This window comes from Vipera berus, assembly GCF_964194415.1.
Source record: "Vipera berus genome assembly, chromosome: Z".
NCBI lineage: Eukaryota > Metazoa > Chordata > Lepidosauria > Squamata > Viperidae > Vipera > Vipera berus.
Window position 1 is genome coordinate 125,050,597 of NC_138205.1, and position 72,089 is coordinate 125,122,685.

Below are 72,089 nucleotides of genomic sequence, written 5' to 3' on the forward strand. Positions count from 1 at the left end.
CCACCGCTCGCATCGTGAACATTTTGACAATGAGCCCTGCACGGATGCGTGCACGAGCGGCACACACGCCCTTCTGTCCTCGCGCAACCCCGCCCTGCCGCCGCCTACCAATCAAAAGGCAGCATCCTTCGCGTCCCCGCCCTTCTCGCACCTCCGCAGCCAATAGCTGAAGCATCGAGGGGAAAATCAATAGCGAGAAGATGGGGAGCGTGCACCCCACGAGCGCGAGGAGGAGGAGGAGGAAGAAGAAGAGGAGGCGGGGGATCCCAGCCGTTGGGCGGAGCAACCTTCCGAGAGCAATGACGCCGCGAAATTTCCAGGGCCTCCGCTCGCCCAATAGGCGGAGCCGTCGCCTTCTTCTGCCCGCCCCCTTCCGGGGGCGTCCCCACGCTGGGGGGTTGGATCCCGGGCAGGCAAACGGGGCGTGGAAGCGCAAGTGCGCGCGCGCGGGGGCGGGGCCGAGGAGGATGGCGGTTGTCGTCACATGAACTAAAAAGCCGCCGCCGCCGCCGTCGCGTCCCTCAGACAGCCCTCACGGGAGTCCCGTCATCGCCGCCCGTCAGCTGAGCCTCAGCGCCGCCGCCACCACCACAGCCCTTGATGCAGTTGGGGGATCGGCGGGAAAAAGATGCCACCGTCCAAGTCCCGTAAGATCGCCATCCTGGGCTACCGGAGCGTCGGTGAGTGCCGCCCTGCGGTGTCCGGGGTGCTCGGCGGGCTCTGCCCTCGCTTCACCCGGCGGCGGAGGGGCAGGGGACGGGCGAGGCCTTCCCGTTCGAGCCCGGCGCTGGCAGGTGCCGAGCAGCGCGCCCAGGAAGCGGCCGGGCCTTTCCCTCGCCGTCGGCCGGCGCGGATGACAGGGCTGTCCTGGAGGAGCCGGAGAGGATCCACCCTGGCCGATCGGGAAGCCAGGGCCCGAGCGAGGTTTGCATTTCCCGCCTGGGCAGAGCCAGTTCTTCAAAGGGCCTTCCTGGGCGGGAGGCGAGCCTGGATCGAGCGGAGATGCTCCTTCGGCTCCCCCCGGAAAGCGCTGCCCGGGCTCTCCGGCGCCCCGAGATGGCCTTTTCTGAGTAGCGGAGTTGGGACGGGGCTGTCGGGGAGTCAGGTCGGCGGAGACGCCTCTTCTCGCCCAGCGGAGGTGGCGAAGGGCCGGTCGGCTCTCCGCGACTTTCTCCGACTGACAGGATCCAGCTGCTTTTTTACGGCCGCCATAAAACTTTCGGCTGAGTTGGGTGGGAGTCACCGGCTCTTTCCACGGGGATTGTACCAACGGCGGGGAAAAGGTTAATGCGGGTTACGCAACCTTTTGTTTTGCTTCCTCAAATTACCACGCAGGCTTTTTTGTTTTGTTTTGTTTGGTGTGTGTGTGTGTGTGTGTGTTGGGGCCAAGGTGGTTTGGGCTTTTTGTCCCCTTTTTGCTTTCGGTAATAAAAATGAAGGTGATGCTGTGAGCTGGATGAGGATTACGATGCTGCCTTGAGTTTTACAGAGAAATAAATGTAAACCAAAGATGACTTTTAAGTTGTAATGTTCATTCAACCTGTCTTGTTAGAATTAAGTTCTGTAGGTGTGATTGGAGTAAAAGTTACACACACACACACACACACACACACACACACACACGAAAACCTTCAGGTGCTAATTACAAATGCATGATGTGTTAAGAGGGTTGGGCATGCCACCAAAGTGAAAGTGATGCTTTAGGGAAGCTATTTCCACTTTTCCAGCAGCAATCCCACGAGGAAGACATACACTTGTGCATTCTGCTTCTTGGATTAAATTTGGACAGTACTTGCTCTCTCTCTTCCCCACTTCTCTTTCTCCCCACTTTTCCCCTCTTTTTCTCTCTCTTGCTCTCCCTCTTTTCTTTCTCTCCCCCTCTCCCTTTCTTCTCTCTCTCTCCCCCTCTTCTCTCTCTCTCTTCCCTTCTTTTCTTTCTCTTCCCTCTTCCCCTCTTCTCTCTTTTTCTCTCTCCTGTACCTATTCCAGCTTTATATCTTTGCAAGCCATCTGGAATGTTTTCCAAAGGGACAAGAAAGTGAAAAGTCGAGATGGAGAGGATGGCCACATGTTGTAGAACCCACTCTTTGCTGTGCAGGTTGCCTATGTTTTTGTGTATATTTGTGACCTTCTCTCTCGTTCCACCACACATGCTTCTTAAGTACTCCATTCCCACCACCTTCAACTTCCTTGTATGTTACTCAGACATTCCCACAGCTCTCTTCCTGTGAGTGGCAGAATTGTGCAATTCTAGACAGCCATGTTTTTCTTCTTGCCACAGGCCACCTTCTGCCTACTTTTCTTTCTATCCCCATTTCTGTGGCTTACATTTTCTCCCATTCTGTTGCAAATATTTTAAAGGTATTTTGTATATTTGTCCATTCTGATATAAGGACTCCTGCCTTGGGCAGGGGGTAGGACTAGAAGACCTCCAGCTCTATGATTCTCCACCCACCCCCTCCCACCCCCGCCAATTTCATTTCCATTGCCACCTGCTTGCTCAGAGTTCTGAAGTTGGAAGAGGCTGTATTGTAACTTGAATTACACAGATAAATAATGCTGTGCGTAAAGCTGCACAGTTGTATACAACTGGAAAAATCAAGAGATCTAATTCAGGAAGCCTAGGTACTCCCATATTTGCTTTCAGAATGCTAATTTTCACATCAAGAAGCAATGAGACACATTTTATATTCCCAATCTTTTGTGGTCTTTGTACTTCTCTAGAGTTGAAAACTGACAGGAATGGCCTCCAGCTTAAAATTAGGTTCCCCCTAATTCTGGCCCCCTTCTGAAAAAAAGAAGAAGACTGAGCTCTTTTGGAGGACGTTGGGAGGGGGAGTATGTGTGTGAGGGAAAGAAATGTCAAATGGATGGGTCATACGTGTTTTATATTTTCAGTTTTGGGTTCTTTCTGTTATCTTGGTATTATGTTTTATAAATACTTGAGAGTCAGATTGCAAAAACTAAACCAAGTTTTAATCAATAAATAATAAACTATAACATGCAAGAGGTCTTTGAACTGCAGGACTGTTAGGGTTTGATGTCTGTGTTTTGACTTTTTTCCAGGAACTTCAAGGCAACATAATTATTATTTTTTAATTTTAATTCCATTTATATCCCGCCCTTCTCCGAAGACTCAGGGTGGCTTACAAGCTTAGCAGTAGCCTTCATTCTATGTATATGCCTGCTTGTTAGGGCTTTCACACCCCTCCCCCAGCAGCATTATTACAAAGTCAGCTTATTGCCCCCAACAATCTGGGTCCTCATTTTACCTACCTTGGAAGGATGGAAGGCTGAGTCAACCTTGAGCCTGGTGGGATGCGAACCTGCACTAATTAGTTCTTCACCTCCAACCTCAAATGTTATTCCTGCAATAATCTCAAACAGTAGCTAGGCTGGAAGAGAGTAACTAGCACAAATTACCTAATGAATTTCCTTTCTGGCTGAATGGGAATTTGAACTTGACCCAGGCCTCTGATCTTCTACCAGGACTAATCTTTAGTTAGTTTTCTTCACCACTTGATGAAGACTTGCTTGGGCAACCACCAGGAAGAGTAATAAAACAGAGGCAGGTTAATTCCCTTGTGTGGTGAAGAAAACTATCTGGATATTTTTAGAAAGTCAGCAGAAAGCAAGCTCAACTAGATAAAAAATTTACATTTATTCTGCAGTCCATACAATCCCCTAATTGCTACTGATAAACTAAGTGCAGAATCAGAAGAAAAATTAAGAAGAGTAAACTAGAACAAAGCCCTCTCAGATTATTTGACAATAAAGTGAGATTTGCTGAACATGGAATGTGAAGTTATTCCTGAGGAAAATTCCCTTTTTCTAACAGCTGAAAGCAGGCTGAAGCTTTCTTAGGAATTAGAAAGAATTTGCAGTTTGTATTGTTTCTCATTATTTCCACTAATTGGCATAAGAAGTAAATATAGATTAAAATGTGTTCTATGCATGCATAGTTTCTTCACTGGCTGTTGCATTTAAACATACAGTTGACAGAACATACTGAGTATTATTAATGTAGATTTTCTTGCACTGAAGAAATGTGATCACCTAGTTGCTATTGGTGACCACAAAGCTTTTCCTGGTCATTGCATTTGTGAATGATTTTGAAGGAAGAGCTCCTTCTTCGAATCCGGTGAGTGTGTTGATAATTCAGGAACAAACTAATGATCAGCTAGAGTGGATGTTCAGTCTTATTCAGATAAATGTGTGAATTTTAAAAATATTACAGAATATAAAGGACACTTATTTTAGGACTGGAAAACACTGCATAATTAAAGACTTACTATTAGAGATTTGTTGCAGACGTAGACTTACAAAACAAAGTGTGAGTGACAAGTAGTTGCCATTTTTCCATGTATTGTACAGCATGTTGTTAGGGAGTTACATTTGGCTGTAATCTCTTTTGATGCTTATGCCTAGTTCAATGTTTGGTTTGCCTACAAGTGAAATAACTGGATACTTATTGAAGTTCTTAATAACGTAAATCATATAGTTTTCCAGTTTTACTAAACACTATAAACACTATAAAATGCCTCCTTGTGCAACCTACCTGCATATTCCTGAGAAACAATCACTGTGTTTTGTCTCAGATGATTACAAGCTAAACTGAATCTACTTTAAAGATGTATTGTCTGCTTTTTTGCCCCTTGCCTTTAATGGCTTTAAAGAACTTTAAACATGGAGCCATTGACATTCTTTACATATTTGTTCGATTGTAAACAGAGTGATGTTAAGGAACAAGGTGAATCAGAGAATAGATTCAAAGTCCAGCCAGGTACATAGGCTTGGAGAGCAACATCTGCAATATGTACGATGGGAGGGTTGTATACTAATGTCTGAAATCAAGCAATTTCCATGCAAACTAAAGGGAAAATATCAAAGATAAAAGTGATTAGCAATATCACAGTGAGCTTTGTAGATGCCTTGTGTGTGTCTACTATATAATGTGAAAATAAATATAACAGGTAATTCAGTCAGAATAATTTGCCTTGTATTCCGATAGTGAGTTGAATATTGGATTTAGTGGCCTAAACATTTTCAAAGGCATCTTTTTTGGCATTTCTCTTCCATTTGTATAAATTTTGTCTTGTAGCATGTATATTTTTGAACAGGAGGTTGAATTCCCAAAAAACTGAAGGGAAATTATGCAAGAATTACCTGTAGAGTCAAGCTGTATTTTTTTATTTGTTAAAAGCAGATAAGTAACTTCAACACATTCAATACCCTGCCAAAAAGTACAGATTTCCTCTTTGAGGTAGATTCAGTTGTTTTATTAATATCTGCAAAATAATTACTAAGCCCTACTGTAGATAGTTCTGAAACAGTATATATGTTGTTAGAAACAAGGCACTTGAGTTATTATAAAAGAGTCATTATTCTAGTGTTCCTTTTCTTAGCAAATTCTGATGGGAGTGTGGGGAACCAGTGGTTAAGTAGTTTGAGACTCTGTTAAGTGCTTTTTGAATGACCAATCAGCATTTTCCAGCTCACTCTACCTCAAAAGTTTCTCATGGGGATAAAGTGAGGGGAAGATCTCTTTGTGTTCTCTTTCAATTCTACAGGAAAGGTCGATAAAAGTGTAATACAGTACAGTAATAAAAATCAAAAGGATTCAGTCTTAGTGAAACAATTGGCAAATCCTGCTATACTGTGACAATAACTATCATGGGGAGGAGGGTCAAACTTTCAGTTGAAAATTATACATAATAAAGATATATCAAGACCTTCTCTGTGCTTGTTTTCCAGTTCTTTCTCCTCCTTTTCTCTCTCCCCATTTTTGTTCTCCAAGGACACCACAAGATGTAACCTGAAATGGAAAAAAAAAGAAAATAAAGCTACCTGTGGAAATTGGAGGAAAAAAAACATTTATCAACTGGCTTTAAATAAACACCAGAATTTGTGCTATCTATACAGATAGTCCTCGACTTATGACCACAACTCAGTCCAACATTTCTGTTGTTAAGCAAGACAATTGTTAAGTGAGTTTTGCCCCATTTTACAACCTTCCTTGCCACAGTTGTTACCTGAATCACAGCAGTTAAGTTAGTAACATGAATCTGACTTCCCACTAACTGCTTGCCAGAAGGTCTCAAAAATTGACCACTTGACCCTGGGACATTGTAACTATTATAAAAATGAGTCAGTTGCCAAGCGTCCAAATTTGATCACATGATGGGGATTCTGCAATGGTCATAAATGTGAAAATCGATCATAAGTCACTTTTTTCAGTGCCATTGTAACTGAATGATCACTAAACAAATGGTTGTTAAGTTGAGGACTATCTGTATTCAGGCATTATAGAGAGAAATTAATCTGGAGATGTAAAATATGTGGGAAATCAACTGGAGATTGCAAAGTGAAAAAGTTCTAATAGTGTAGTGAGAAAATAAAATATCTAATGAGCACTGAATAGATCTAAATTTGGAAGAATTTTGATTTTTTATTCATTGAAATGTTGGTGATCCGCAAACTACCAATCTTACATTGGTGTGTAATCAGAAAATGATCCACAGAACACTCTGAATAAAACTTACCCTTAATGATTAAAAAATGTAAAAGGTAAAGGTTCCCCCGCACATGTGTTCTAGTCGTTTCCGACTCTAGGGGCCGGTGCTCATCTCCGTTTCAAAGCCGAAGAGCCAGCGCTTGTCCGAGGACGTCTCCGTGGTCATGTGGCCGGCATGACTAGACGCCAAATGCGCACGGAATGCTATTAAAAAATGTTAATGTTAAAAAATGTTTAAAAAATGTTAAAAAATGTAGACACATGCAGTTAAGGATCTGGATAGATGAACTGGCTATAAATTTGATTTATACAGGGGAGTTGGGTGGAAACAGATTGGTTCCATAAAGGAAGAATTCATATCAAATCATCTTGGAGTACTGTGTGCCAGTTCTGACCTTAATGTTTTTCATTTTGCTGCTTACTGTGTTTTAATTATTCTAGTGCTGTGGACAATTCATTAAGCATTAGATGCATTTATAGGGGGGGAAATTATGTTACATAGCTATACTTCGCGGAGTTGCCAAATCTTTAATAATAAAACTGAAATAGTAGCTCAGCATAACTTAAAACATTATGTTGGGTGTTTGTAAGGAGTTTGCACTCGATTCCCATAGTGCTAGAGCCCATGTCTTGCTATAAAGCATGTTGGCTGTTCCTCAATAATAGCCTAAAATGCCAACTTTAATTAAAAGCTTCATTTTATGCCTGCCTGCCTAGTGGCAAATCTTACTGCAGTGAACTTGTAAGTGAGAGCAGTAAGCACTAGAGGCAGTATTCTTAACTGTAATATTGAGCCAGTGAAAGGGTTGTCTAAGGACACTGTGCTAGAATTAACTCTTGAGTTACCTGTATGCATTTGCTTAGCTTTGATCTGGCTTTCAGAAGAGTTTGATAACTTAAAACAGCACCTTTAATACACTATGTCCCAACATTTAAATGTTTCTACTCCACTTTCTAAGTGTATATATTTACAGGTTGGCTTCTTTAAGTGGGCTGCATAACTTATATGCCCCATTGTAATTGAGCCTTGTATTTTATCACTGTGTTATGGACATTTCTGATATAACAAAATAATAGAGTTGCAAGGGACCTTGGAGGTCTTCTAGTCCAACCACCTGTTCAGGCAGGAGACCCTATACCATTTCAGACAAATGGTTGTCCAATCTCTTCTTAAAAACCTCCAGTGAGGGCGCACCCACAACTTCTGAAGGCAACTCCACTGGTTTATTGTTCTCACAGTCAGGAAGTTTCTCCTTAGTTCTAGGTTGCTTCTCTCCTTGATTAGTTTCAATCCATTGCTTCTTGTCCTGCCTTCAGGTGCTTTGGAGAATAGTTTGATTTCCTCTTCTTGGTGCAGACCCTTAGATATTGGAACATTGCTATCATGTCCCCCCTTGTCCTTTTCATAAACAATATAAGTAGCTCCAAAAGGAGGTTATTTGATACAGTCAAATCAGCACAATTCTAATATTCCAGTTTGTTATATTTGAAAAATGTATATGAGTGCTTTCTTTGAAGATGAATTGCACTCACTTATTTCAAATATTTTTGTAGGGAAAAAACAAGAAAACTGAATTGAATTCTCAGGGCTGCATGTAATACCTCAAGCCAAAAGTCTTTAGCTTCCTTGCCTATTTTAATTTATATTTTCCATAATACAAATTTGGAAGTCTGTTCTGCATGAGTAATGTTGAATATATTGCACTTTGTTTGAAATTCCTCCTATATTCTGTGTGAAACAGGTCATATTTTTGTGAAAATCAAGTTAGACAACCCTCAGATTATAATCAGAGTGTACAGCAGAATGTGAAGAAGTTTGATCTTAGTTTGATTTTGGGCTGGCAAGCGCATTAAATGGATTATTAAAATACTAAGTTTTGGTTCAGCAGTTTAACATTGTGTAGAAAACAACAATATCCGAAGAAAATAAATTGGGCTCCTCAATGTATCTATTTTGCTCAGATGGCGGAGCCTGGAATGGCTGCGGCTGCATTGGCTCTTGAAGGCGAATAGTTTTGGGAAGAATAGTAAGGACTATAGGCCACATGATCAGGAAGATTTTCATGTGTTTGAGCAACATGGTGGAACTAAGGTAACATACAGTACGACATATGACTGACAATCTTTGCTGGCCTGGTGAGTTTCTAGTTGTTTTGGAACTGTTGGTGAGACCGTTAAAAGTCGTTGGCGCTGTTTGAATTTGTTCTGCCAGCAGCAAGATCTGACTGCTGGCCCAGTGATGGATTCTACTGCAAATCAGGGCTGTTTCCAGAGGAGACAGAGGAGGAGAGGACCTGGAGCTTATGGAGTGAAGGAACTGGATGAGGCTGCCGGCAGGCCCAGAGGAAGAGAGAGAGGCTTTTGGAGGAGTTGGTGGCGGCAGCAGCAGCGTGCTCCAGGGGCGAAAAGAAGCAAGGCCTCTTTAAGGAAAAGAAGAGTCAGGATCAGAAAAAGGAAAGAAGGCGAGGTTGTCAGAATACAAGCGAATTTGAGGGCTAATCCACATGGAGGCCCATTTACATCTGTCCTGATTGCCATCGTTCACTCCCTAGAGACTAAAATGAACAATGTGAAATTTGAGTGGGCCACGAACAAGGAGTATATATTGGAGGTGGTGACCCTTTGAGAGCTGTATGCAATGAAATTTCATTTTGATGTATGCCGATTGGTGTACATTCAAAGTGACAATAAAGTTATCATTATTTGCTTGCAAAAAGCTAGATTTATAGAGAGAGCATTTTTCTATAAAGAAAAGGGGCATCTTTTATTTATTTGAATGTTGAATTTGCATTTCTCACAGTCCTGATAGGACATGGCAAAATACTTTCAGAAATGCAAGGATTTTTCCCCCCAAAAAAGCAATTTGCAATATGCAATGCTAATTTGTTTATGTTAAAATCACTCTAAAAATGCCTAGATACAATGCTCTTTATTCTGGCCTTGGTACATTGAGAGAGAGCTTTCAATAAAAATAAAATTCAAAAGTTTAAGATGGCCTTTCAGGTGTTCATCTTTGACTCAGTGTTATCTGCAATTTGGTCCACCAGCTGCCCATAATTCTATTGACAACTGATACTGGTATTATTATTTGTTAATCAGATTTTATCCTGCTTTCATTTTTGTTAGCTCAAAGCAGCATACATGTCTAATACTCCATCCTTTTATTTCGCCTGCCACAGTAACGCTGTGAGGCTGAGAGAGGGCAAGTGGGGTGGGGTTTTTACTATCATTTTATTGGGGTTTTATTATGTATTTATTGTTTTTTATGGGCATGTATTTAATTACTTTTTAATTTTTGTAGCTTTGTGTTTTATTCTTGCCCTGTACACCGCCCTGAGTCCTTCGGGAGAAGGGCGGTATAGAAATATTAATAAATTAAATTAAATTAAATTAAGTGTCCCAAAGTCACTCAGCCAGCTTTCATGCCTAAAAGAGGATGAGAATTCATGGCATCTCTTGTTTCTAAGCCAGGACTTTTACCTACTCTACCAATCCTCATTCCTTGCTTCCATCAACTTTTAGGTTTAAAGCACTCTTATAGGTGTTACAGGTAGTCTTCAACTTACAACCACAATTGGGAATGGAATCCTGGTTGCTAAGTGAAGCAGTCTTTAAGCAAGCTGCCCATGTGACTGCTTTGCTCAGTGACTGCAATTCTAACACTCCCATTTGCAGTCGTTAAGCAATTGAGTCATTAGGCAGACAAAGCCAAAGAGCTGCCTGCTGAGTTCAGTTCCCGCGGGATATGGAAACAGAGTTCGGATCTTTGGGATCTGAACTTCATTCCCCTATGCCACCAAAGGAATTCAACCCCCCTCAACAACCATTTCTTTCAACCAGCCCCTCAAGACGAGAGGCAGTCCTCTTGGCAGGCAGCAGCAGCTTACAACTTTCCCTGCTTGCTTTTATATTAATTTTCTGAGGAAACCCGCAGAGAAGATTGCAAATGGCAGTTGCATGACTGTGGGGTGCTTGGCATTAAGTGCGAACAGGTAGCCAAGCACTCAAATCACAATCATGTGACTGCAGTGGAGGGAGGGTAATCTCTTATGATGGCCGGAAGTGCTTTATGGGCCAAAATGCACTCTTTCTGAAGTTGACCATAAGTTGAGGACTACATATAACAAACATTCTGTATATGAACTAGCTACAGAATAGCTAATTTTGGATGGTGTGTATAGAAACCAGAAATTGGGGTTTTCAAAGTTTTGTTCCATATATGGAATGATATACAGGGCTATTTGGTTCTCGATGAAAAGCAAAACACAATTATTGTACTTGAGGGCATAAAAGCAGAAAAAAGCTAAGGATGGAGAGTTGTGCAGACTTCGGCAGTAGTTGGGGAGAGAGCAGGAAGGGCACTGGGAGAATCAGGGTGGATAGTCCTTGTAGAGCAGACATGTCAAACTTGCGACATCACGTGACGTTGCACAACGTACCGGGACAGTTTTGCCATTGCCGGCAATGGGTGGGTGCAGCCTCCGCATGATGCATCCAGCCCGTGGGCTGGCAGTTTGACACCCCTGTTGTAGAGGAAGATAGAGCAAGAGTGCATTAAATATCTCTTAAGTTCCCTCTGGATTTTGTTTTCAGTTAAAATCCGGGATACAAAACTTTCCAGATTTTGATTCTGCAAAACTGATAAATTCTAAAAATTTTGGCAGGACTTTCAGGGCACAGTCTGTAGTATTTGCAGATAAAGGGTTAAATACAGAATAAGTTAGTCACGCTTAAGTCTCACTGACATCATTGATGAGATTTGGGAAAGCCAATAAAGTCATCAAGGCAAAGAAACATTTTCCAAGAGCAGTTCTAATAAATAATAGACCTGTGCATAATTTTTCAAAGAATTTAGAAATGCTTTCTCAGAGGAGGACCATTATGAAGTTGCAAATGTGTGCTGAATTCATCTCCCACACATTCCTTACCTTGAAGCACCTTTTGGTATAAAATACAAAAGACATTTTACAGATTTACTTTTCCAATAAATAACTTATTAATAATTTTGAGAATGTTTTTTAAATTATAAAACCGGAACATTTTTAGCTTCTGGATTTTCTTCCAAAAAACCTTTTGTCTACATTTTGGAGTTGTAAGAATCATGCAGAAAGCCTTCCAAAAAAGAGTGACAGAAATTTGGTGTTGGTACATTGGGGCAAAAATCATGTATTTGGTGATAAATTTGGGTAAGTAGTGAGTTTTCAATAAGATTAAAATATGGTATTAGTGGTGACAAAATTAGAACAAAGTTGTAAATACAGATTGTCCTCAACTTACAACAGTTCATTTAATGACCATTCAAAGTTACAGCAGCACAGGAAAAAGTGACTTACGACCATTTTCAGTTATGGCCTTTGCAGAATCCCCATGGGCACATGACAGAAATTCAGACACTTGGCAACTGACTCATATTTATGATGTTTGCAGAGTCCCATGATCACATGATCCCTTTTTCCAACCCTCTCACGTACAAAATCAATGGGGAAGCCAGATTTATTTAGCAACTGTGTTACTAATTTAACAGCTGCAGTGATTCACTTAACAACTGTGACAGGAAAGGTCATAAAATGGGAAAAATTTTCATTTAGCAACTGTCTCACTTAACTAGAGAATTATTGGACTCAATTGTGACCTAGATTGAGGACTACCTATATTCATTTTTTAAATGTTATGTAGGAATTGAAGTGGTATATATAAATTATAGATGCGGTGGCTCAGTGGGTTAGGACGCTGAGCTTGTCGATCAGAAGGTCGGCAGTTTGGCGGGTCGAATCCCGAGTGCTGCGTAGCAGAGTGAGCGCCTGTTACTCGTCCCAGCTTCTGCCAACCTAGCAGTTCGAAAGCATGTCAAAATGCAAGTAGAAAAATAGGGACCACTGCAGTGGGAAGGTAACAGCGTTCCATGCGCCTTTGGCGTCTAGTCATGCCGGCCACATGACCACGGAGACGTCCTCAGACAAGCGCTGGCTCTTCGGCTTTGAAACGGAGATGAGCACCGGCCCCTAGAGACGGAAACGACTAGCACGCACGTGCGGGGAAAACGTTACCTTTACCTTTTATATAAATTATATGAATATAACACTATGGTAAAAGTATATTTTGTGCTTATCTCGCTTCTTTCATTGTTGCTATTTGCTTTTTTACTTGCCTATCCTAATCCCTTTAAAAATAGAAAATAGTGGATGGAAGAGGATGTTATTGGCTCTGGCTATTAAAAAACTTACCTAAAAAATAATGAGAGGTTAAGGAATGTGACTGTTTTGACTCTGGTGCCATCTGGATATGGTCTTCAGCTCAAAGAATTCTCAACTAACAATGTGTGTCAAAAGTGACCTGAGATTCTTTGCAGATTTTAAACAGCTATTATTAGGTTATGAATTTTCAAGAATTATAGGCTGAGAGATTATGTAAAACAATTTGGATAATTTAGTGTATAATTCAGGCCTATAAAGTAAATAAATTTACAGCTTTTTCCAACTTGGTACTTTCAGCCTTTGTTGGGACTGTAACATTTGACATTGTGGTTGAAAATTCTGGAAGCTTCCAGTTGGGGAATGCTGATATATACTGTTATATATATGATTATTTTGAAACAAAACAACCTTTCAACTTTAGAAATTTCCCATATGAAATTTTTGTCAGTGTGGAAAGTGAGCAACATGATACTAGTACCAAAATTTTTTGTCTTCTCTATTCTCTTCTTTTGTGTAATATAGAAAAAATTGTTTGAGTAATAAGAGAGAGAAAAAATCAGCCCTCTATTAATAGCTCAAGCAGAAAAAAATGCAGCAACTTGCTAAAATATGCAAGAATTGCACCATTCTGGATTATTTTAATGCCCTGATTAGCATAAGATTTAATTTTATTGAATACTGTGCAGACTGTTCTAGATTTATTTATTTAAAATCTCTTACATCCATCCACAGCTAAATTGACAGACTAAAATAATCACCATCATTGGCATTGATATCACCAATAACTTCAGTCACCACGTCCACATACAACTTTATACATTTTTCTCCTGATCCTCTCTTCTGCCTGCCCTTAAGGTATTACTGTCTCCCATTCAGAGTTAAGCATTATATCATATAGTCTCTTGAGTAAGTTGTATGTCTGTAAGTAATCCTGGTTTAACTATGGTTTAACTATGATAATTAGGAGTGGCAACTCAGTTCCTAAGTGACATAGTTATAAAGCACGACATTACATGACCATGCCAATTTATGATGGCAGTTGTGGCAATCCCAGTTACAGTTATTAGGCAAGAAATGGTTATTGATTGATTGATCAAAATTATACACTGCCCACATCTCTCTAATGCCTCTGGAGGTTAATAAGTAAAAACGTGATCACATGACTGGGATGTTGCGATCATTGTAATTGCGAGCAATTTACCAAGTGTCAGATGGTGGTCCTGTGACTGTGGAGATTTGCAATGGCCACAACTACATATATCTATCATAGGTCCCCCCTTGTTCAGCACCATTGTAACTGAGAATAGTCACTAGTTATTCAACATGAAATAACAGAGTTGGGAGGGATCTTGGAGGTCTTCTAGTCCAACCCCCTGCTCAGGCAGGAAACCCTATACCATTTCAGACAAATGGCTCTTAAAAACTTCCAGTGTTGGAGCATTCACCACCTCTGGAGGCAGGTTGTTCCACTGGTTAATTGTTCTAACTGTCAGGAAGTTTCTCCTTAGTTCTAGGTTGCTTCTCTCCTTGACTAGTTTCCATCCGTTGCTTCTTGTCCTGCCTTCGGGCGCTTTGGAGAATAGCTTGACTCCCTCTTCTCTGTGGCAGCCCCTGAGATATCAAGAGGTGAGGGAGGAACCCATGCAGGGTCGTGCCGAGGACTTTAACCAACATCTGTCGGACAAAATTGCTTGGATTCGGACCGGTCTGGACTCTGACTGGGCAGAGTCTGACGATCAGGACATGGGCGGTCTTGTCGATATTACCTGGGAGGAGTTTGATTCTGTGACTCTGGAGGAAGTAGGCAGGATTATGGGGAGGCTGAGCTCCACCACATGTTTATTGGACCCGTGCCCTTCCTGGCTGGTTTATGCAGCCCGGGAGAGGACACGAAGCTGGTTCCAGGCAGTTATATCGGCTTCTTTGATTGAGGGTAGTTTCCCCGCCATCTTGAAAGAGGCGGTGGTGAGGCCTCTCCTCAAGAAGCCTCCCTTGGACCCAGCTGTGTTGAACAACTTTCGTCCAGTCTCCAACCTTCGCTTTCTTGCGAAGGTTGTTGAGAGTGTGGTGGCGCATCAGCTCCCTCTGGTCCTGGATGAAGCGGATTATCTAGACCCGTACCAATCGGGTTTCAGGCCTGGGTACAGCACGTAGACGGCATTGGTCGCGCTGGTGAATGATCTCTGGAGGGCTCGGGACGGGATATTCCTCTGTCCTAGTCCTATTAGACCTCTCAGCGGCTTTCGATACCATCGACCATGGTATCTTGCTGCGGCGTCTCAGGGGATTGGGAGTGGGAGGCAGGGTTTTCCGGTGGTTCTCCTATCTCCTGGGACGTTCGCAGTCGGTGTTGACTGGGGGGCAGAGGTCGACCTCGAGGTCTCTCGTTTGTGGAGTTCCTCAGGGGTCGGTCCTCTCGCCTCTCCTGTTCAACATCTATATGAAACCGCTGGGTGAGATCATTCGTGGTTTTGGAGTTGGGTATCATCAGTACGCTGATGATACCCAGCTTTTCATTTCGACCCCAAACCACCCCAGTGATGCCCTCAACGTGATGTCCCGTTGCCTGGAGGCGGTTCGGGTCTGGATGGGGAGGAACAGACTTCAACTCAACCCCGACAAGACTGAGTGGCTTTGCATACCTGCATCCCGGGTTATTTCGGATATTCCATCTCTCTCTATGGGGGGTGAACTATTACCCCCCGTAGATAGGGCTCGCAACTTGGGAGTCCTCCTAGATTCACGGCTCACTTTGGAAGATCACATAGTGGCTGTGACTAGGGGGGCTTTCGCCCAGGTTCGCCTGGTGCGCCAGTTGCGGCCCTATCTAAGCCGGGATGACTTATGCACGGTCACTCACGCACTCGTGACCTCTCGTCTAGACTACTGCAACGCTCTCTACATGGGGCTGCCCTTGAGGACCACCCGGAGGCTCCAACTGGTACAGAATGCAGCCGCGAGAGTTGTGTTGGGAGTCTCCCGATACTCCCATGTCACACCTCTGCTCCGTGAGCTGCATTGGTTGCCAGTTGTCTTCCGGTTGAGATTCAAGGTGCTAGTAATGGTGTTTAAAGCCCTACATGGCAGGGGTCCGGAGTACCTTAGGGAACACCTGCTGTCGGCATCAACTTCCCTTCGCCCTGTACGTTCCCACAGAGAGGGCCTCCTCAGGGTGCCACCGATCAGAGAATGTCAATTGGTGGCCCCCAGGGGGAGATCCTTCTCTGTGGGCACCCCGGAGCTATGGAATCAGTTACCAGTTGAGCTCCGGATGGCGCCCGATCTTCGCTCCTTCCGTCGCGATCTAAAGACATTCTTATTTGAACAAGCCGGCCTGGCCTGATGGGGGATTGGTGGGGTTTTTTATTGTTATTTTAATATTTGTATTTACTGTTTTTAGTGGGCATATATTTAATTCTTTTTTAACTTTTGTTACTTTGTATTTTTTATTCTTGCCCTGTTCACCGCCCTGAGTCCTTCGGGAGAAGGGCGGTATATAAATAAAATTAATAAATAATAAAATAAATAAATATTGGAAGGCTGCTATCACGTCACCCCTCGTCCTTTTCATTAAAGTAGACACCCAATTCCTGCAACCATTCTTCATATGTTTTAGCCTCCAGTCCCCTAATCATCTTTGTTGCTCTTCTCTGCACTCTTTCTAATCTCTCAACATTGTATTTTCATCATGGCGTCCAAAACTGGATGCAGTTTGGGTTGTATAGTACACAGTTATATGTGTACTATAAATAATAATTACAGTAAAAGTGTCTAAAGTTTCATTCTTGGGTGAAATGAATAATTAATGAGGTTGATGAAATGTTGAGAATCACTTCTGATTTAATAGGAAAGGGCATAACTATTTAAGCTGCAAAAACTAAGAGTTAAACTATGGCTTCATTAGCCTTCCCCTTTCCCACCATTGTTTTCAAAATAATATATAAATGAATCATCCCAGATATCGCTAAATGAACATATAATATCCTTCTCTCCACCTGCTATGATCTGAGTGGGTTTGCCTTATGAAAGGATTCCCAGCAGCTTTGCAAGCCTTGGATTTGGGCCAAAGTCCAGTATGTCTTGAAGGTAGGTAGGAGGAGTCTAGAGGGCAAATTATTTACAAAACATTGAATTAAAGTAATTTCTGAGACTATTCCAATTTTCACTCACAGATGGCAGCCTGATATGAAAACAAATTATGCTAATGGTATGGTGCAGGTGAACATGTCCAAGTAAAGATCCAGTGTTCTCTTCTTCCCACTCAAAATAGAAAGTAGGAGGGCAAAATAGTGCCAATCTTACTCGATTATAACTTTATAAAATTATAATCTATTCTAGTGTCTTTTAGTCAGCTCTGAATTGTAGCTGAGGGTGCAACTTGCATGCCTACGTTTTGTTGGCAAGGAGCTAAAAGCATGAATGTCACATAACTGACATCTGGAATGGTATTCTTTTTACATTACTATAATTTAATTTGTTTGGTTTTGAGTAATACAATTTAAGTAATGTCAGAGAGTCCAAATTATTGCTTTTTCTCATCCAGTTTTTTCTAACAGCTGCATTCTTCTACAACTGTGATTGCAACATATTTCAGGCCCTACACTCAGTAGAATTTTATGCATAAAATGCTGATCCTAACGTTAACATATGCACTGTTTGGAGTCTGTATGTTAAAGGTAAAGGTTCCCCCGCACTTGCATGCTTGTCGTTTCCGACTCTAGGGGCCGGTGCTCATCTCCATTTCAAAGCCGAAGAGCCAGCACTTGTCCGAGGACGTCTCCGTGGTCATGTGGCCGGCATGACTAGACACCAAAGGCACACGGAACGCTGTTGCCTTCCCACCGTAGTGGTCCCTATTCTTCTACTTGCATTTTTACGTGCTTTCGAACTGCTAGGTTGGCAGAAGCTGGGACAAGTAACAGGCGCTCACTCTGTTACGCGGCACTCGGGATTCGACCTGCCAAACTGCCGACCTTCTGATCGACAAGCTCAGCGTCCTAACCCACTGAGCCACTGCGTCCCATATATATATATATATATATATATATATATATATATATATATATATATATATATATATATATGTATATGTATATGTATATGTATATGTATATGTATATGTATATGTATATGTATATGTATATGTATGTATGTGTATATATATATGTATGTGTATATATATATGTATGTGTGTGTGTGTGTATATATATATATATATATATATATATATATATATATATATATATTGCTTGAATGTAAGTCCTAATGCTAACAAGAACTTGAGTGAAGAAAAAAATTGATCAGTGTGATCAATGATCATGTGAAGGAGACAGAAATAGCACTTGAAAAAAGTTTTATATTTCATCAACATAAACATTGGTGTAAACTGGTGTTTTTCAAACATAGCAATATTAAGATTTGTGGACTTGGCATGCTGTCTGGGAAATTCTGGGAGTTGAGGTCTATACATTTTAACATTGCCAAGTTTGAATAACACTGTTCTAAACAAAACATTAAACTAGACATAAATTTATGCCAAACTATTCTTTGAATGAAGGTACAATATATTTTGTGTCTTTATGCATGTTTTAATGAAACTGATAGGTAGTGCCTACTTCTGTTCAGTCTCCCCTTTTCCTCCTTCCATTCTTTCAGATAAAACAGGAAGTTCCTTTACTAACAAAACAACCCTGTGCAAGGTAAGAAAGAAATTAGTCAGTTTTTTTTTTTAAAAAAAGTGAAATCTCTTCTTTGGTGTTTGTGAATTCTTTAAACAAGCAGTATTAGTACTGAAAATTATATATTGAACATTCATCTGAAATGGTATTCTATATATTCTAGAGTAGGCTTTTCAAACAGTGAGTTGCAATCTTCTAGAGATGTCACGTGCAAATTTCAGAGAGTTTGCAGTCTCCAGAACTGGAATTTGAACGTTCCCAGGCTTATGCTTGTTTCTTGCTGTTGTAAAGAAGGGATGATGGTGGTGATGATGACAGCTAACAAGATAACAAGGTTTAAAGTGCCAGATTAAAAACAAACTAAGGAAGAGTGCTCTCCCTGTTTGGGAGTGGTTGAAGAGTTTGTGAAGATTATGGGCAATATCCTCTTTGCCCAAGCACACACGAGAAATATTTATATATCTTAAAGAGAATGAGTAAATTAATCTATACTTTCTGGTGGGGGTGGGAGGGTTCTCATTTCTATTATACCATAATTACTTATCGTTTCATATATTTCTGGATATTTACACCACTGTTCTACTTTTTACTATCATAGTGTCCACCATGGCGTGGGTAAAAATATATACTTGTTTATGTCTGTGTAATGACTTTGGCCTGTTCTTGCTGTGGAAGTACTTTCATGTTACCGTTCATGATAGATGGCTGACTTGATTTTCTTCCAGCTGCCTTTAAGTAGCAAAACGTTTAGTGTTTCATTTGGCTGCTTGAACATCTGCGGTCTGAGGATAGAGATTCGGCCTAACCTTGTAAATTTTATAAGTTTGTCCCTTGCACAAGGTTGGGAAAGAGGAAATCTCCAGGAGATTTCTTTTAGAATCTAGTATATTGATGAGTTTATTTATGAGGGGGCATATCGCCCAAACCTATTTACTGTTTTAAAGAATTACAACATTACAAAGTTTAAAACTTTAAATTTTCCTTTCCATATGATTTCTTCAAAGATGAATTTTAAGTAACCCTTGATGAACTGTGTCCTAGCATGTTTTTAAGGTCAATTGTTCCTGTGGATGAAATGCATACAGTAGATGAACAGACATTGATTAATCTGAAATTGACTATGTCTGATGCCTCTTGGTTTTAGGTTGTTTTTAAAAGCATTCGGATCATCTGTAGTTTGATGCCAATTATGATTTGACAATCAGCTGTCGATAATCTTTACTTACTGACTGCAGTTGGTACTGGCAACTCCAATACTAAACAACGCACTCAGAAGATGAGATATTATGACCAATGATGTTAGTTCCAAATTATGGTGGTTATTAAGTGAGTCGCTTGTGGTTGTTAAGTGCAGCATCATATGACTACAACTTGCAAATTCCTGGTCTGTTGACTTTGCTTGTCGGAAGCCGGCTACAAAGGTTGTAAATGGCGATCACATGACTGCAAGATCCTGCAACAATAGTAAATGCTGCACATCAGTTGCCAAGTGCCTGAATCACAGTCACATGTCTGTCTGTAAGGACACTGATGCAGCTTCAAAGACTAGTCATAAAACTTCTTTTTCATTGCTGTTCTAACTCTGAACAGTAGCTGAAGGAGTGGTTGGTAAGCAAGGATTACCTGTATTCCTACCTTGACACTTTCCGGGTGTGATGTTACTGCAACTGCCACAAAATTTGGCCATGGTCTCTGAAAATCCTGGAATTCCATCCCACCACATCTGGATGGTACCAGGCTGGATTTTTAGTACGTTCAGCATCTCAGAAAAGTGATTATGGCATTGTTCTGTACCAGCCTGCTACCGGCCCTGCAGAAAAAGCAGGGACAACCCCTTTACAAACGGCAAGAGGCTGGAATAAAGCCTGCCAAATTTATTAACATAAAACAGAGCAAAACAAGACACCAACCATGAAACAGGAGCTATGAAACAGGAACTAATCAAGCGGTTGCCTTCAGCAAACCAGCCCTCCCACGCATTCCCCTTTTATACAGTTCAGGGCGTGGCTTCTCTCTGCCTCCTTCCGAGGTGCCCCATTGCCTTCCTCTGTTTACTCCTGATTGACTGCCTCCTGCGTCGGGCGTCCTTGAACAGGGCCAGCTGTGGGTCATCTTCATCCACGCTGTCAGGCTCACACAGCTGGGTCTCCGTCGTGACCAGGTGGGAGGGGCCTGGCTGAGGGCTCTGCGGAGCCTCAAGGCCATCATCAGCAAGCTCTCCAACACCCCCCTCCTCCTCCTCTGAGTCGTCCGACCCAACTGCCGAACCCACAGGCTGACCCTGAATCACAACAGGCATAACGCTTTAAAAATATCTGTATACAGAGGAAACATGAGAGACCATGTTAATTTGAAAGCTCAGTCTTATTATTACACCATGATTCTTTCTATATGGTGAAATGCTAACATAAATGTGACTCCAGTATTAGAAGTAAACCTCAGCTGAAAATACCCAGTACACATGATGGTTTGAAAATTATATTGCCTGTACAAACATCAAGCAGAAATTCAGGTTATTTCATTAAGCTGAGCAGTATAGGCAAAAAGATATAGTTAAATTTTAAAATATTTTTCCATGTGTCTAAATTAATGGTAGCATTCTGTTCCATACTGTATTAACATCGCTGCTGAATCTTAAAATCTGTTGTTAACTTAAGTGTCGCCCAACAAAGTACACTAGTAGAAATATTACTTTTCAGGAATTCAACTACGAGAATAGGTTTAATATTTGATTATAAATTATGAATTAAAGGATGGTTTATGCTCTACTACTACTACTACTACTACTAATAATAATAATAATAATAATAATAATAATAATAATAATAAAGTTGGAAGGGACCTTGGAGGTCATCTAGTCCAACCCCCTGCTCAGGCAGGAAACCCTATACCATTTCAGACAAATGGCTGGCCAGTCTTTTCTTAAAAACTTCTAGTGTTGGAGCATTCACCACTTCTGGAGGCAGGTTGTTCCACTGGTTAATTGTTCTAACTGTCAGGAAGTTTCTCCTTAGTTCTAGGTTGCTTCTCTCCTTGACTAGTTTCCATCCATTGCTTCTTGTCCTGCTTTCAGGTGCTTTGGAGAATAGCTTGACTCCCTCTTCTTTGTGGCAGCCCCTGAGATATTGGAACACTGCTATCATGTCCCCCCTCGTCCTTCTCTTCATTAAACTACACATACCCAATTCCAGCAACCGTTCCCTATATGTTTTAGCCTCCAGCCCCCTAATCATCTTTGTTGCTCTTCTCTGTACTCTTTCTAGAGTCTCAACATCTTTTTTACATCGTGGTGACCAAAACTGGATGCAGTATTCCAGGTGTGGCCTTACCAAAGCATTGTAAAGTGGTATTAGTACTTCACTTGATCTTGATTCTATCCCTCTGTTAATGCAGCCTAGCACTGTGTTGGCTTTTTTGGCAGCTGCAGCACACTGCTGGCTCATATTGAAGTGATTGTGCACTAGGACTCCGAGATCCCTCTCACAGTTACTACTATTGAGCAAGGTACCACCTATACTATACCTATGCATTTGATTTTTCCTGCCTAAATGTAGAACCTTACTTTTTTCACCATTTAATTTCATTTTGTTAGATAGTGCCCAGTGTTCGAGTCTGTCCAGATCCTTCTGTATCTTAAGCCTATCTTCTGGAGTATTGGCTATTCCTGCCAGCTTGGTGTCGTCTGCAAATTTGATGAGTTCCCCATCTATCCCCTCATCCAAATCATTAATGAAGATGTTGAAGAGCACTGGGCCCAGAACAGAGCCCTGGGGCACCCCACTACACACTTCCTTCCATGTAGATGCGGTTCCATTGAGGACCACACGCTGAGTACGGCCTGTCAGCCAGCTATGAATCCATCTGGTGGTAATGCTATGTAACCCACATTTTTCTATCTTATCGAGTAGTAGGTTGTGATCTACTTTATCGAATGCCTTACTGAAGTCCAAGTAAATTATATCTACAGCATTCCTCTGGTCCACTAGTTTTGTCACTTGGTCAAAGAATGTAATAAGATTTGTCTGGCATGATCTGTTTTTGACAAACCCATGTTGACTTTTAGTGATGACTTTGCATCAAGGTGTTCGCTGATTTGTTGTTTGAATATCTTTTCCAGAATCTTCCCAATTATTGAGGTCAGGCTGATAGGTCTGTAGTTTCCTGGATCTATTTTTTTCCCTTTTTTGAAGATGGGAACTACATCAGCTCTCTTCCAGTCCTCTGGTAGTTCCCCAGTGCTCCAGGATCTTTGAAAAATATAGTTCAGTGGTTCTGAGATCACATCTGCCAGTTCTTTCAGAACCTTGGGGTGTAATCCATCTGGTCCTGGTGATTTGAACTTGTCTAGGCTGGACAGGTGCTCACTTACCATTTTCTTGCCTATCTTAACTTGCGTTTCTATTCTGTTTTTTATGGCACTGGTTTGTCTATTGAACTAATAATCACAGAGACCCAAGTGGAGAGTGAAGTTATTGCTAGTTCTTCATCCAAAAACATTTGATTTCTGGTTGATGATAAAAATATTGTTTTAAAATATGTGTGTTGTCCACAGCATAAAATCCCAGTGTAAGCAAGTCAGTTACTATAATTCTAGAAATAATTGGTGAATTGAAAGCAGTAGTATCTATCATGTAAATTGTTGTGATTTCACTTGGAGCAGGGATTAGGATAGCTTTTCCTCGGATGTATTTCAGAAATATTTTGTTCCTTTAAGCAACCTGGGTACGCTTTGTATATTAAGAAGGCTGTTTGTATATTCAGAAGCGCCTGAGTCCAGTTTATGGCATCTTCAAGCAGGGCTGAATAATAGTCTTCCAAGCAAGCTTAAAAAGTTGTTGTCAGTCAAAGTGGGCAATGCTTCCCTGTCCTGATGTTCTTCAGATTATTAGGGCCAATACTGGCCATGTTTGCTGGGCATAAAGAGGCAGCAAGAAGTTGGAGAAGGCTGTTATAGATAGAACTAGGTAAATAGTCTATAGGTGTGGTGAGATTCAGAATATCTGAAGCAAGGATGATAAAATAACCATTCCTATATATTTCAGCTAAACAAAATCAAGCCATGGAAAATATTTATGGACTGAAATTCCTATTTTTTTTCAGATCTCAGTCCATTTTTCCCCCAGGATGCTGAAAAACTAAAATTTGAAAGAATATTCTTAACGTATAGTAAACAGTGCTTGTAATACCTCCTTTGCTTTCTTCATAGGGAAATCATCTTTGACTATCCAGTTTGTGGAAGGCCAATTTGTTGATTCCTATGATCCTACCATAGAGAACAGTAAGTAATCCTGAACTCTGCACAAGTCAGAAGAATTCTCAGCAGTTTCATACAGTTTCTGAATCTTGTTTTTCTTTTTTTAATCTTTTTGCCAAAGAGTTAAAATAGTGTGCATTTAACTTTCCCCTAAACATTTGGCTATCTTAAGGTTAAACGTTCAATAAAGACAGAAATATATTGTATACACGTACACTAAATTGTAGTAATGCTTATATAGCCAACTTTGTAGCATTGAATCTTATTGTTCTTATTCCTTAAAAACAAAATAAAAAACGCAGCTACAAAAAAAAAACACCACGCATTCCTGTCATGTGGCTGCAGTAGCTTTTCTAGAACAATCATTCTACTTGCCATTTTAACCCCTCCTCCGCAGGCAGCAGCCTTAACTATAACCTGGTGGTCTTTTCATTGCAGAAGACCCTTCTTGGGATCCACCTTCAGATACTCCTACCATTTAATTCATAAACCAGTTCAATGCTCAGTTATTTATGAAATTCCTAATAGTATAATATATTTTATATTGTTTTTGTTTATTTTTCAGAATATGGCTCACGTTAAGATTCAATACAGTTCTAACATTGTTCACGTTAAATTTTAACCTGTCTTTGCCAAAACTGTACATCAATAATATGCTATAATTTTATATTGCTAAATAGATCAGAGAAATCTCTGTGCAGTTTGTTTGTGTGCATCTAAGATACTTTGTCTACAGATGAAGGTGAATATATGTGTCCTAGAATAATGTTCCAAGATCCAATCTGGGTTGATTCTAGGGACCGGAGGTTTACTCTTCCGAGCTTCGGTCCCCCTCCAGTCCCGGTGACTCTTGTACTTTGTCTGCCTTTCAAAAGGGGTATCTGAAGATTTTCTTATTAAATGTCAATGTATGTCATTTAGTTCTAGCTGTCTATTCCCACACATCCACAAATACATCCATATACATGCCGAGTATACCGGAAATTAGGCCCCATAGGCCAATCACAATACAGTTTTATTTATTTCTCAGAAAAAATGTTATATTCAAAGGTTACATGTCAAATGAGAAAGGAAGTGTTTAGAAGCAAATACGCCTTCATGGATTACTGCCTTGTCGTGGCGAAGGGGCTTGCGTAATTCAATGAAGCCATGAGCTATGCCGTGCAGGGCCACCCAAGACAGAAAGGTCATAGCAGAGAGTTCTGACAAAACGTGATCCACTGGAGAAGGAAATGGCAACCCACTCCAGTATCTTTGCCATGAAAACCCTATGGACAGTACTAAAAGGCAAAACGATATGACGCTGGAAGATGAGCCCCTCAGGTCGGAAGGCGTCCAATATGCTACTGGGGAAGAGCAGAGGGCTAGTACTAGTAGCGCCAGAAAGAATGAAGCGACTGGGCCAAAGCCGAAAGGACGCTCAGCTGTGGATGTGTCTGGTGGTGAAAGGAAAGTCCGATGCTGTAAAGATTTTTTCTCCATAGGAACCTGGAATGTAAGATCCATGAATCAAGGAAAGCTGGACGTGGTCAAACAAGAGATGACAAGACTAAACATTGACATCTTAGGTATCAGCGAACTAAAATGGACAGGAATGGGTGAATTTAATTCAGATGACCATCAGGTATACTACTGCGGGCAACAATCCCTCAGAAGAAATGGAGTAGCCTTCATAGTCAATAAAAAATAGGAAAAGCAATACTGGGATACAATCCTCAAAATGACAGAATGATCTCAGTTCGAATCCAAGGCAAACCATTCAATATCACAGTAGTCCAAGTCTATGCCCCAACCACCGGTGCTGAAGAGGATGAAATTGACCGGTTCTATGAAGCCCTACAGCACCTTATAGAACTAACACCCAAAAATGATGTCCTTATCATCATGGGGGATTGGAATGCTAAAGTAGGAAGCCAAAAGATAACGGGAATAACAGGCAAGTTTGGCCTTGGAGTACAAAATGAAGCAGGGCACAGGCTGATAGAATTTTGTCAAGAGAATACGATGGTCATAGCAAACACTCTTTTCCAACAACCCAAGAGATGGCTCTACACATGAACATCATCAGATGGCCAACACAGAAATCAGATTGACTATATGCTCTGCAGCAAAAGATGGAGAAGCTCTATACAGTCAGTAAAAACAAGACCAGGAGCTGACTGTGGCTCAGACCATGAGCTTCTTGTTGCAAAGTTTAGGCTTAAATTAAAGAAAGTAGGGAAAAGCGCTAGGCCAGTCAGGTATGAATTAAATCATATCCCTGTTGAATATACAGTTGAGGTGACAAATAGATTTAAGGAATTGGATCTGATAGACAGAGTGCCTGAAGAACTATGGACAGAGGTTCGCAACATTGTGCAACAGGTAGCAACCAAAACCATCCCAAAGAAAAAGAAATGCAAGAAAGCAAAATGGCTGTCTGAGGAAGCTTTGCAAATAGCTGAGGGAAGGAGGGAAGTGAAAGGCAAGGGAGAAAAAGAAAGATATGCCCAATTAAATGCAGAATTCCAAAGAATAGCTAGAAGAGATAAGAATGCCTTCTTAAATGAACAATGCAAAGAAATAGAAGAAAACAATAGAATAGGGAGGACCAGAGATCTTTTCAAGAAAATTGTAGAGATGAAAGGAACGTTTCATGCAAAAATGGGCATTATAAAGGACCAAAATGGCAGGGACCTAACAGAGTCAGAAGAGATTAAGAAGAGGTGGCAAAATTACACAGAAGAACTATACAAGAATGAGCTTAACGTCCCTGATAATCACAATGAGGTGGTCACTGACCTCGAGCCAGACATCCTAGAATGTGAAGTGAAGTGGGCCTTAGAAAAGCTGAGCAACAACAAAGCTAGTGGAGGTGACAGTATTCCAGCTGAGCTATTCAAAATCTTAAAAGACGATGCAGTAAAAGTGCTACACTCAATTTGCCAGCAAATTTGGAAAACTCAACAGTGGCCACAGGATTGGAAAAGATCAGTTTACATTCCAATTCCAAAGAAAGGCAGTGCCAAAGAATGTTCAAACTATCGCACCATTGCACTCATTTCTCATGCAAGTAAAGTTATGCTTAAAATTCTACAAGCTAGACTCCAGCAGTATGTGGATCGAGAACTACCAGAAGTACAGGCAGGATTTCGAAGAGGCAGAGGAACTAGAGATCAAATTGCTAACATACGCTGGATCATGGAGAAAGCTAGAGAGTTCCAGAAAAACATCTACTTTTGCTTCATTGACTATGCTAAAGCCTTTGATTGTGTGGATCATAACAAACTGTGGCAAATCCTTAAAGAGATGGGCATACCAGACCATCTTATTTGTCTCTTGAGAAACCTATATGTGGGCCAAGAAGCAACAGTGAGAACTGGGCACTGAACCACTGATTGGTTCAAAATTGGGAAAGGAGTCCGGCAAGGCTATATACTGTCGCCTGGCCTATTTAACTTATATGCAGAGCAGATCATGAGAAAGGCAGGGCTAGATGAATCAAAAGTTGGAATTAAGATTGCAAGGAGAAATATCAACAACCTAAGATATGCAGATGATACCACTCTAATGGCAGAAAGTGAAGAAGAACTAAAGAGCCTCTTGTTGCGGGTGAAGAAGGAGAGTGCAAAACTTGGGTTGAAACTAAACATTAAGAAAACCAAGATCATGGCATCTGGCCCTCTCAAGTCCTGGCAAATAGATGGGGAAGAAATGGAGGTAGTGACAGATTTTATTTTCCTGAGCTCCAAGATCACTGCAGATGGGGACTGTACCCAAGAAATTAAAAGACGCTTGCTCCTTGGGAGGAAAGCCATGGCAAATCTAGACAGCACACGAAAAAGCAGAGACATCACCCTGTCAACAAAAGTGCGTATAGTCAAGGCTATGGTCTTCCCAGTTGCAATGTATGGCAGTGAAAGCTGGACCATAAGAAAGGCTGAGCGCCAAAGAATTGAAGCCTTTGAACTGTGGTGCTGGAGAAGACTCCTGCGAGTCCCTTGGACTGCAAGGCGATCCAACCGGTCAGTCCTAGAGGAGATGAACCCTGACTGCTCTTTAGAAGGCCAGATCCTGAAGCTAAAACTCAAATACTTTGTCTACCTAATGAGAAGGAAGGACTCACTGGAGAAGAGCCTCATGCTGGGAAAGATTGAGGGCAAGAGAAGAAGGGGACGACAGAGAATGAGGTGGCTGGATGGAGTCACTGAAGCAGTAGGCGTGAGCCTAGATGGACTCCAGAAGATGGTAGAGGACAGGAAGGCCTGGAGGAACGTTGTCCATGGGGTCGCGATGGGTCGGAAACGACTTCGCAACTAACAACAAACAACAGAAGCAAATAACAACCAAATAGTTTATAGTTTAATTCATGACTTTTGGTATACCCTGTATAGGTGGGTGTGCACACATACAAAATTATATATTACACTATATGTGTGTACAGTATACACATATAGAATACTATGCCACATGGCTTTAGTTACCATTTCTGAAGGATATTTAATCTTATTTCAAAAAATATAAGTGTGAACACTATTTCTCATATTCAACACTCTATTACGGATGAGTTCTACAAGATATTGACCTGTAATAAATATTAATTGTTGTAATTTTAGAGAACTAGGTCAATTTTTGCATTCTTCTGCCCCCCCCAAACCGGTGTTTGGTTTGGATTTGAAACATTTGCAAATATGATTGTTGTCTGTGAGTCATAAATATGTTTACAAGTAAGCAAAGTGAAATCTCAGTCCTCAGTGAGGATTATAAAACAAGTCTGAGATTTACAAAGTTCTGCAATTGTCTAGTGCAGCAAATCTAGTTTAGCTGTATTCAAAATATATTTGAGACTTCATTCTGTATATATATTGTGAAATACACAAGATTCTGTTTGGTAGCTTAAAATTCAGTTTTTTAATCATGGCATCCTTCAAAAGTTGAAAGGTGAATTTGATTTGAAGTCTGTTGCAAAATACAGTATTGATAAACTATCTTATAGTGTGTTGATCTGTCTACTGTATTACTGCCAGAAAGCTTGTGAAAGCTTGGTGGAAAAAATTCCCAGTGCTCCTGTTTTGACTCAGATTCTGAGACCTTGGTAGAAAAATTCCTCAATGTTCCTGTTTTGACTATAAATGTTTGAGACCTTGATAGAAAAATTTCCCAGTGCTTCTGTTTGGACTCAAGTTAGCCTTGTTGCTGTACCTTCTCTGCTTAAAGGTCCCCTTGGTATAGTAGCTAATTCTTCAGCAATGAATGTTTAACAAGGTGTTTACATTTCTCAACTCTGAAATTTTATCCAGCCCACATTGCTGCTGATAGAATATCTAATGTTTATATTTGGAATGATTTGGATGGCATTAGAAAAAAGTAAGACATAGACTATAGAGATCATTTCAACATATTTTTTTATAAAACAGAATTTGATTTACAATAACAAAATGCTTGTCAGTCTTGTATTGAAATACATCATTTCTTGACTTCCATCCACTGTAACAATTTATTTTACATTCGTGTGCTATGCACTTCCACAAGATGATGGATATGCCAAGCTGTAGGTACTAAATTGAGGCAGGCAGCCTTAATGACCGCAGATACATTTTATGTTTGGAATTTCAAGTCTAGAAACCTACTGCTACCAAATTAACTTTAAAGATTCTGATTTATTAAGGAAATTAAATTCATGTGTAATCAAATACAGTCTTAGATAAGTAAACTTGAAAAGCAAGAGGCATATGAGAAACAAGAATATTAGTTAACATGAATATTAACATTTTGTAAATGTAAAACAAATGAATTTTAGTGAGTTAAAATGTAATTATTTGAGTCAGGCCTTTGTTAAATATTGTTTATAATTTCCTAGTTGAGAAGGGCCATAAAGTCCTCAATTCCAGCATCCTCTTGCAAGTAGGAGCTATAAATTATCCCAGTGCAACCTACAATTCTAAACATAATGCATGAACAAATGGACTGCAAAAAGTAACGTTCTGCCTCTATGGAAAAGGAAGAGTGTCTTTCATGGAGTCAAATGCAGCTAAATAACCTTTGCTTGTGTGTTCTTAAATGTACTTCGATGTACTTTTGAATGTACTTTAGTGGAAATATTGAACTTATATTGTGTTTATATCAGTTTTCAAACTTTTTAATATAGTTTATAATTTTGGGGAAATTATACTATTTTTACAAAAATTATACATATACTACAACCAAACTTTTAATGCCCAACTGGGTTTTTGTTTTGTATTTGCTCTGTGTGCATCTTGGGTAAGTCCCTCTCTCTCTTAGCCCAATTCACAACCACAGGGTTTTTGTTTTGAGGAAAATAGGAAAAGGAAGGTATGTTGGATATGTTTGCTGCTTTATTTATGAAATTAATAAAAACTGGATGTAAATAAATGAAATATTCTAATAGAAAAATTAAATGTATTAGCAAATCTGTTTTTTCATCCTTATGTAAATCCACTCAGAGGCGTTATAACTGAAGTTTTTTGGGGGATTGTTTATTAACATACAGCATTTCTCATGATACCTAAAGTAATTTTACTTCAATACTAATGCTGTATCTTATTAAATGCATGATTTTAATGAACTGTGCATCTGAAACATTAACATACTCTTATTTTTATTTGTCCAGCATTCACAAAACTGATTACTGTCAATGGACAAGAATATCATCTTCAAGTGGTTGACACTGCTGGACAGGTATGTGACTATATTAGTCTGGGCTTAATATCTTCAAATTACACAAATTGTTGATGTTCTTGAAGAACTGGGTTAGGATCAAATGGGTTCAGTCTTTTTAGTGTTATCTTGTTCACACATGTTATTGAAATGCAAAGACTCCAGTGGTTATGAGGCTGGAGTTGTACATGCTGCCCCCCCCTTCCCCGTTGTCTCTCTCCATTCTTATCTCCTATCCCATTTTTCCCTGGTCTCCCTCTGTTGAGCATGAACATCTATAGACCTGCAGTCTTGGAGCATGTGGAGGAGCACTGTCCTTTTGTTCAATCAAGCATACGGACAATGCTTCTTTAGATGTCCCTGCTAACTGTGCGTTTGGGAAGGAGGCAGGTGAGGACATTCGGATTGATCTTCATCTCTGTCCTCCCCATTTTAACTCTTCCGAGTTCACTAAGATCCAGAAGAGCTCGTCTGACTTTGAAATGGATGGAAGGAATTGCTTTAAGGGACAAGAGCAAGAGCCACTACTAAGTCAATTCCAGAGGATTTGTCCAACCCAAGTCCAGAGGAGAATCATAATCTGAGAAATTGTCTAGCACAAGACCATCTGTAATTCTCAGATGGATAAAGGGAGTGGCAAGATTCCGTTACCACAATCTTAAAATAGAAGTAGTATTGGCAAAGTCTGTCCCCACATAGGCAATCCAGAAGATGCTATGGTAAATGGCCATATGTCTGAAAGGTACTTAGACTGGTTAGGAAGGCAACCAAAATAGCTTTTGGAACTTTGGAAATGTTTCATAATAAGCAGCAGGATTAAAGTTCAGATTTTTGGAACTTAAGATTATTGTTTTGTCCGGTCTTTTGTAGAATACTATTTATGTCTGTTGTGGCAGTGACTTACTATTTTGCTATAAACTGATATTTGAACATTTTTTAACCTTTGTAATGCAGTTGAGCATACACAAAGTTACTAAAGCAGATTATCTAATTTTGCATTCTTAATAGCAAAAATATAAAATTGATAAAATGTAAATCTAGTAACATAATAATTTATTTTAATACTCTTCTTGCAACTCAATGTTAATACAACTTAAAAATGGAAAGTTCAGTATTGCCAAATTCTCATTTAGTATTTGTCAAAATCATTGGTTATAAATTTGATTATATGGACATGCTATTTTCAGTAATACTGCTTCCATGCCCAATTGAATTCTTTCTGACCCTTGCACAAGCATTGAAATCTTTCAGCTATGCCTGGAATTTCAAGAGTATAAGACATAGCAATGAAAAGATGCCAGTTGGTATACATTCATGTATGGTGTTCCAATGATGTGATGATAATGTTTAATCTCAAGCATGAAAGGAAGTATTACCAATAAGTGTGTGTTGCTACAGAACTTTAAAATGAAGCTTTATCTTCCAACAGGATGAGTATTCCATATTTCCTCAGACCTATTCCATAGACATCAATGGCTACATTCTTGTTTACTCAGTCACTTCAATAAAAAGGTGAGTTATATTCCTATCTTTGTTGTCTAATTTTGAGCTGTTGTAATCTGTGTTTTATAGACTGGTTACCTTTATATGAGTTATAGCACATAAGCTAAAATACATACTATAAAAACAGAAGAGCTGAATTGTATTTTATGCCTTTCCCACCACTATTCCTCACAAGTGTGAACCTACAAGAAAAAAATATGTGGTCAGAGCAGTATCTGTGCTATCTAATATCAAAGTGACCTTTTAATAAAGTTAGGGTATAAGTTGAGTAAAGGCTGTTAGTACAATTACAATCAGATTTACAGTACATGTTTAAAGCATGGGTGTCTGAGATCTTCAATCTAAATGCCACTGGAACTTCTAAACTGCATATGTGAGAGTTCTGAATTATCTCGAGGTTATTCACTATTTTAGTTAATATATTTTAAAAATTAAACAATGGAACAAGCAAAAATATCCAATGATTATACAGGAACTTGAAAAGGAACTTTCTGACCTATTTCTCACACTTTGCCCTAGTAAGCAAAGGGTGATAATGTATTCCAGTACAGTACTGAATTCTCCACTAATTTGGCATTTGTCCTTTTTTGCCTCCTGAAGGAAAAACCTTGGTGCTTTCTCAAAACAGTTAAAACTTGAGAAGCTAAATCCCATTACTCCCTATATAAAACTTTTTGCCTTTAGTTCATTCATGTATATAAGGTTATATTGTGACATTTCCAACCTACAGCTGCCTGATTGCATGTATAAAATAAGGCAGGCAGCAGAATTAAGGCTTATATAGACCTCCTTATGGAGGCTTGTGGCCCACGATGTATTATACAGGGCAACAGAGAACATTTTAATGTACCAAATAACCTCAGCTTCTGAATTGGTAGTGAGGCCAGCATTGGAAATTTCCTTTGCTGGAACTCTGCTTCATCTGATGGGACTCAATTATCGCTTTCTTATATGTGTGTGTTCTTGGCTGCAGGGGATAGAAAACCTTTTATCTTTGTTTTTTAAAATGTTTAAAATAGGCTACTGGCATTGCAGCTAGTTGGAGAATTAATAAAAGTTGTGATGCGATAATCTTTGGTTTCCAAATTAATATGCTGAAAACTTTTGAGAGACTTCTTGCGAGTGATCTTTTTTTTATTAAAGCCTTGTCTTTCTTTAGAATTCCTGCAGTGGCTTTCAACAGATCTGTTTATTGATTTCAAAGATTAGTTTCATAAGGATGTTTTGCCCCCACAATAATTGATCTTGTACGGCCAAGTATATATAGGGCTATATCCTCTTTCCGACTGACCTTGATAGGGCTAGAGGGTTTACCACTCTTGCCTTAGCCTGCTATGCGCCTGCAAGGTGCTGGCTTCCAAACTCTGTGGGTGCCCAACCTTTCCAGGGGGCACCCATTGTCATCCTCACATGGAAACGTGGAAAACTGATGACAGAAAAAGACTTAGTGGTTTATCAGGTCTGCCCCTTGGGCTTTTGTTGTTGCTGTTGTTGTTGTTAACATTTTGTGTCCACAATTAGAAATTTTAAACCTGTTTTTTTTTAAGAGAAAATACTGTGATTTTTGAAAATCTAAGAAATATGTATAGCTTATTAACATTTTTGAATTAAAATGAAATCTCATGGGATTATGTGGCAGATCCCGGTTCTTGTAGTATTTGACTATTTTCTTTTATTTCATAGCATCCATAAGTGTCATATTTCTTAATCCCATTTACACAGTACAATTTATGACCACAGCTGAGACCAGAATTTCCATCTCTAAGCAATAGTGTTGTTAAGTGAGCTGAACCAAATTTTATAACCTTTTTTGCCACAGTTGTTAAGTGAATCACCATGGTCACTAAGTGAATCATATACAGTTGCAAGAAAAAGTATGTGAACCCTTTGGGATTACATGGTGTTTTGCATGAATTGGCCATAAAATGCGCTCTAAACGTCATGTAAGTCACAACAATAGAAAAACACAGTCTGCTTAAAATAATACTACACAAACATTAGCTGTTGTCATGTTTTAATTGAACATAAGATGGAAACATTCACAGCGCAGGGTGGAAAAAGTATGTGAACCCCTAGCCTAATGACTTCTCCAAGAGCTAATTGGAGCCAGGAGTGAGCCAACCTTGACTCCAATCAGTGTGATGATATTGGATGTGTTGCTGACAGCTGTCCTGCCCTTTAAAAACACACACCTGTTTTGGGTTTACTGGTCTCAAGAAGCACTGTCTGATGTGAACCATGCCACGCAGAAAAGAGCTCTCAGAAGACCTACGATCAACAATTGTTGACTTGCATGAAGCTGGAAAGGGTTGCAAATGTATCTCCAAAAGCCTTGATGTTCATGTGTCCACGGTAAGACAGACTGTCTACAAATGGAGAAAGTTTAGTACTGTTGCTACTCTCCCTAGGCGTGGTCGTCCTGTAAAAATGACTGCAAGAGCACAGCGCATAATGCTTAATGAGGTAAAGAAGAATCCTAGAGTGTCAGCTAAAGACCTACAGAAATCTCTGGCACATGCTAACATTTTTGTTGACACATCTACAATAAGGAAAACATTAAACAAAAATGGAGTACATGGGAGGACACCACGGAGGAAGCCATTGCTGTCCAAAAAAAATATTGCAGCACGTTTGAAGTTTGCAAAAGAGCACCTGGATGTTCCACAGCACTACTGGCAAAATATACTGTGGACAGATGAAACCAAAATTGAGTTGTTTGGGAAAAACACACAACACTATGTGTGGAGAAAAAAAGGCACAGCACACCAACATCAAAACCTCATCCCCACTGTAAAACATGGCGGAGGGAGCATCATGGTTTGGGGCTGCTTTGCTGCCTCAGGGCCAGGACGGATTGTTGTCATTGATGGGAAAATGAATTCCAGAGTTTATCAGGACATTTTGCAGGAAAACGTACGACCATCTGTCCGCCAACTGAAGCTCCGCAGAGGATGGGTGATGCAACAGGACAATGACCCAAAGCATACAAGTAATTCAACAAAACAATGGCTCCAACAGAACAGAATACGCCTTCTGGAGTGGCCCAGTCAGAGTCCTGACCTCAACCCGATTGAAATGCTGTGTGGCATGACCTTAAGAGAGCGATTCACACCAGACATCCCAAGAATATTGCTACACTGAAACAGTTTTGTGAAGAGGGGTGGTCCAAAATTACTCCAGATCGTTGTGCAGGTCTGATCTGCAACTACAGGAAACATTTGGTTGAGGTTATTGCTGCCAAAGGAAGGGTCAACCAGTTATTAAGTCCAAAGGTTCACATACTTTTTCCACCCTGCACTGTGAATGTTTCCATCTTATGTTCAATTAAAACATGACAACAGCTAATGTTTGTGTAGTATTATTTTAAGCAGACTGTGTTTTTCTATTGTTGTGACTTACATGACGTTTAGAGCGCATTTTATGGCCAATTCATGCAAAACTCCACGTAATCCCAAAGGGTTCACATACTTTTTCTTGCAACTGTATAGCTGTTAAGTGAAACTATCTCCACTGACTTGGCTTGTCAAAAGCCAGCTGGAAGGTCACAAATGGGGATCACATGACCCTAATACTCTACAACCATCATAAATACATGCCAGTTGTCTGAATTTTGATCACGTGACAATGAGGATGCTACAACACCCGTTAAGTACAAGAACTGATACTAAGACACTTTTTTAGCACTGTCTAACTTTGAAAAGTTGTTAAATGAGTGATTATAAGACAAATATGCAGTTTTTACTTACTTATCCTGAAATACTTGTCCTGCATTGTGGTATTATTACCCTTTTCTGCCTTTCCTTTGTTCCCATCTGGGTTTCCTTTCTTGGCATTTTATTTCTTTGTTTTTATGTTACTTGTATTGTTATGGTTTTTAATTTTATTAATGTTTTTAACAATTTGTAAACCCAGACTTTCCGGGAGTAGGGCAGTGTATAAATTTTAATAATATTAATGTAAAATAGCCCCCTTATTTTGAATGTATTGTATTTAGTTGTTATGAGATTTCACCATTTTTTTAAAAATTCAAATTCAAACACAGCCCGATTAACATTTCTTGTCATGGATAAATTGGGCTAAAAACTAATTAATTATTTCAAAATGTACCTATATGTGAATGTTATCATTCGCAAGTTTTCACTGATTATGTTGGACTAATTTTTTCCAGGTCTGCCTTGACACTGGAGCGAAAGGTCACCAAATCTCTTTCTGCTCCAGAAAACCCACTGCCAAAAATGACCCAATCTTGCTGGAAGGTTTCAGTTGGCTGTCTGGAAAAACAGAATATTCTTTACAGAAATATCATCCATATTTTTCATATTTATTTCTAGGCAAAAAGACGCTCCAAGAATTTAATAAAGTCATTTAAAACTATTTGTAGACTGGGTAAAATGTTACAAGTACAAATTTGATTGTCAGATATAATGTCATCCTTTTTATTTTGCAGTTTTGAAGTTATTAAAGTTATCCATGGCAAATTACTGGACATGGTGGGAAAAGTCCAGTAAGTAGCAACACAGTCATTTTCACTCCATGTTTCATTTTTTAAAATTTTGCAATTGTTTTACTCTAAGCATTCGATTCAATTCTGAAATGAGTTGTATGTTGTTGTTTTTTCCACAGGATTCCCATTATGCTGGTTGGGAATAAGAAAGACCTGCATATGGAACGGTATTGAATATTTCCTTTTAAACAATCATGTTAAACTTTATTTTAAGTTTAATAGTAGTATTTAGGGGGGGGTCTTCATACAGCCAGGGCGATCCCATCCCATGAAATATTTTTCCCCTCCAATGTGTTATCTTGGAGACAAAGTTTTCTTCTGATTCTTTTTCCTGGCCAATATTTGTCTATGCTTGTAAACCCAACTAAGCTTGGGTCATTGGCCAATCAATGACCTATTTAGCTGAAGGCGAGTATCGCAGGCCGCCAAGGACATGCTATATTTATCCTACATTTATCACTTTTTTCAAGGGTCTTAGGGTTATTCAGGTTCAATCTCACAGGCTCCCTATGTGCCTGGTTAGATTAAGACCACATAAGAGGTTCAAGTTCATCCAGTGGTCTTCACAGGACATGTAGGAAATCTAGGGTTACCTAAATTCTTGACTTGCTTTTCTAGTTCTACAATGAATCCATGTGGCACTCAAGTTTGTGCGTGCCCACACACATACTCTTTGTGGGGCAAGTAGATGAAAGTGTGCAATTGTTGTGAAAATGAATATTTTTCATTGCTTAATCAGAGATAGATCTGGGGTAGTAAGTAGTTCATTGGCAGCTGTATTTGTCAGGCAGACAAGGCTTTGTTTTCTCTCTTTTGGCAGTGTTTTATTGCCTTTTGCTTCTCTTTGCTTGTTTTATCGAACTTGAGGTTTTGCACGGCACATCATTTCATGCATTACAATTATTCTTGAAAATGTTATTTACATCCCTTGCTTCTTAATCAGGTTATTCTTGGGTACCAGGGTCATTGTTGCCACTGCTACATCTACCAGTACTACTGCTTTTCAAGATGCTTGCAATAACCTGAATAATATGGCTATCATTGACAACATATAGTGTTTCTTCATTGTACTGATAATGTGTGTTGCGGCAGTAAAGCTACAGAGGTTTCTCCCTGTCTCAATTGCTTTCTCCAACCTGACATTCCCCAAATGCATTGGGATACAACCCCTATAATTTCTTGCAGTTGACTTGTTGGGTTCCGTAGCAGTAATTGTTCAAGAAAAATTGTGTTAGATGGAAAAGTCACTTAGGGTTAGAGATATTTATAGTTGCTTGTGTGTGGCTTGGGGTTGGGTTATTTGAAGGACTGCCTCTCCCCTATTACATCCACCTACAGGATGGGGAGGCAAAGCTTGTTATGGATCTGATCAATTAGGAATTTATATCTGACGGAACCACAAAAAGGGTCTTCTCAGTGGTGGCCCCTTGTCTGTGGAACATAATCCCCTCTCCCCCCCCAAGGTAAGGTCAGCCCACACCCAATTGCTTTTCCAAAATGCTCTAAAAGCATGGTCTTGTCAGCAGGCTTGGGGACCCCGAACGGAGACAGAACCAATCAAATAGCTGTTTGATTGTGTTGTTGTACCAAAGAAGGTGAATATAGATTTTTTTTAATGGATTTTGATTACAGGGTGGATTTTTAAAATGTTGTTATTTGCCCAATATATGTGTGAGTTGGGTGGCTATACAATTGTAGTTGACTTAACAATCACAACTGAGCTAAAAATTGCCATTGCTGAGTGAGAAAATTGTTAAGTGACATTTGCCTCATTTTATGACCTTTCTTGCCATAGTAGTTAAGTGAATCATTGCAATTAAATTAACAACAGAGTTTTTAAGTGAATTTGGCTTCTCCTATTGATTTTGCTTGTCAGAAGGTCACAAAAGTTGATCACATCACCCTAGGACATTGCAACTGTCATAAATATGAACCAGTTGCCAAATGTCTGAATTTTGATCATATGACCATGGGGATGTTGAAACAGTTGTAAATGTGAAAATGTGCAAGTCACTTTTTTCAGTGCCATTGTAACTCAGTAAGTCAAACACTACTTGTATTAATTTGTGTAATAAATGAAATATATATTTAATGCTTCAGCCAGAACTGCTAATTATGATAACACATTCTTCTGTTGTTACTTCACATTTTTAATATTCTTTTAGAAGATTCCCCAAAGAATAACCCTTTCTCTACTGGTCAGTGCAGCACTCTGCAAAGGGTATGACATTTCCCTAATGGGTCCAATTGGCTGTTCCAAAAATAACAGACAGCAAATTACTTGTGAAGCTGTTGTAATGTGCAGTTGGGGATGGTGCCTAGGTTGTTGCTACCAAACAGTTGTGATCATTTGTGAAGGTCTAATGTCACTCTATTATCTGAATATCCCTTTCCTTGTATAGAAGTGGTGAATGCTCCAACACTGGAGGTTTTTAAGAGGAGACTGGACAGCCATTTACCTGAAATGGTATAGGGTTTCCTGCCTGAGCAGGGGGTTGGACTAGATGACCTCCAAGGTCCCTTCCAACTTATTATTATTATTATTATTATTATTATTATTATTATTATTATTATTATTATTATTATTAATTATTATTATTATCATCATCATCATCAATAAGAATCCCATTCCTTCTCAGCGATATGCAGGTTGCATCACCCTGTAATGAAAATGACTACAGATTTTTTCCCCATGCAGTGTTGATCCCCATGGTCACATGGTCAAAATTCAGATGCTTGGCAACTGTCTCATATTTATGACAGTTGCGGTATCCCAGGGTCATGTGATCAATCAACTTTTACAATCTTGTGACAAGGCTACAAAAATATCACACCAGGACTCCAGGCCCAAACTACCATTGAACAGAAGGGTGAGCAGATGGGTCTTCTCCCTATCATGAGTCCCTCACAACCAATTGCTTTTTCCCATCTCCGCTCCAGGGTGATCAGCTATGAAGAAGGGAAAGCTTTAGCAGAATCATGGAATGCAGCTTTCTTGGAATCTTCTGCTAAAGAAAACCAGGTAACAAAATACATATTCAAATCCCATCTTTGAAATTGAGCAAGAGAGAGATGGAACAATCTCAAGAGCCTGTAAAAATATAGTAATAATAATTATTAAAACTTGTATGTCACCCAATTCTCAACAACTCTGGATCATAGCAATAAAGCAGCTTTCAACCTCATACAATTTTGTGCAGCAAGCCAGTCAGTTAGTTTGTGGATGTGCAGAAGGTAAAACAATTTGCGCTTTATTTCATTTTTGTGGGGTCATCTTGCTTCTATTTTCATTTATGTTAGAAGTGAATATATGCCACACATTTTAAAAGTATATCCCATGTAGTTAAATGCTGTTTTTATTGTAGCAACATTCTTACATGGTCATATACACACATCTTTGGTTGCATTCATAACGATGCTATTCCGATTACACCTTCAACTGAAACAGACACAGGGAACCATCCATTTTAGAAATTTGGTAATGTGTGTTTTGTAATTCATTTTAGTCCTTCTGTATTGCTTTTGTTTATACAGTACCTTTGAGAAAGGAAACATTTTCTAAACAGGCTTAAAACATAAATTTTGTCCTAGCATTTCGGATTCCTCTCTCCTTCCCTCCAACTTTCTTCTTCTTTTTAAATTCATTTCAGGATTTGCTCTCTTTTTTCCATTATTTCTCTAGTTGGAGCTGCTGGTTAATAGAGTAGATATGTTGGAAAATGGGAGATGAATTCTCTAAATGTTTTCCTACAACCTACTAATGCCCTTTTTCAAGAGGGAAAATTCAGGACTGCCATTTATTGGACTTTCTGTCACAAGTCACCCTATGTTACCCATTTCAGCCAGTGAGGTTATTGTGAAATTCTTGCAGACATCAGACACTGAATATAGCCACTTGATTCCAATTGCCTAAAACTTTTTGTAAAATGTAAGAGGAGGTAAGGTAAGAATCACTATTTTCCATGACACATCAAGGAGGTTTAAGTTAGAGTGTGAGATGAAAAGCTTATCATGAAGTGGAAGACTTTTAATTCAAGGGTGCCACACCTTGGCAACTTTAAGTCTTGTGGACTTCAATTCCCAGAATTCTCCAACCAGCATAGATCATTCCATTTTGAAATAAACTGAAAAGGATATTACTAGCTTTTCACTCAATCCTATGCAGCCTTATGTCATGGGGTTTGAACCTGGATTAATAATTATATTTATATTTATTTTATTTTTTATTTTAATTCCATTTATATCCTGCCCTTCTCCAAAGACTCAGGGCGGCTTACAAGCTTAGCAGTATTGAGTCCAACAATAGTAATTTGCAAAGTCTTGTTTATCCCCTGGCCTAGTGGGTGATCCAAAGAGAAATGGTGACTTGCAGGTTTGAAATCTTTGTAGAAAAAAATGTTGATTAATTGTCAGTACAGTTTGGGATTGTGCTAAAGAAATGTTCAGGAGAAATAAATTTATTAGCTCCTTATGGACCATTTATATATAGAGAGAAATGCGCTGATATGGTGAATATGTTCAATTGATTTTAGATTTTAAAATGTTACATGAGTCCATATGCACATCTGGCCATAAATGAAACAGTTCAATTATTTGTCATATTACATTTTTAAGATGCCCAAGGGATCATTTGAATCCACGGAACAAATTAGGAAGGAAGCCCAATTCAAAATTATACCTTGTTGACAAATAATTATTGCAAAATAAAGAGGCAGGCGTTGAATTTGCTATTGGATTAAGTCAAAAATGTTGAGAGATGGTTTCTCACCAAAACTTTGGGCTACTCTAATTACTGAAACCAATACTGTCTCCTAGTGCATTTTCTGGGTAGTTGTTTCTTCTTAGGTCCAACCTTTTAAATACATTTCAGTGTCTGTTTTAAAAACAATGGAGAAAAAATGCTACTGAAAATGCTACGGTAAGAGGTAGTTTATTTTAACCAGGCTATAGAAGGTAGAAAATCTGTAGTTCCTAGGTTGCTCTTCCTGTGTGTTCCTTAACTGTAAAAGGTAAAGGTTCCCCCGCACACGCGTGCTAGTCGTTTCCGACTCTAGGGGCCGGTGCTCATCTCCGTTTCAAAGCCGAAGAGCCAGCGCTTGTCCGAGGACGTCTCCGTGGTCATGTGGCCGGCATGACTAGACGCCAAAGGCGCACGGAACGCTGTTACCTTCCCACCCGCCAAACTGCTGACCTTCTGATCGACAAGCTTAGTGTCCTAACCCACTGAGCCACCGCGTCCCTTAACTGTAGCTTCCCTCAACTTGAAGATTTCTAGATAGGCTAAAATTACATTTCTCTAAATTTGCTGCCAGAACCTCCATGGTTTCTGTGACTTTCAAAGAACAGGTGCAGTACCTAATGGCACCCCTTTAATAACTAGACCAAACTGGCACTGGGTACTACTCATACCATAGTTCTGACGCAAAAGGAGGAACTCTGCGCAACGTGCTTTGGATTCTCAGAGGATGTCTTTCCATTTTCTTTCAGACTGCTGTGGATGTTTTCCGGAGGATAATTTTGGAAGCAGAGAAGATTGATGGCGCATCTTCACAAGGGAAGGCGTCCTGCTCAATGATGTGACTGCACACTGGAGGCTGTAAAGTGGGGATATGTCTTCTCTCTAAAGAAGCAAACTGCCTGTTCCCCTCACAGTGAAACTACGCTTTTTATTCTGTTAACTTGAACTATATACACTCAATTTGAGACTTTTCCCTTCTGATTATGTTAAAGTCTGACTCAGAAAGGCTTCATTTTCATTTTCAAATTTTAAGCAATCATATTTTCAATTTATATATTTCTTAATATTATGACCAAGATTTTATTGGCATTAATTTTTAAGTGTAATTGGATTAGAATAATCATCCAGATGAAGCATATTATTACACTACTAACTAGGCTTAAATATCGGTGTTTCTTTGTGTTCAATGTATACTTGTAAATAAAATACTGCAAATTAGGTGTGCCCCTTGTTGAGCTTCCTACAGGATTCCAATTCTTTGCATGTTAAGAATGCTTTTCTTCCGTTTCCCAGGATAATACAATTCAGTATGGCATTTCTGAACTCTGATGGTATATATGTCGAAGAAAATTCTCAGAGGTAACTTAGAATCATAGGTCAGGAAGGGACTTTGGAGATCTTCTAATCCAACTCCCTATCCAAGGCAGGAGAACTTATTGCATCCTGGACAAATGATTCTCCAATCTTTTCTTGAAGATATTCTACTGATTAATTGTTCTCACTGTTGGAAATTTTCTCCTTACTTGTATGCATGTCCCAATTGACAAGCTTCCACCCATGACTTTTTGTCCTGCTTCCTGGTGCCCTGGAGAATAAATCAATCCCCTCTTGTCAGTGACAGTCCCTCAAGTACTGGAAGACAGCTGTCATGTCACCCTTAGTCCTTCTCTTGTATAGGCTAGGCACACTAGCTTTCTCTACAATTCATTGTACAATTTAGCCTACAGACTCTTGGTTGCTCTTCTCTGCACACTTTCCAGGCCCTCAATTTCATTTTTGTATTGTGGTGACTTGAAAAAATCTGGAAGATTTTGATTGATTGATTTACAGACCGATATGGTTACCTCTTTCATACAGTGACTCTGGGAAGCTCACAACAATCCATAAAAATTAGCTAAAAACAAAGCTGCTTTCTCCTAGATGCCAGATCAAGCACCCTCTCAGCAAAAGCCTCATCCTAGCCCATCTGGGGTGCTTGGGGGAAGAGACAGGCCTCACAGTCCTCTGGAAGGTTTAAAGGGTGGGATTCCCTCAGATCTCAGGTGAGAGATTGTCTCAAAAGGTGACCACTGAGAAGGCGTATTTCTGAAATTCCATCAGATACCCACATTTAAGAGGGAGGACCTGAAGTGCCACCACCTTATCTAACTTAGTAGGACAGGCAGATACCTTCATGGAAAGGTAGTCCTGCAAATAACCAGGCCCTGTGCCTTTAAAGGCAATAATCAGCAGCTTGAGGAAAGCAACTGGGAGTCAGTGCAGCTGACACAGCAGTGGTATTTACTTGGCTTCCCAAAACTTCACATGCTACTACATTCTGCACCAGTTGAAAGATAAAAAGGACAAGTATAAGAATTGGAAAAAGGGGCACATAACTAAGGCAGAATATCAGCAAACAGCCTGTGCCTGCAAAAATGAAGTGAGGAAAGCTAAGGCTCAAAATGAACTAAGGCTTGCGTCCAAAGTAAAAAATAACAAAAAAAGCTTCTTTCAACATATAAAAAACAAGAAAAAAGTTAAGGAAATGATTGGTCAATTAGTGGAGGAAAGTGGCAAGAAGGTGATAAGCAACAGGGAGAAAGCAGAACTATTTAACTCGTTTTTTGCATCTGTCTTTACACAGGGGGAAAAACAGTCCAACCTACCAAAAACAGTGCCATAAAAAACAGAATAGAAAGGCAAGTTAAGATAGGCAAGAAAATGGTAAGTGAGCACCTGTCCAGCCTAGACAAGTTCAAATCACCAGGACCAGATGGATTACACCCCAAGGTTCTCAAGGAACTGGCAGACGTGATCTCAGAACCACTGAACTATATTTTTCAAAGATCCTGGAGCACTGGGGAACTACCAGAGGACTGGAAGAGAGCTGATGTAGTTCCCATCTTCAAAAAAGGGAAAAAATAGATCCAGGAAACTGCAGACCTATCAGCCTGACCTCAATACCTGGGAAGATTCTGGAAAAGATAATCAAACAACAAATCAGCGAACACCTTGATGCAAACAAAGTCATCACTAAAAGTCAACATGGGATTGTCAAAAACAGATCATGCCAGACAAATCTTATTGCATTCTTTGACCAAGTGACAAAACTAGTGGACCAGAGGAATGCTGTAGATATAATTTACTTGGACTTCAGTAAGGCATTTGATAAAGTAGATCACAACCTACTACTTGATAAGATAGAAAAATGTGGGTTAGATAGCATTACCACCAGATGGATTCGTAGCTGGCTGACAGGCCGTACTCAGCGTGTGGTCCTCAATGGAACTGCATCTACATGGAAGGAAGTGTGTAGTGGGGTGCCCCAGGGCTCTGTTCTGGGCCCAGTGCTCTTCAACATCTTCATCAACGATTTGGATGAGGGGATAGATGGGGAACTCATCAAATTTGCAGACGACACCAAGCTGGCAGGAATAGCCAATACTCCAGAAGATAGGCTTAAAATACAGGAGGATCTGGACAGACTCGAACACTGGGCACTATCTAATAAAATGAAATTCAATGGTGAAAAAAGTAAGGTTCTACATTTAGGCAGGAAAAATCAAATGCACAGGTACAGTATAGGTGGTTCCTTGCTCAATAGTAGCAACTGTGAGAGAGATCTCAGAGTCCTAGTGGATAATCACTTAAATATGAGCCAGCTGTGTGCTGCAGCTGCCAGAAAAGCCAACACAGTGCTAGGCTGCATTAACAGAGGGATAGAATCAAGATCACGTGAAGTATTAATACCACTTTACAATGCCTTGGTAAGGCCACACATGTAATACTGCATCCAGTTTTGTTCACCACGATGTAAAAAAGATGTTGAGACTCTAGAAAGAGTACGGAGAAGAGCAACAAAGATGATTAGGGGACTGGAGGCTAAAACATATAGGGAATGGTTGCTGAAATTGGGTATGTGTAGTTTAATGAAGAGAAGGACGAGGGGGGACATGATAGCAGTGTTCCAATATCTCAGGGGCTGCCACAAAGAAGAGGGAACCAAGCTATTCTCCAAAGCACCTGAAAGCAGGACAAGAAGCAACGGATGGAAACTAGTCAAGGAGAGAAGCAACCTAGAACTAAGGAGAAACTTCCTGACAGTTAGAACAACTAACCAGTGGAACAACCTGCCTCCAGAAGTGGTGAATGCTCCAACACTGGAAGTTTTTAAGAAGAGACTGGACAGCCATTTGTCTGAAATGGTATAGGGTTTCCTGCCAGAGCAGGGGGTTGGACTAGATGACCTCCAATGTCCCTTCCAACTTATTTATTATAGTTTTGTCTTCAAGAACACTTCCATGTAGAATGCACTGTAGCAATTCAAATAGAAGGTGATTAAAGCACGGGTAACAATGAGCAAGTGCTTCAGGTGTCAAGAATCATTTCAGCTGGCAAGGAACTTTCATAGGCAGGAGGGGGGATAACAAACCAGAAGATGAGTGCAGTCACACAATTGGAAGACTCAGCTATGTGCAATCCAGAAAATGGGACAGATCTTCAATTGCAAGATTGCTACTGCTATCTTGGTCTACCCCCACCCTGGAGATGTTCTTAATAACTGGTTCCCGCTGCATGGGCAATTCATTAACTCTCTTTGGTGATTATATTCTGATTTGGCATTACTTGTGTATTTGCTCTTTTAACTTCTTAGCAGACACAATGTTTTTTTCCTTTGGGATTTCATATTCTTGTGAAGATCCCTTTGCTCTCTAAAATAAGGTCTGGTCTGAAAGTGGCATGACAAACTTTCCTGTATAGCTTATCCTGCCACAGCGGACTGTTGTGTGAGTATGTCGACCACAACCACAGTGGATGCCTTTAAGTTGATGCTTTTCATCCTGACGAGTTAATGGAAACAGACTGCAGAACAATTGTTTTAAATTGCCAGGTATTTTACTAGAGGAAACAGCATGTTGACCATTGTGATCTTTGTTCACTTAATAGATCCCGTGTGCAGTATTATAACACAATTCAGCCGTGTAAAGTTGCAGTTAGGCAGAAAATCCAAATCACTTTCCTTGATGATGCCTCTTACTTTTGTCTCATGGCTGTAAGGTATTTTGGGGGTGAATCTTTGCTAATTGGAAAGAGCAGGTATTTATTTCTATATACTGCCATTTAATTTTGCTCCAAGAAGAAATTAGGACATTACAGATTCTGGACTATAAGGCTTAGAAATGGGCAAATCTGAATCAGTATTTTAGGTGAAGATTATTTTGGAACTATAGCAAAATTTGATAATACAATTTGTTCTTAACAAAGAAGGGATTAGCATGTGCTTCTCCAAATAGCTTGAGTGTAAAACAAGTAATCCACAACAGAGCCACAATTGGGACTTGAACTTCTATTACTAAGCAAGATAGTTGCTAAATGAGTCACACCTGATTTTACAACCTTTTTGCCATGGTTAAGCAAATCAGTGATTGTTAAGTGAAGCACATGGTTTTTAAATGGTCCAGTTTCTACCGATTGTCAGACGCTGGCTGGAAAAGTTGCAAATAGCGATCACATGACCCCAGGACACTGCAACTATCACAAACCCATGCCAGTTGCCAAAGGCCTGAATTTTTATCATGTAACCATGGAGAAAGTTGGACCATAAGAAAGGCTGAGCGCAAAAGAATTGAGGCCTTTGAACTCTGGTGCTGGAGAAGACTCCTGCGAGTCCCTTGGACTGCAAGGCGATCAAACCGGTCAGTCCTAGAGGAGATCAACCCTGACTGCTCTTTAGAAGGCCAGATCCTGAAGCTAAAACTCAAATACTTTGGCCACCTAATGAGGAGGAAGGACTCACTGGAGAAGAGCCTAATGCTGGGAAAGATTGAGGGCAATACAAGAAGGGGACGACAGAGAATGAGATGGCTGGATGGAGTCACTGAAGCAGTAGGCGTGAGCTTAAATGGACTCCAGAAGATGGTAGAGGACAGGAAGGCCTGGAGGAACATTGTCCATAGGGTCGCGATGGGTCGGACACGACTTCGCAACTAACAACAACAACAACCATGGAGATGTAGAGATGGTCATAAGCGTGAGGGTCAGTCATAAGTCTACTTTTTCAGAACCATTGCAACATCAAATGTTCGATAAACACATTGAGGACAATTTGAACGGAATGCTTCCTGCTGTTATAACGAAGGACCTAGGGCTGTTGCTGAAGACTTGATCGTAGAAAATCTCTGCTTCTCTTGATGGCGAAGAGGCTGAATCAAATTCCTCTCCAAAACAAAGAGTACGAATTTGATTCCAGGCAACATCTCAATGGCCAACATATTCCACATTGAAGCATACAGGTAATCCTTAAAACCACAACCGAGCCCAAAATTTCCATTGCGAACCAAGATGGTTGTTAAGTGAGTTTTGCCCCAGTTTATGACCTTTCTTGCCAGAGTTAAGTGAATCACTGCATTGCTTAAGTGAATCATTTGGTCATTAAGTGAATCTGGCTTCCCCATTGACTTTGCTTGTCAGAAGGTTGCAAAAGGGGGATCACGTGACCCCAAGGCACTGCAACTGTCGTATGCCGGTTGCCAAGTGCCTGATGACCATGGGGATTCTGAAACAGTCATAAGTGTGAAAAATGGTTATAAGTCACTTTTCAGTGCCATGGTAATTTTAAATGGTCACTAAATGAATGGATATAAGTCAAGGATTACTTGTAGCACTCTAACCCTGGGAATCCATTTAATGGGCCTGATTCTAGCAGGCACTATATTGCAAACTGTCTTCTGCTCCCTAAATCTTAAGGCTCAATTTCCCCATCTCTGGAAAAAAGGACAATTGCCATTAGCTTTATCCCCAGGGGTAATGTGAAGATTTAATTAGCTTATGTCCCCAGAGTGCTTTGAGCAGAGATCTTCCTGCTAATAAATGATGTGTGGGACCAAAATAGCACTTGCTAAGCCAGTTTATTTTCATTCTGAATTTGCTGATTATTTGGGAATTAACCCTGAGGTGCTCAGAATCTTTGCAAGCATTTAGAGCATGGAAGGAAAGTCAGCTCCTATTATAGCACTCTTTTGAATCCAAGAGAAGTTAACTTGTCTTCATTTCTAGCACCACAAACAGGAATGTGCTTACTAAATGGAAAGTAATCAAGGAGAGAAGCAACCTAGAACTAAGGAGGAATTTCCTGACAGTTAGAACAATTAACCAGTGGAACTACCTGCCTCCAGAAATTGTGAATGGTCCATCATTGGAAGTTTTTAAGAGGAGACTGGACAGCCATTTGTCTGAAATGGTATAGGGTTTCCTGCCTGAGCAGGGGATGGGATTAGATGACCTCCAAGGTCCCTTCCAACTTTACTATTATGATTATGATTAAATAATCCTGTTTGCAGTCAAGTCTGTTGAATAGATGTGCACAATGTAACTGTCAGTGTTTTAGCAGATGTGAAAAAGTAAATAGGATAAAATGCAGAAATCATATATTATTTTTACATTGTTACTAACTTATCAGTGATGGCCATTCATAAAACAATTGTCTATTAACAATCTTGTGTTGGTAAACTAACACATGCAATGTGACAAAGAAAGCAAGGCTACTGTGCCTTTCCAATGGCTGCATGCTAATTATTTTTCAGGTAGTCGGTTAACACATATGGATAGCATTTTGTGCTGTCTTATACCAGCATGGTGATCTTGCTTTCTTGGGAAGAAGTTAGGCTTGATGGACATGCCAGATCCTCCTCCTTAAGTCACAAATAAACTTGTTTTGGAGGCCTAAATGATAACAGAAAAACCAAGTTCCAAAACAAATTATGTATGCTTTTCCTATTGATTGGAATTATTGTAAACCATTTATGACAGCACTTTAAAATATAGTTAGATCCACAGAAGCAATTCTGCAAGAGTTTATGTTTTGTGTACTGATTCCTTATCTGCTACAATTCTATAAGAGGAATGGAAATATCTAGGACTATTTTTCAATTATTTATGTTACAAACTAATAAGGATCAATACCTAAACAATGTTGTTTACTGAAACCAGGATGGGACTAGTTTACTACAGATTGTTTCTGTCAGACACAAACAACCAGACCCTTGTAGAGTTCAAACTAAAACCAGGATGGGACTAGTTTACTACAGATAGTTTCTGTCAGACACAAACAACCAGACCCTTGTAGAGTTCAAACTTATTATTCTGCTTATTATATAGCAATCTCCAGACTGTCAACCTTCACCTGGAAATAGATAGAATAGGCTCTATGGAGCTTAAAGTGGCGGGTGTGTGTGTGTCAGTTCTGGGCCTCTTGTGGCTGCACAAGGAGCTAATTCTGTTCTTGCCTCCCCCCCCTCCCCACTGCCAGGATGTCTGCTTTAAGTCAAAGGTATCTGTAGTTGGCCTGCAGAAATGGAAAGGAATGCTAGATGGTAGCAGAGTGTTTCTATAGATCTGTACTGATGTCTACTGGATCTCTGCATTTCTGCAAGACAGATTTAGTAAGCCTATGTTTAGCTGGGGGATTTGGACTGGAAGGCCAACCTGTTAGGTGGCACTATGTTTAATGCTACTCTGGAGTTTCTTCTGAAGATATTTAGATATTCCAGGTTAAGAAGCTTAAATGGAAACAAACTATATATGAAACAAGATATTATCTTTTCAGTATTTCTTTTTAATTTCAATTCAGTATTTGTCAACCTTGGCAGCTTGAAGACGTGTGGACTTCAACCCCCAGAATTCCCCACCAGCATGGCTGGCTAGGGAATTCTGGGAACTGAAGTCCACACATCTTCAAGCTGCCAAGGTTGATAAATACTGTTTTAACTACTAAAGCTATTCTAAAGGAAATACTGTGTTTCCCTAAAAATACGATCCGGTCTTATTCATTTTTTGCCTCCAAAAGAGGCAGTGGGTCTTATTTTCAGGGGATGTCTTATTTTTTTTCCTGGCACCTGCCTCGCCTTGTGGCGGTGGCACCAACAGCCCCGTCCAGTAGGAGCCCATGTGGCTGCTGGACCACTTCTGCAGCTGCTCGCAACTGTTCGCTGCAGGCGGCCACGTGGCTCACAGCACCATGCCACCGCCATGAGGCGAGGCAGGTGGGGGAGGGGTGGAGCTGCTCCAAGCATCCCATAGGCACCCAAACACTTTTCGCCCAGAAGCAGACTGGAAGCTTCATTTACTTGCAAATGCAGCGCTTAGAAACTCAAAGATTTGCTCCATCTCCAAGTGCCCCATTTACAAGCAGACGAAGCTTCAAGTCTCCTTGGTGAAAAGTGTTTGGGTGCCTATGGCAGGGCTTTTCAACCAGTGATACGGGTACCACCTGTGGTACATTGGCACCTGGCAGGTGGTACGCGACCATCCTAGAAAAGTGGTAGCGGGGGAGGGGAGTGAGCTGAACCAGTGGCAGCACTGCACAAGCCTGAGCGAGAGACGGCTGGAGCTGCAGGGCTGTCAGGGCTCACCGGAAGCGCCAGGATCAGTGCCAGGCTCCAGCTGGAGCTCAGTGCTGATCCTGGTGCTTCTACTGAGTCAAGAAGAAGCGCCGATCAGTTGGAATGTACGGTCACAGTGTCCCAGGGTCAAGTGAAGTGATCAAAACCTGCTGCAACCACCCAGCAGAAGGGGGGTGTGATAAAAACCAAACACATCCCCCCCACCCCACCCCCGCTGCCAATCCTCTACAGAAATGCTCACAACAATGAAAACCTCGGACAGGAGGAAGAGCGCTGCTGGGCGGGCAGGCAGGTGTCTTGCTCGGCTGTGGCTTGGGGGGGCAGTTTTTTCAGTGCCATTGTAACAGTCACTAAGCCAACTTTTGTAAGTCAAGGACTACCTGTACTTCATCACTTTTTTCCTTTTGGTCATCAGGTTTTTGACACCTTGCTAGGCAACTGGTGGTACTCGGATTTTACCATATCCTAAAAGTGGTACAATGGGTGAAAAGGTTGAAAAGCCCTGTCTTAGAATAATCAACTTTAATTAAATTAAAATCAAGTAAAATCATGTCAAATGTAGGTTTGTCTTAACATACTTATTTTATCTGCCTCTGGCTCCCTTCTGATGTGTGGCCATTTAAAGAACAAGCATAATGCTTACCCTGCACACTCCTTCAGAATACCTCTGGGCCTTTAGAAAATATGGATTTCTCTGAGTAAATATACATTGAATCTTGGATACTGGAAAAAAGCACTGTCAAAGCCATAAACCTTTTTTTTAAAAAAAAATAATAAGCAGCAGCAGCGAATTGTATACTTATAAAACTGGTCTACTTCTAATTCTTACTGCGACTTGCTATTCCATTTGCAGAAAAAATAAATATTTTTAAAACATGTTTACAAACATTAAAAAGCAATAGAAAAGGATTGGGATGGGAAACAGTAACTCAAAAGTAGTTAAAAATATCATGAAAGAAACTCCTTAATAAAATGAGATTTTTTTTTAAGCAGGATCCAGTCATTGGGACCAGAGATTTTGTCTTCTGCATGTTCAGATTCACGCTGGATCCCTCTCTCTGGCAGCAGAAGTCCGGAAGCTCGAAAGACGAAACGTCTCGTCCCGGTGACCGACCCAGATTGGATCCTGCAAAATTATCCTGCCTTAATTTGTAAGATTTTTTTTTAGCTATTGCAATAAGCACTAACAAAAGTTGTTAAGAGGACAAAGTGTTCATTTCATAAATATTTATTTTGACAGCACTTAGAAACACTTCTCAACTTAGGGAAAGAGGTGGAATAGCTAAGCTTCTTGGTGGAAGACTGCAGATTTTAAACTTCTTCTCCCAGAAGCCTTCTGTGTCTTCATATCCTGGATTTATCTCCTGCTCCAAGGAGGCAACTTGGCAATTTCCACTACCGCCTACCAATCTTCTGAGATGGCCTCACCTACCTTTCTAAATCTGATGCTTGAGGCATAAGGTTCTCACAATTTCTGGATATTAAATATCAATAGTACAAATAATGAAATAGTATCAATAAAGTCTCTTCCAGCTTCTGTAGAGTTCTGCCTTAGTTTTTAAAATTACATTTTTCCCATTTCCACCAGAGAGAGAAACTGGGATTATTTGATCCTGCAACTTAGAGCCATGTTGTTTTTGTCCATTATATGAGAAGGTCTGCTTGCCAAACTGGCTCAGTGCTTAGTCCACATTAATTCAAGTGAAACATGGCTCTCTCTGTATGTATTGTCCACTTCTATGAGACCCTTTTTACCGTATTTAAATATTTTTGGTAATCAAGGATTAGTTCTTATAATTCTCGCATCAATAAATAAAAGATTACAGCTCAATTATAACCCCCTCCCTACATACACACACACGGTTATTGCTTCTGATTCTACAACTAGCAAACAAAGCTTGGCTATGTTTTGTCTTTCACCAGGACAAAATCGTTATCATGCACAAAGCTCAGCCACATTCCCACTAACCAACATAAAATCTTGGCATTTGTAATGTATTCTGGAAATTCAACATCAGGAAAACACAATAATGTTCACAAAATCCTTCTAAAGTTCAATAAGCCCAAATGAACATATAAATATTTGCATTTTAAATGCAACCTGAAGATCTGAGATAAAAAAAAAATCAACAAATCAACCCAAACCAGCTTTGAGGTTTTCTATACAGTAAATATGCACATCAAAGCTCAGCATACCAGCAAATCATCATTATACACAAAAGTGTTGCATTTGCTTTAGATTTGTGCAGGGTATGGATGCAAAGTAAAGAGGTGCTCGCAGTTCAACGTAGTATACTTGTTGAACCGGTTGAAACTCCAGAAAGCTTCTGACTATAGAGCTGCAGTGCAATACCAGAAAAACATGTTTCAGTTAAGGAAATGTTGAAAAGGCTGCAACAGCTCTAAGGAGGTGACCCATGCTGGATCTGATGCACCATTTTTACTCTGAGTCTAAATATGACATAAAGGTAGTCCTTTACAACCACAACTGGGACCAGAGTTTCTGTTGCTAAGCAAGATTAAGGGAATCGCATCCAATTTTATGACCTATTTTGCCATAGTTGTTAAGTGAATCGCTGCAATTATTAAGTGAATCATGTGGCTGTTAAGCCCAGTTGCAAAACTATCAAAAATGTGCAATGTCATGGCTTAAAAGTGCATGTTTTATTTTGAGCTTGGCACCCCTGAAAGTAGGGATGTGCAGCACTGGGAATGCAATGTTGGAAAGCTACCTCTTCCATATGGGAAGAGACACATCCTCTACTTACTGGCACCTTCTAAAAGAAGTTGCTTCTTTTCTTGAAATAGCCAAGTTGGAAAAATATTGCTTGCCCACATCCACTGTAAATGGTTTTGTCATGTTCAGTTGGCAGCTTCTGACTTTGGAGATGCGATTTCTTGAGTTTGGGCAGCCACTCTGCAAGGCCAAAAAGGACTGAAAACCCTGTTTTGCTTTCTATCCAAAGCATTGCCCTTCCCTACTTTAAGCTTGAAATATTTTGCAGGCTCCATTGGTGCATATTAAGCCCAAGGATTCTTCTGCTATGACTCCCCAGAAATCTGTCTGAATTTGTTCCTGAACCCTATTATTTCACTGACTATAAGTTAAAGGTAAAGGTTCGCCCGCACATGCATGCTAGTCGTTTCCAACTCTAGGGGCCGGTGCTCATCTCCATTTCAAAGCCGAAGAAGCCAGCGTTTGTCCGCGGACATCTCCGTGGTCATGTGGCCGGCATGACTAGACGCCAAAGGCGCACGGAACGCTGTTACCTTCCCACCGGAGTGGTCCCTATTTTTCTACTTGCATTTTTATGTGCTTTCGAACTGCTAGGTTGGCAGAAGCTGGGACGAGTAACAGACGCTCACTCTGTTACGCGGCACTCGGGATTTGACCCGCCAAACTGCCGACCTTCTGGTCGACAAGCTCAGTGTCCTAACCCACTGAGCCACCGCGTCCCTCACTGACTATGTGCCATCAAATAATCTTTGACTTCTGGTGACCACAGAGTTAAGTTTCCTCAATAATGATCTACTGTATGCCAAACCTGGTCTTTCAGGTTTGCCAATGATCACTGTAACTGCTTGCCTCTGGTTGTCGTCTTCTTCTTTCCTTCCAACTTTCCTAGCATTAAAGTCTTCTTCAGAGAACTGGCTTTGTATAATGAGTTTGAAGTAGGCTAATTGGAGTCTGGTTATTTGCGCCTCAAGTGAGGACTCCAGGTTAGTATTTTCAATGATCCATTAGTTGATTTTCTTGGCTACCAATGGTATTCTCAGGAGTTTTCTGAAGCACCAAGTTTAAAGGCATCAATACCTTTCTATCTTCCTTCTGCCTAGAAATGTATTAATTTCCAAAAATGCCTCCATAAACATAGATATGCTTGTTTTTCCTGCCTTGGTGCTTTCTCATTCTTTTGAATTTTTGCAGATCAATTCCTGCTGATCTATTAACTCCCAAAGAAACTGCCCCTTTTGATAAATTTCCCTCTGATCTGTGATGCAACTTAGAGACTCAGCAGTATAACAGGCCTTAGTCTGTTTTCATCCATTCTCAGAATTTTCAAAGGAAAAAAAAAATCAATCACACCTCTTAAAGCGATGGATGCGTTTACAAGATAAAGTTCTCAAGTTGAAAACAAAGAACATTTAGATATTTGAATTTTTACTAAAAATGTTTCTGGTAAATCCATTTTCTCCCTGAAATGCAGAGATGAACTTAGAAAAGAAAATCCATTCTTGTTTCAGCAGGAATGAATGTGGGTCAGACAAAAAGAGAAATTATTTTTTTTCCAGTTTTCTTCCTTTCCCACTCCAATGCTCCTGTGGGCCTTGAAAGTCCACATGATTGTATCAGGCCCAAGTTTCATAGCATCTACAGAGAGAGTTAACCCAGCTCATAAATGTCCCTTTGTGGAAATGATCATAGGGCCTGCTTATCTCCAGTTTCTGGCCTAGGAAACATACAAAAATATCTAGAAGGGAGAGACTTGCTCCACTAGACTTGCTCCATCAACTCATCAACTCTTAACCTGGATAAATAAGTTATCCCATTCCAATATTCATTGGCCATCCATGCTGATGGCATCTCCTGCAAGGCAGATTGACTTCTGCAGCTAGTGAATCAACTCACTGAAAACTGAGCACTTTTAACAAAAAAATAAATATGCAGCTTTGCTCCAGCATGTAACACTGTGTGTGGCTCTTAATGCAAATTTCCTCTTGGGAGCTTTATAAACATCATTGTTAAGTTGTATATTTAGATTAATTAGGATGCTCTCCATTTTATTTCTCAATCCCCTTTTTCCTTCTTGCATTTCAAAGGAAATGTTTGCACATTGTGGACCACCCCAGTTGTGCGACTCTGCCTGGCAGGACAACACAGTTCCAGATTTTCCCAAGATTGCCCCTTGAAATCATCCAATCCACTGCAGTGTTTAAGTTTCACTTCTGCCTTGCAGTATCTTTTTAATAATAAATTGATATCAAATGTAAAAACAGTGACAAAGTATTTTTTTTAAAAAAAATCACTTTCCCTGATTATGGAAAATGTTTAGTTGGTGATATTTTCTGTCAGTAGCTGGATTTGCAAAGACTACCAATGCAAACTTTTTTTTAAACGAGCAAAGCGGAGACCAAGTGAGGGGCAAGTCTATCAAATAATATATCCTGAAAATATTTCATGTTTACCTGGCAAGCACGCCAAAGTTTATATTCAGTTAATGCAGGAATTTTAATGTAAACCTGACAATTTAAGAAAAGAATCACTTTGTGAAGAAGTTCTAAAACAAGTATTAAGTGATTACTACCATCTTTCCACGAAAATAAGGCCCACTCCCAAAATAAGCCCTACTCTGATTTTTGGGGATGGGCATAATATAAGCTCTACCCCAAAAATAAGCCCAGGGTGGTGGGCATGGCCAGCACAAGCAGCGACGAGTGTGCAGGGGCCAATGATGTCCAGCAGCAACTGCAGCCTGCTGGCCCCTTGGTGCAGCACAGGTAACTCCAAGCGCAGCGGCCGAGGTGGGGAGCGGGGGAGGCAGAAGATCCAGATGTGCTGTGTACTTTTTGCCCAGAGGGAAATGAAGCTACGTTGAACTGCGAGCACCTCTTTACTTTGCATCCATACCCTGCACAAATCTAAAGCAAATGCAACACTTTTGTGTATAATGATGATTTGCTGGTATGCTGAGCTTTGATGTGCATATTTACTGTATAGAAAACCTCAAAGCTGGTTTGGGTTGATTTGTTGATTTTTTTTATCTCAGATCTTCAGGTTGCATTTAAAATGCAAATATTTATATGTTCATTTGGGCTTATTGAACTTTAGAAGGATTTTGTGAACATTATTGTGTTTTCCTGATGTTGAATTTCCAGAATACATTACAAATGCCAAGATTTTATGTTGGTTAGTGGGAATGTGGCTGAGCTTTGTGCATGATAACGATTTTGTCCTGGTGAAAGACAAAACATAGCCAAGCTTTGTTTGCTAGTTGTAGAATCAGAAGCAATAACCGTGTGTGTGTATGTAGGGAGGGGGTTATAATTGAGCTGTAATCTTTTATTTATTGATGCGAGAATTATAAGAACTAATCCTTGATTACCAAAAATATTTAAATACGGTAAAAAGGGTCTCATAGAAGTGGACAATACATACAGAGAGAGCCATGTTTCACTTGAATTAATGTGGACTAAGCACTGAGCCAGTTTGGCAAGCAGACCTTCTCATATAATGGACAAAAACAACATGGCTCTAAGTTGCAGGATCAAATAATCCCAGTTTCTCTCTCTGGTGGAAATGGGAAAAATGTAATTTTAAAAACTAAGGCAGAACTCTACAGAAGCTGGAAGAGACTTTATTGATACTATTTCATTATTTGTACTATTGATATTTAATATCCAGAAATTGTGAGAACCTTATGCCTCAAGCATCAGATTTAGAAAGGTAGGTGAGGCCATCTCAGAAGATTGGTAGGCGGTAGTGGAAATTGCCAAGTTGCCCCCTTGGAGCAGGAGATAAATCCAGGATGTGAAGACACAGAAGGCTTTTTCTAAAGGCCCAGAGGTATTCTGAAGGAGTGTGCAGGGTAAGCATTATGCTTGTTCTTTAAATGGCCACACATCAGAAGGGAGCCAGAGGCAGATAAAATAAGTATGTTAAGACAAACCTACATTTGACATGATTTTACTTGATTTTAATTTAATTAAAGTTGATTATTCTAAGACAGGGCTTTTCAACCTTTTCACCCATTGTACCACTTTTAGGATATGGTAAAATCCGAGTACCACCAGTTGCCTAGCAAGGTGTCAAAAACCTGATGACCAAAAGGAAAAAAGTGATGAAGTACAGGTAGTCCTTGACTTACAAAAGTTGGCTTAGTGACTGTTACAATGGCACTGAAAAAACTGCCCCCCCAAGCCACAGCCGAGCAAGACACCTGCCTGCCCGCCCAGCAGCGCTCTTCCTCATGTCCGAGGTTTTCATTGTTGTGAGCATTTCTGTTGAGGATTGGCAGCGGGGGTGAGGTGGGGTGGGGTGTGTTTGGTTTTTATTGCCCCCGTCTGCTGGGCGGTTGCAGCAGGTTTTGGTCATTTCACATGACCCTTGGACATTGTGACCATCATAAATATGAATTAGTTGCCAAGGATCTGAATGTAAATCACAAGACCTTGGAGATGCTGCAAGATTCCAGCTGATTGGAGCTTCTTCTGGGCTTAGAAGCACCAGGATCAGTGCTGAGCTCCAGCTGGAGCCTGGTGCTGATCCTGGCGCTTCCGCTGAGCCCTGACAGCCCTGCAGCTCCAGCCGTCTCTCGCTCAGGCTTGTGTGGTGCTACCACTGGTTCAGCTCATTCCCCTCCCCCACTACCACTTTTCTAGGATGGTCGCGTACCACCTGCCAGGTGCCAATGTACCACAGGTGGTACCCGTACCACTGGTTGAAAAAGTCCTGTTCTAACATGCTCACTCCTTTGGTCTTGAGTTCCCCTTTTAAAAATTTTCTGTGAGGTATAACATTTTAAAAGATTTCTTTTAAAAATATTGTGTAATATAATATTTCTTTAGACTCTTTTTTGCTTAAAGTAACATGAACATGCTTGGAATTAGTTATGTTTGTGGCATACTTTGCAAAATGTGCCAAAACTGACTAGTTACAGGAGAAGGAGTGGCAATCTGGGGGTGGAATCAAAAGAGCAATCAGCATAGAATCTTTATAAGGTCACAAATGGACTAAGTCTGATCCCTCTTAAATTTCATTGACTATTCTCTAGTGCCAAAATAGCACTAACCATTAGTTGAAAAGATTCCTATGCATAGGCCAATTAGCATAAATCAGTTTAATTGAAACTTCATGTGTGATCCTGATCTTTCACATTTGACACTAGTATTGTTTTTACCATAATCAGGATAAGTTGAAGATGGCAAGGGTACAGATGAGACTAATCTAACGGCTTTTCTTTCTATATGCTACTGAAGTCTTAATTCCTATAACTTTTAACTGAGAGAAATGGTGCAACCTATGGCAAAACATTTTGAATCAAAGTACTCAAATGGACTAACTTACAAAATGCATACCCAAAATCTAGGAACCCGTCTCCCCTGGAATTCATTTTTATAAATATAATTTTTATAAAATATAAAAATGATCATAAAACAGTTTATGACATAATACACAAATGTCACTAAATATTTCCTGTGCTTGTGTTTGTAATGACAAAATCCCATTTTGTGGAAAGATTCAGGAAACACCTGAAATAATCAAGGTTGGATACAAGGATGATGAGAAGTTTTCAGTGTGAAATATTCCTTTTTTTAAAATTATCAAGTGGTTCTTGGGAAACCTAGAAAAAATGTAAAAGAAAAAAGAGTGAATGTCAAACAAGTGCAAGAAATGGCAAGACTTGTAGGAAAACGTAGGAAATACAAACACAAATAGACAGACACTTTAGCTCAAAGTCTGCCAAACTGAAATTTTTCATGGGACAGAAATGTTTTAGCCTTGATCTTTCATTCTTCACTTTGCTTGCCAAAAGCCATCAGGAAAGTCACAAATACACCGCCCTGAGTCCTTCGGGAGAAGGGCGGTATAGAAATATTAATAAACTTAAACTTAAACAAATGGTGATCATGTAACCTAGCCATGCTGAAAACTTTGTAAATACATGCCCCTTGCCAAGAATGCAAATTTTAATCATGTAACCATGGGGATACTATGATAATCATAATTGCAAGGAATGATCATGTCATTTTTTTCAGTGCCACAGCAACTTCAGTCATTGAATGACTGTAAATTGAGAATCATATATACTATGGGATAAGACCACGTTAATGAGTGGGAAGAACAAATATATGCCCTCTTCTGCCTTCTACACCTGGTTTTTTTCCTCAAGAATGGAGAATCACACAGGATTGCCCTTGTAGCAATATTTCTCAACCTCAGCCACTTTAAGATGTGCGGACTTCAGCTCCCAGAATTCCCCAACCAGAATGGCAGGCTTGGGAATTCTGGGAGTTGAGGTCCAAATATCATAAAGTGACTGAAAATTTTCAGTCACTAAGCTACAACTATCTGGAAGTTAAGTCATGGCAACTGAACTTATTTTCTTGTTAGTTTGAGATGTTTTTCTGCTCATCTCAGCAACTTCTTCAGTCTGAGCAAGTTGGTAAAGGGGAATCTGAGTAGGCAGAGAGCCATTGGAATGTACCAACTTCTAATATTCCTAGGTGTAGTATTCCCACACCAACCTCAGGGTTTCTGTCCCAAAGTTTGTGCTAATATGTCAATGATACATCCAGTTGCCCTGATTCAACTTCCAGACCATTCTGTCTGGAAGACTAAGAATCTTCATCAACATATTGCCACACAGATCTTTATTGACATATTGCTACACAGGGGAAGAAACCCTGAGGTTGGTGTGGGAATACCCCTAAGAATTTTGAAAGTTGGTACATTCCAACGGCTCCATGCCTATTCAGATTTCCCTCACCAACTTTCTCAGAGGGAAGAAGCTGCTTGGATGGGCAGCAAAATGTCTTAAATCAACAAGAAAATAAGTCCAGTTGCCATGACTCAGTTTCCAGACACTGCCCTGTAGGCTTCAGCGTTTATCTGGCTGGATATTAGTGTTCCCTCAGGCATGAGGCAGAGGGAGGAAGGATTCCACCATTTCTGTCTTGTCCCCTGACAAGGGAGAGAGTGGTTGAGTGCTGACCTCACTGTCTGATTTTCTCCTTTCCTTGTACCATGCGCTTCCTCTGAATGAGCCAACCCATCTATCAGAAGGCATGTGTGAGATGCGTGCCAGAGAGCGCTGAAGGGGGTAAAGCTCTCCGCTGGAGTCAGGGAGTGTTTGGCTTGTACAAGGCACAGCTGGAGTCTTGGTTTCTGCTTCCTGGATCTAGCCCAAGAGAGCATCTCAAAGGAGGGCAAAGACAATAATTCTAGGCACGCTGGCCAAAGGGCCTGAATTTCCCTGCCAATGCTTCACTGTGGCTGGGGGGGGGGGGTTCTCTTTCTTCTGATGAATCAGCGAAAAACTCTTAACACAGTTTTAGTTAAAAGCACAGCATTTTCCGTAGGGCAGGATTGTTGCTGTGTTGGGATCCCTTCACACATTTCTTTTTCTTCCTCCTTTTTTGAACAAGGGTCGGGTATAGCAAGGGTCAGAAAAATTCTGAGCTTGGGACCTCAAGGTAGTCCTTAGAACTCTCCAGATTCTTCTGCTAAAAATTGCAGGCAAAACTGTCAGGTTGGCTAGGGGGGGGAGTATCCATTTCCAGTGGATTTGTGCCACCTCCCTTCTCAAACAATGGGGACATGCAGTGAAATTTCAGTCCCTTCCAATCAAATGGCATCACTGTTTCCTCAGCCTTGCTCCCTGTCACCACTGAAGTCCAAATTTCTCTAATGAATCAGCCGAGCTCTAAAGAAAGAGAAGAAATTATCTGATGAATTCTGTTGCTCTGCTTTCACAAGGAGGGGGAGGAGAAAGAGGAAGAGAGATATATAAGAAAGGGAGGTGGAGGAGGAGGAGGAGGAGGAGGAGGAAGGAAGGAAGGAAGGAAGGAAGGAAGGAAGGAAGGAAGGAAGGAAGGAAGGAAGGAAGGAAGGAAGGAAAGGAAGGAAGGAAGGAAGGAAGGAAAGGAAGGAAGGAAGGAAGGAAGGAAGGAAAGGAAGGAAGGAAAGGAAGGAAGGAAGGAAGGAAGGAAGGAAGGAAGGAAGGAAGGAAGGAAGGAAGGAAAGGAAGGAAGGAAGGAAGGAAGGAAGGAAGGAAGGAAGGAAGGAAGGAAAGGAAGGAAGGAAGGAAAGAAGGAAAGGAAAGGAAGGAACGAAGGAAGGAAAGGAAGGAAGGAAAGCAAGGAAGGAAGGGAAGGAAGGAAGGAAGGAAAGTTCTGCACTTATAGTCTAGATCAGATATAGAGAAAATACAATCTTTCAAATAGTGCAGAAATCCTAGCCCATCCTCTCTCTGGTTTGATTCAGGCTTCAAGTGCTGTCATTGAAGTGCATAAATTCTTCCATCCATTCAAACATACAACATGCTAAATCTGCCATCACTGCTACCAAATATGGTGGTGTTTATAGAACTCTACCAAAAAAAATAAATCACAGCATGTCAGTCCATATTATTAGATGGTGTATGCTGAACACAAAAGACCCCAGGCAGAGAAACAAATTTGGAAACAGCAACGTACATTTCAATCCTTTATATTTAACACGTTTCTCGCAGTGAAAAGGGCATGCATGGGATTCCTGTCACTTTCACTCATTGAGTAAACCAAGATCTGTTTTTGCACACTTTGCTACAATCCATGGCCTGTTGTCAATAAAAAGAAGTGAGACTGATACTGCTTTCCTCAAAAGGATCCTGGAGAAATGCTCCTCTGATCCAAATCCCTTGAGTTATATCTCATGTAGGCAAGATGGGCTTCTTTCCTAATTATGTGGTAGATCAATCTTCCCCAACAGGTTACTCCAAATACATTAAACGTAAAGGTAAAGGTAAAAGTTCCCCCGCACATGCGTGCTAGTCGTTTCCGACTCTAGGGGCCGGTGCTCATCTCCGTTTCAAAGCCAAAGAGCCAGCGCTTGTCTGAGGACGTCTCCGTGGTCATGTGGCAGGCATGACTGGATGCCAAAGGCGCACGGAACGCTGTTCCCTTCCCACCGTAGTGGTCCCTATTCTTCTACTTGCATTTTTACGTGCTTTCGAACTGCTAGGTTGGCAGGAGCTGGGACACGTAACAGGCGCTCACTCTGCTACGCGGCACTCGGGATTCGACCCGCCAAACTGCCGAACTTCTGATCGACAAGCTCAGCATCCTAACCCACTGAGCCACCGCGTCCCTTTCCAAATACATTAAACTGCAGCTATCACAATTTTCCAGTCAGCATGGGCAGCATCTGGAGGACACCTGGAAGACAACGGCTGATTGTAAGGATTGACAACTTTTCCCCTCTTGTAGAGAGGACACTTGGGCTTTCCAATTCCAAGGGCTGCTGTGAGCCATCTGGAATCCCATCAGAAGAGAGTAGACATTGCAGAATATTAGCTACATGCTATGCAAGAATGCAGAGAAGCATGAACACCCAAAGATGTACCCAGAGTTAGTGCAATTAAGTTTGCAGCCTGAATTAATTCCTGCTGGCTCCCTCTAAGATGCTAAGGAAAATCCTTTCTAAGTTCCTGTGATGTTATTATCCCAACATATAATGTATGTTGTTGTTGTATGAAACAGAAGCAAGGGAAGCTTTTTTCTTGTTATTTATCTGTAAAGGTAAAGGTAAAGGTTCCCCCGCACATGCGTGCTAGTCGTTTCCAACTCTAGGGGCCAGTGCTCATCTCTATTTCGAAGCCAAAGAGCCAGCGCTTGTCCGAGGACATCTCCGTGGTCATATGGCCGGCATGACTAGACGCCAAAGGCACACAGAACGCCGTTACCTTCCCACCAGAGTGGTCCCTATTTTTCTACTTGCATTTTTACGTGCTTTCGAACTGCTAGGTTGGCAGAAGCTGGGACGAGTAACAGGCGCTCGCTCTGCTATGCGGCACTCGGGATTCGACCCGCCAAACTGCCAACCTTCTGATTGACAAGCTCAGCGTCCTAACCCACTGAGCCACCACATCCCTACTTATTTATCTGTATCCCACCTTTATTACATTTACAAATATATCAAGGCTGAGAACACAAATCCAGCACACCTTCCTCTTCCTATTTTCTTCACAACAACAACAACACAGTGAGAAGCTTTGGGCTAAGAGAGAGTGGCTGGTCAAAGGTTACTCAGCTGGCTTTCATGGCTAAATCAGGATTAGAACTCAAAATCTCTAGGTGATTGTCCCAAAGTCTCCCAGCTGGCTTTCATAGCTAAGATGGGACTCGAACTCACAATCTCCAGCTTTCCAGCCTGGTGCCTCAACCACCAGACCAAACTGCTTTGAGGTCCTTAGTTCGAGCAACATAGCTCAAAGGTATATGGAAGGCTTCCACTGTTATGCTCCCAAAGCTTCTGGGATTATGTGCCAGACTCTTTACAACTAGACCTTGACTTACAACCATTCACTTAGCGACCATTTGAAGTTATGACTGATATGGAAAAAAGGGATGACTTAGAGTTGAAATTTTGGTGATTGGGCCCCCTCTGCAGTCACATGACTGAATTTAGGGCACTTCCAATTTTTGGTAAACTCATGTCCATCGGTTTGCTTAATGACTGCAAATTTATTCAATGCTTAAAGACTGGCACAAAAGAGATCGTAAAATCGAGTTACAGTTGTAATGGCCAGGGTGCATTATAATCATATGTCATGAACTACCAAGTGTTTCTCAACATTGGCAGCTTGAAGACATGTGGATTTCAATTCCTACCATTCCTCAATTAGCATGCTTGATATGTTTTTTTTGTAACTGAGCCATCATATCTCTTATCCAAAGGGCAGGATCTTTATCTGCATTTCTAGTCCTCTGTAAGTTGAAAGCCTTCAAACTTGCTGTAAGAACTTATTTGGACTATAAAGAAACATGATGGAATTATGGAAGTTAATGTTCAGACCTAAGGTGAGGTCAGCATATCTGGCATGAATTCACAGAGGCAAATTATTCCAAACAAAAACAAGCTGGCTGCTATTGGCTATTGAGACAAGGCATTAGACAGATATTCCCGAGTGCCATTGGCACCCCTGGTCTGCTTAGCAAGGAAATGATCTAAGGGTAAGTCGGTTCTCCTAATCGAGCAGAAAGTCTGCTGAGTGAACTACCTGAATCTGCTCATTTCCAGCAAGAGCGTCTTTCTTCTCCTTTGCCTTGCCATTGTAGTGGGAGACTGAGCTGCTCACTTTCGATAAAGAACATCTGGTGGAATATGTGCGCATGCCGCTGCCCTGGAGTTCACCCTCTCTGTGAGCTGCGGGGAGGAGAAGGGGGGGGACTTCTTGTCTTAGATTTATTTTATTTATTTTATCACATTTGTATACTGCCCTTTCCCTGAGGACTCAGGGCGGTTTACAGGGAATTAAAAATCAAAACATACAAAAGTTAAAAACCAGTTAAAAAATATTAAATTCACCCTGTACACTTAAAAACCCCAGTTAAAATTTTCTCCTCAGCCTGGGCCCGGGAGCTCAAAGAGCCAGGTCTTCAGGCCCCGGCGGAATGATCGGAGGTCGGGGGCAGTCCTCAGCTCCTCCGGCAGCTGGTTCCAGAGGGCAGGCGCTCCCACTGAGAAGGCCCTATCCCTGGGTGTCACCCGCCGGCAATCTCTCACCGGCGGAACCCTGAGCAGACCCTCCCTGTGGGAGCGCACTGGGCGAAGGGCGTTTGATGCCGTTTGATGAAGGGCGTTTGATCAAGAAACCTTGCAGCACTCTAGCCACATAGGCTGATAATAATTCAGGCTGGGCTGCTCTTAAATCAAAGTTATCAAAATACAGACTGGTAGCTTAAGACCATAAGAAAGGACCATAAGAAAGGCCGAGCGCCAAAGAATTAAGGCCTTTGAACTATGGGGCTGGAGAAGACTCCTGCGAGTCCCTTGGACTGCAAGGTGATCAAACCGGTCAGTCCTAGAGGAGATCAACCCTGACTGCTCTTTAGAAGGCCAGATCCTGAAGTTGAAACTCAGATACTTTGGCCACCTAATGAGAAGGAAGGACTCACTGGAGAAGAGCCTCATGCTGGGAAAGATTGAGGGCAAGAGAAGAAGGGGACGACAGAGAATGAGGTGGCTGGATGGAGTCACTGAAGCAGTAGGCGTGACCCTAAATGGACTCCAGAAGATGGTAGAGGACAGGAAGGCCTGGAGGAATGTTGTCCATGGGGTCGCTGTTATGTATATAGAGTTATCACAGAAATGAGCCACTCATACCACCAGGTGGCGGCATACTCTGTCCAGATTGGCTGGATAGTCCATGGCGGGAAATCCAGAAGAGGAGATTGGTCCCAGGTTCACCTGGCTAGGTGTATATGACGGACCAGCAGTGGCTTTGTTCCCAGTCTTGTGTGTTCATCAATAAAGGGTTGATCTGATGCTGTAACCTGTTGTCTGAGTCATCCATGCGGTCCACGCGGTCCAGACCCGCAACACAATAGTTGTGATGGACACGACTTCACAATTAACAACAACAAAGCTTAAGGCCAAGAGGCTGTAAGTGAGGATCAGGGAGTTGGTGTGGGCAACAAATGAGAATGAATCTGGCAAGTTCCTGAGAAGCCTGGATCTGCCTGAATATTTACATTCAAATGCTTGATGGATGGAATGGAAGCCACCTCCAATTTTGAAACAACTTTCTGAATCATCAACTTTCTGAAAAGCATTCACAAGGTTCATAGCCAGCCAGTGCCTTCTGCCCTGGATTAGCTTGGTCACTTACAGAAAGTATGAGACCCAAGGATAGGGTTTAGACCACAGAACAAAGCCTGATAAAGATCTGTTACTATCTGGAGGTTCTCCACAGTATGAGGTCTCCACTGTGAGATGCCATACAAACAAAAAAAGCAGCAGCAAGGGTTGAAGGACCATTGATTCAAAAGAGATGCTGCATTTTCCAAAGCACCTGAAGGCAGAACAAGAAGCAATGGATGGAAAATAATCAAGGAGAGGACCAATCTAGAAATAAAGAGAATTTTCCTGACAGTGAGAAAAATAATCTTTGGAAATTAATCTTCAAAAGCTATGGCTGCTCCATCACTGGAGGTTTTTAAGAAGAGATGGTACAACCACTTGTCTGAAATGTCTCTGGCTTGACAAGAAGATTGGACTATAAGGTCGCTTCCAAATCTGTTGTTCTGTTTCTGTTTCTAATAAAGGAGAATATTTGTAGTTCAGGGTTGAAATGAGTAGTACTTAATGCTCTCTGAGCTTGGTTGTTTTCTTGAAGAGGTTTCATTACCCAAACTAGGTTACCTCATGTGATCATCTTGCACTGATGATGTTATCTAATTTGCGTAATGAAACAACCAAGCTCAAAGCACCAAAGGCTCCTTGTTTCTGTTTCATTAGGACTCTCTCTCTCTCTCTCTCTCTCTCTCTCTCTCTCTCTCTCTCTCTCTCTCTCTCTCTCTCTCTCTCTCTGTGTGTGTGTGTGTGTGTGTGTGTGTGTGTGTATTGTGCAAGTTTATGCTATCAAAATATGAGTGTGGTACAGAAAAGAGAGCAGCTTATTATATATTATTATATATATTATTTATTTATTTATTTATTGCAACTTATGTAATGAAGACCGGTCTGGGTTGTTTAATGCATCCTATAGCAGATCTGCCCCATCCGCTGTAACTGACCTTGGATTACCTCTGCCCTTCAAATAGATTGACTTCTGTTTAGCCACTTGAGGTGTCACCGCTTCCTAAGGCCTTAAGATTTGGGATACAAATTGCCATTTTGTATTTTTATCATGAAGTGAGCCCACTTCTTCTTGACCTCCATCCTCATAAGCCATGGGCAATGAAACCCGTATGACCACCCAAAGGAGAAGACAATATGGGAGAAGATGGTGAACCATCTCCTTTCTTTTGTCCCTGTTTTTCCCACTCAGGTCCTCTTCCACCCATGGTGCCTTAGCTAGCTTTCCATGACATTGTCACTCTTGGATCACCATTTCCTTTGGCTCGGCAGCGTTACTTCTTAAATTGCAGGTCTGAGTTTTGCAGATTTGCAGTGTTGCAGTACCACGTGGTATAGATTACCCGTTTGGAAGACCCCTTACCTCACAAAGCCTGAATTTGTAACCCCTCTAGACACAAAACAACCTTAGCAGAAAACCAGATGTCAACTCTTCCAGTCAATTTCTCAACGCGTGAAAAAGAAAGAAAGAAAAGAAAAACCATCCACTGCCAAGAGGGATTGACCTTACTTAAATAAATCCAATATTTCCCAGGCCCTGCATTCTACCTTCCTCTCTGAACTTACACACTGAGGCTCTTACACAGCCATATATACAATAGTTGGGAAGTGTCTGATTGAAAAATGACCTACTTACACCACAATGGGATTCATAGGGAGCCCTCCACTTACGACCAGAATTAGAACTAGAATTTCTGTTGCTAACAAAGAGAGTTGGGGTTTTTTTTGCCATGATTAAGTGAATCATTGCAGTTTTTAAGTGAATCCAACTTACCTCATTGATTTTGCTTGTCAGAACCAGACAGGAAGGTCTCGTCAGTTGGGGTGACTGCAAGGATGTTGTGACAATTGTAAATGCAAGGATTGACTATAAATCCTTTTTTTCCATTTCCCTTGTAACTTCAAAGGCTTGCTGAACAAATGGTTGTAAGTCTAAATCTGCCCATCAGGGCCGTAAACTGTACCGTTGATATATTTGTGTGCCATGTTGCAACAAAGACAGAAGAGAGTGTACTTATATTTATAAATTATAACTTTATTAATTTATGTATCATAAATGCATGCCAGTTGCCAAGCAACCAGGTTTTGGTCACTTGACCATGAGGGTGCTGTGATGGTCGTAAGTATGAGGACCAGTTGTAACTCACTTTTTTCAGTCCACGATTTCTGTTTGAGCAGGGGGTTAGAATAGAAGACCTCAAAGGTCCCTTCCAGCTGTGTTGTTCTGTTAACAGCTCAGGTTGGAGTGTTTTGTAAAACATATGAAAACATGAAACATGAAAACATGGAGAATAGTTATCAATCCCCCCCACCCAAAAGATACAGGATTTTTTTTGGATGATGATGTACTTCTGAAGCTGCCATAATTCAGGGGTGGGGAATACATGATTTAAAGACTCTACTAATTGTCACCTGGAGCAAGAACTAAGGCTGAGTTAAAAGATTGGCAGGAGCGCATGGCTGGCTTCTAAACACCTGGAGGGACTGAAACAATAGAAACAATATGATGTAACTGCTTTCCAAAATATCAAAAATCATGGAGAATGCATCAAAAAGACCAGTGGAGTTTTCTTTACAAAGAATATGGGCCCTAGCAAGCAACCAGCAGTAGCCTTCAGTGGTTGCCAACACACCTTTCAACTGCTTTAATTTTTTTTTTTAATCCCATTTATATCCCGCCCTTCTCCGAAGACTCCGAAGACTCAGGGCGGCTTACAATCTAAGAAGCGCAAATCAATGTGCTTAGCAATAGCCTTCATTCTATGTATATGCCTGCTTATTAGGGCTTTCGCCCCCCAGCGGCATTATTACAAAGTCAGCTTATTGCCCCCAACAATCTGGGTCCTCATTTTACCTACCTCGGAAGGATGGAAGGCTGAGTCAACCTTGAGCCTGGTGGGACTCGAACCTGCACTAATTGCAGGCAGCTGGTATTACTTAAGGAAGCATTAGCCCACTGCTCCACCAAGGCTCTGACTGAAATGCTGTGAAGATGCTTTTTTCATCTATCAATCCAAGAATTGTAGTGATTGAATGGAACACTGAATTATAAGAACCTACTCACACATGCTCCTTGGGAGGAAAGCCATGGCAAATCTAGACAGCACACTAAAAAGCAGAGACATCACCCTGTGCGTATAGTCAAGGCTATGGTCTTCCCAGTTGCAATGTATGGCAGTGAAAGCTGGACCATAAGAAAGGCTGAGCGCCAAAGAATTGAAGCCTTTGAACTATGGTGCTGGAGAAGACTCCTGCGAGTCCCTTGGACTGCAAGGCGATCAAACCGGTCAGTCCTAGAGGAGATGAACCCTGACTGCTCTTTAGAATGCCAGATCCTGAAGCTAAAACACAAATACTTTGGCCACCTAATGAGAAGGAAGGACTCACTGGAGAAGAGCCTAATGCTGGGAAAAATTGAGGGCAATAGAAGAAGGGGACGACAGAGAATGAGGTGGCTGGATGGAGTCACTGAAGCAGTAGGCGTGAGCTTAAATGGACTCCAGAAGATGGTAGAGGACAGGAAGGCCTGGAGGAGCATTGTCCATAGGGTTGCGATGGGTCGGACACGACTTCGCAACTAACAACAACAACAACTCACACATACTCAAAATTCAGTTGGTTCTTCTGAGATTTCAGCATTTTCCTCCACCTGATAAACATAGGTAAAGGTAAAGGTTCCCCCGCACATGCGTGCTAGTCGTTTCCAACTCTAGGGGCCGGTGCTCATCTCCGTTTCAAAGCCAAAGAGCCAGCGCTTGTCCGAGGACGTCTCCGTGGTCATGTGGCCGGCATGACTAGACACCAAAGGCGCACGGAACGCTGTTACCTTCCCACCGTAGTGGTCCCTATTTTTCTACTTGCATTTTTACGTGCTTTCGAACTGCTAGGTTGGCAGAAGCTGGGACGAGTAACAGGCGCTCACTCTGTTATGCGGCACTCGGGATTCGACCCGCCGAACTGCCGACTTTCAGATCGACAAGCTCAGTGTCCTAACCCACTGAGCCACCGCGTCCCTGTGATAAACATACTGTAGGCTAGATTATGAAATGGTATTTTTGTGCCAAAATGCATGAGAACAGTATCCCACATTTTGTTGCTTCTCTCCAGAAATTCATCTCAGGAGTCAATTAGAAGAAAGTGCATTGCAGAGAAAACAACCTGGATTCATTTGGACTCCACATCTGTCAATCAAAGGTTTCAGATGTTCTTTACATCAGAGATCCCTAACCTTTTGGGCACCAGGGACCGGTTCCATAGAGAAAAGTTTTTCCAAAGATCAGAGAGTGTGTTGTTTTGTGTGCTACCTGCATCCCATGGATGGGGCTTTGCTTATTTGTGTTGACCGGTTGCTGGCATGCCATGGCCTGGTACCGGTTCATGGACCATGGGTTGGGGACCTCTGCTTTAGATATTGTCCATGGGAAGGCATTACTATGGTTGAAATCTAACCCATTTGGAATGACCAAGGTTGTGTGAAATTGTTATATAATGTCTAACCAACAAAGAATCCCACTCAATATGGCCTAGTTTTATCTTAAAGGACATCTGTCAGGTGTATTTCAGGTAGAATTCAGAAAAATATTTGTTATTAGAACAGGAAGACAATGCTAGAATAAACAAGAACCAGTAAATGTAAATTTGTCTTTTCATAAATCAGTTACTTTTATATGAATTATGCTGTCCTTATCCTCAGGGAACTGATGCTTCCTAAACAGTCATTCCCATGTGCAGTTTCAATCATTCCAAATGCAATCCAAAAATGGTTCTTAGGTTGCATTGAAATGTTGCCTTTCAAGGCCAGAGACAGGGCTCTGGTGAGAAAACCAAAGCTTTCCTTTTGCAGAGATGTTTTTTTCCTCTGGCCTTCCAAATTGTGGTATTGAAAAGGTTGGAAAAAAAAGGCTGGGCAGGAAGTGGCAAAGGAGGGATCTGAAGATTTGAAGGGTTTTTGATTGACCTTCAAAGCAAAAAAAAATATGACCAAGACCAGTTGTTGGGCCGATCTAAATTGACTTCTTCTTACAGAAAAGAGAGTGGGAAAAACATCCCCTAGGCTGAAAATACTTCCAAAGACTTCCACGTTACTAGTTGGTTATCAGCAGGATCTCCAGGTATTTTGAGGAAATTTGTCTGAAAATTGGATTGCTCAATTTATTTTTATCCCAACTTTATTATTCATACAGATCTTGAGGAGGCAAACATATTTAATTTATTTATATCCTGCCTTTATTATCTTTACAAATAACTCAAGGCGACAAACATGTACATATATTTTCCTCACAATAACAATCATGTGTTGGACTGAGAGAAAGGGACTAGTCCAAAGTCATCATCTGGCTTTCGTGACTAAGGTGGGACTAGATCCTGGTGATTTGCCCAAAGTCACCCAATTACTTCTCGTGCCTAAGGCAAGACTAGAACTCACGATCTCTTGGTGACTAGCCAGATGGCTTAGCCACTAGACCAAACTAGTTCAAGTATGTTAATAACAAAAAAGAAAGGATTTTTTTAAAATTGAAAATTAATGAAGGCTGATTAAGGCAGGGAAAAAATCTCCTCCCTTGATTTGGTCATTGATTGAAATCAAAATAAGAATGAAGATTCCCCTTCTTTTCTGTAATTGAATTTGCAACAATTTTACAGCTTCATATATTGCTTTTTAGTGATGCCAAACCCAGCGTTGCCTTTAGGGAATTTTTCTAGATCTCATCTGCCCTGTGAAAATAGCAAACTAATCCCTTCTAGAAATAATTAGGTGACAAGCAGTAATTTTGTTTGCCACTTACAGTACCCTTTGCAAAAAGGCATATTCCAAGGCCAGGTATGTATTCATAGATTCTCCCCCAGAAAGTTGGAGGCAAAAAAAAGGGACATTTTTGGAGCCTAATGCAATCTTGCCTGATCCTGCTTATGCTGTTGCACTAACTGCCTGGCCATGTGATCAGAGTTTCCAGAAAGGCAATTTCTCTGAAATATAAGCATGCAGAGAGCAAAAAGTGCTGATACTTGCACAGTGGGACGTGATTATCTTGGCTTCTCACAAGAAATAATAACAGTGGGGTCATCTGAACCTGTAATAATATTCATCAAAAATAGGACTCATGTTTTATAAGTCCTGCTTTTATCAGTTTGAAATCTCAAAGGGTGCTTGCATAAAAAGGGCGTCTTTGGCATTGGAAGAAGTGTTGCTAGTGCATACACGTTCACGCACATACAAACACATAGTTGCCTGTTTCCCATTCTGAGCAATACCACTAAAGGTGGCCACTGTAAACAGAGTCTCTGTGCTTTCATTAGACCTTTTTCTTGTAACATTTGAAAACTCTT

At 40.8% G+C, this 72,089-nt stretch overlaps 1 protein-coding gene across 1 annotated transcript; it reads left to right on the top strand.

Annotated features, from left to right (window-relative positions):
• Positions 1–458: 458 nt before the first annotated feature.
• RHEB (Ras homolog, mTORC1 binding) lies at positions 459–42,549 on the top strand. The gene is made up of 8 exons (XM_081344877.1): positions 459–680; positions 23,593–23,664; positions 30,251–30,318; positions 31,727–31,809; positions 36,248–36,304; positions 36,424–36,471; positions 39,245–39,326; positions 41,792–42,549. The coding sequence occupies exons 1-8, from the start codon at positions 629–631 to the stop codon at positions 41,882–41,884; spliced, it is 555 nt and encodes a 184-aa protein (XP_081201003.1). The 5' UTR covers positions 459–628; the 3' UTR covers positions 41,885–42,549.
• Positions 42,550–72,089: the final 29,540 nt, after the last annotated feature.

Coding starts and splice junctions, on each gene's coding strand:
- RHEB (XM_081344877.1), top strand. CDS start 629: ATGCCACCGTCCAAGTCCCGTAAGATCGCCATCCTGGGCTACCGGAGC. Junction 681..23,592: donor CCTGGGCTACCGGAGCGTCG/GTGAGTGCCGCC, acceptor CTTTCTTCATAG/GGAAATCATCTTTGACTATC. Junction 39,327..41,791: donor CTTCTGCTAAAGAAAACCAG/GTAACAAAATAC, acceptor ATTTTCTTTCAG/ACTGCTGTGGATGTTTTCCG.